Raw genomic sequence first — 72,089 nt, forward strand, 5'->3', positions numbered from 1 at the left:
TCCAGTCTTGCAGAATAGGGAGGAAGCAATCCATGGTAGGCATTCATAGCAGGCATTCTGCTTGGCACAAGAACATAAGAACAAGCCAGCTGGATCAGACCAGAGTCCATCTAGTCCAGCTCTCTGCTACTCGCAGTGGCCCACAAGGAAGTGACATCATTAGTCCACTATTAGATCTCAGCAGTGGTGGGATTGAAATAATTTAAAAACTGGTTGTTTACAAGCACCATTTTAACAACCGGTTCTGCCGAAGTGGTGCGAACCGGCTGAATCCCACCACTGGATCTTAGCCTGAAAGCAGCAAGGTTTAGTATGCTACTGTTGTCCCTCAGTTGGAAAGAACCACTGGTCAGTGCTAATTCAAATCTGAGAGTTGGTGCAACTACAGAATCAGTGCCGCCATTAACCTGTGTGGAGGGTACGGTCTAACCATGTACTACCCAAGACCCCCATATTGCTTCAGATAAATATATATATGGGTAAATGTTTCATACATACATACATACATATACACACATATATATGCATATGTATGTATATGTATGTGTGTATGTGTATATGTATATATACACACACGCACATATATACATACATACATATATATCGTGTTTCCCTGAAAATAAGACAGTGTCTTATATTAATTTTTGCTCCCCAAGATGCGCTATGTCTTATTTTCAGGGGATGTCTTATTTTTCTGTGTTCTGTTCATTGGGCATGCTTCCAAACCAAAACTTTGCTATGTCTTACTTTCAGGGGATGCCTTAGATTTCGCACTTCAGCAAAACCTCTACTATGTCTTATTTTCAGGGGATGTCTTATTTTTCTGTGTTCTGTTCATTGGGCATGATTCCAAACAAAAACTTTGCTATGTCTTACTTTTAGGGGATGCCTTAGATTTCGCACTTCAGCAAAACCTCTACTATGTCTTATTTTCAGGGGATGTCTTATATTCAGGGAAACAGGGTGTGTGTATAAATGTGTGTGTGTGTGTGTGTGTAAATTTAATATAAATATATTATATGGGTAAATATTGGTTTTTACCCATATTTTTTACTAATTTTTTTTACTGTTTTTACTAAAGCTGTTGGTTTTTTTTTATTGTTTTTGAACAGGCTGACGTGGCGAACGATGACTGTTTTTATTTTTACTGCCTTTGAAGAAAGGAGGGAATCTTAGCACTGGAAGGTGACCGTCTGCTACCTAATGATGGGCAGTAGACATGGTGAATGCCACCGCTGGCTCTTCATTCATATCTACTCGTTGGGCTTCCACTTTGTCTACCCATTCTAAGCCTAGCATGTAGATTGCAAGCCCTGAGAACTCTGAATGAAACTGCAGGAACACTTGCTACAGAACAGTAAGGGTTCTGTGTTTGCACGGAAGAAAACCAAAGACGCTAAGTGCTGCATGGCCCAAGTCCATTTTGTCGTAACTGCTTTGTCAGTTAGCTGTGAGAAAGAAATGTCAGAAACTGTGTTTGGGGAAACCGCAATTCTTCACCTGGGCCGTCGTCTTCCAAAAGCCTATACTTGCTAGTACAGTAACAAGATGGAGGAGACCCTGTTTTGCTGTGCTTTAATCAGCTCATAGCTCCTTTCTTAAACCAGCAGCCCTTATGCCAATTCAGTTGCCCATCTCAGACTTATTTGCATTCCAAGCTAGCAAACTTCACAAGAAGAAACGGGGCAAAGATTACCATTCTAGGAGGCCTGAAAGTTACAGTAAGGAATGAATGAAGGCACACTGGGGTGAAAGATAATCATGACTACCCCATATACAATTCCACCATAGTGCGGGAGATTATTCTAATAAAAACATATTTTTAATACATTACTTGGGATCTCAAGAATATGAAAGCTAGACTTCCCTTAGTAGTGAAATTATGGAGGCCAATAATTAGGAATATAGAAACTGAAAACTTCATGTAGGAAAACGAATCACTTAGCCTTTATTAAATTCTCCAGTCTTTCATATCTGGTAGACGTAGAAAAATATCTTTGAGTGTAATAGACAAAAGGTAGCAAAGGTAATTAGCCCTTTACTCTGACCCATTTAACCTAACAGATACAGTTTTTGTAACAAACAACTCAATTTATTAATTAAGGTTTTTGCCAAACTAAGTCCAGAAAAGTGAGGGAAAAATAACCCCAAACAAACCATGACAATTCCTGGAATTATTGGAGCGTGCATTTTAGTATGGATGCAAACATTTTCAAGGACAAACACTGTAAGAAAACTGTTGGGATGAGAATACAGTTGAAGAACAATTCTTAAGCAATATAGGTTGTCTTGAAACAACCCAGTAACCAAATATAATGTCAACAATCTTTCACTTAAAATGTGAATCAAAACAAAGTTGGTAAGTTGTCTGAAGATAAGTTAAAAACTCTATGGCACAAATTTTCACAAAAAAAGTTAAGGCAGAGACCAACATTTTTATATAAAAATAGCTGAGCAGGTTTCTAATGAAGGAAATAACCTTTCATGTGTGAGAGAGATGGATTTCGTTAATACAAGATTATAAATATCCTTATATACACAGACACGACTGATACAAATAGATGAAATCCATATTTTTCCATAAACCAAGATCATATATCCTGGGTTGCAGTGGAGGTACTCAAGAGTCCAATATCTGTCATACTTTTCTTGCTACACATATCCATTTACATGTCATTAAAACGGAACTGGAAATACCAAATTTCATAGAGAACTTCAGTTTTGACACACTAAAATTTACAAAACTTGCTGAACTGACCCAAAAGGACATTATGTTAATTTAAAGATAATTACTCAGACTTCTTCGTTGGCACGTTTGAATAGCATAATGGTTTATAAAAAACAACTAGAACCTTCAAAAGGAGAAATAAACTTCCCGCTAAAATGGATGCCGAGTGTCACCACCGCAACAAACTTTACGGAGGGGGCTCCCAGGCCGAGAGCTCACCGCGCAGCTCCCAGCAGGACTATTCTTACAGCTGCCAATTCACACCCGGCAGCCTGCGATGGACCAGTGGAAGAGAATTCGTAGCGACCCTTTATACGACGTGTTAGTTTTAATCAAGAACTGGTTTTGCGTATCACTATAGCAGCAAAATTATAGAAAGGGAGGGGGGAAACACCAGCCCGGCAAGGTTTCGCAGTTGGATATTCAGCAACTCACGAGAATGACAACCTGCCTTTTGGAGCCCATTTCCTGCTCTTTAGGCATTTGCACCCGGAGAATGGCACCTGCTGATCCTTCAGCGCTGGATGAGGCTTACAGTAATGCAAGAAGCAGAAAAGGATAAGAAATCAATACAGCAAAGGGCACTTGTAACTCTCCTCCATCCATCCCCGTAGCCATCAAAAGCATTTTTAGCAGCTGGGAAATGTACATCACGTTATTGACGACTTTTCTTCCAGCCACTTAAAACTTTCCAGACTGTGTTCCCCTCGAGGCCAGGGTGGGGGCAGATCTGCCGATCTGCATGGACGTACAAGATCTACCCAGATGGCAGAATCCCAGCACCATGCTAGTGCCCAACTAGGATGTATTCCTAAGTGCACGCTCATAGATCCTTTTCAGCCCCTTCTTTTAAAAGGGGGCAAGAGGTCAACGACCCACATTCTTGTCAGCATAACCTGCAGTAGGCAAATAGGGTGTACGTGTCGCCAGGTTGCATTTGTTTAAAATCCACCCCAAGCATTTGTAACTGGGAAAGTACATAAATGCAATCCAGGCGCCATGCGTAAGGCTTGGTCTGCTGAACGAGGTGGTAGAATATGCTGCCCCAGTCAAGACTCCAGGACGATTACATTTTTTCAAAAGTTCCCCTACATTAGTAAGTTCCAGTAAATGGAAAACTAGCACAGCAAGCAAAGGGTTAAGCTACAACAACTTTCCCCGGTATAGTGAGTTATTTACAGGGAGTGTTAACAGTCCGTTATCCTTGCCCCCTTCAGTCCAAAGTGGTACAGCCCATTATACCACCTCAGAATTCTACCTCGTTCTGTTGCATGTGTTGACCAGGCCCAAATCCCAATGAAATCAATATATCTTAATCTAACCCTACCCAACCCGCCGCTGATACTAAGTAGACCGAAGCACATGTTTCTCTGAATTTTACCCATGATTAGGGAAAAGGGTCATGGTTAGCAAACGAAGCTCAGAGATAGCTAAAGAGATATTTAATGAAATAGCTCCTTACAGGATGTTTTACTCCTTTATATATCAAGAGAATACCCAGTGTAGACGACTGGGGAAGGCAATGGAAAACCATCCCGTAAACACAGTCTGCCTAGTAAACTTTGTGACATGATGTCACCCCATGGGTCAGTATTGACCTGGTGCTTGCACAAGGAACTACCTTTACCTGCTTATTCAACCAGTACATTTGGGTTGATTTTTTTAAAAAAACACTGGGCCTAATAGCTGCATTCCAAGGACTATAGATCATGAATTAGCTTCTCTTCTTCGCTGTTCTAGAACCCTGTTCTATGTCAACAGATTTTATCCAGGAGAAATTTTACTGGAAGGGCATTTTCAAATTAGTATGCTTTCCATTCATGTAAAAGCAAAAGCCAAAATGTTATGTTTTCAATCCAAGCTTTATAACCCCCTTTGGGGATATTATACTTGCTGTCAAAGGCAACATGTAAGCTCAAAACCAGGGCCCTTTCCGCACAGCGGAAAGGGCGCCTCTCCACTGGCAGAAATTATGCCAATGGAGGGGAGGGGGCCGTTCGCACGGGAGTGTGCGAGCAGCCCCTGCAGAGGCCGGAGCAGAAGAGGAGGGCTGGAGGACTACAGGGACCCGCCCATGCTGCCCTCCGACCTCCAGGGGTCAGAGGGCAGCGTGGTCGGGTCTCAGCAGCCCTCCAGACCGACGCTGGAGAACAAGGTGAGTGGGGGGGGGGGGAGTGGCGTGGTTTGTACTGCGCTGATGGGAAGGCAGCACTTTCCAAAAACCTCCCTCAGGAAGGGAGGTGGAAAGCGGTGCCTTCACGCTGCTCGGGGCCGCAAAGGTGGCTGCCTGTGCGAACAGCTGCCCGGGGACGGCGTTTTTGCTGTCCCTGGGCCGCTGTAAATGGCCCGTGCGGAAAGGGCCCAGGATGCAAAAGAACACACAAATGCAGCATATTTCCATAAGATCATCCTGGCTTTTTTAAAAGAAAGGGTTCCTTTTCACCTCTTTCTGAGCACAAGCAGCTCCCAGCAAAGAGATGAGTAAAGAAAAATGGGGAACGGAATGGAAGAGACAGCCAATCAGAATGGTGGGGTTGAACACAATGGATAAGCTTCTGACCACAAACCCATACAAGTTCAGGTTCCTTGTCCCTGGAATTAAGTCTATCCCCATGAAATGAGAACTGCTCAAAAATAAAAGGGGGGCGGGGTAGGGGGAACTCTAGCTTATCCATTTTAGCTATAAGACACATTCCTGTAGGGCAGTGGTTCTCAACCTTCCTAATGCCGCAACCCTTTAATACAGTTCCTCATGTTGTGGTGACCCCCAACCCTAACATTTTTCCACTTTACAGATGGAGAACTCTGATGCAGAGAGTCTTAGGCGACCCCTGTGAAAGGGTCGTTCAACCCCCAAAGGGGTCACGACCCCCAGGTTGAGAACCACTGCTGTAGGGAGCATAACAGTCCCATTCATTTCTGAGGGACCTGGGCTGGAAACATTCCCAACATGCTGTGCCTTTACCATAGAATCATATGTCACTGAGATTAATGTAAAGTCTCTCTCACTCACTCACTCACACAGACACAAACACATACACACACACACATCTGCCTCTCACCTCAGCCTCTTCATAGTACTAAGGTATCAGTATACAACAAATTAGCATAACAAAAGAATATTCCCAAACGGAAGGAACCCCCTCCCCCCAACATTCGGTACACATATACTTTTCCTGGTAAACCCCCACAAAACAAAGAAACCCAAATACTACCACCCCCACCCCCAAAAATAAATGTGCTATAAGTGATTTATTGCCGAGAACGGAGGGGACAGAAGTCACGCTGAAGTCTACTGTGGCATCAGAGGTGATACCACCTTGCAGAGGTAGTATGTAATTATGTCACGTCAAGTTTTTAAACAGCAGGATTAAGTAACAAGAGTTGTAGAATCCAGATGTGACCAAGAGGTATTAAGCAAGAAAAAATGACGCATGCGCTTGTATTTCAGACATTCTTATGAAGGATTCCACACCTTTCCAACTGAAACTATGTACATGTGTATTGCATCTGAAAACATAGCTTCATGAGGAAGGGTGGAGCGAGGGCTAGTTCTCCAGTGAGACCACAACAGCAGAGTCAATCAACATGGACCAGTGAGCACCTTTTCGATATTCTAATGGCTGCCACAATAAGCATTTTGCTCAGCATGACCAAGGAGTTAAGGTCCCATATGGGAAGGCCAAGACATCTTTGTACAGAACATCTCTGAACAGACAGCATGCTCTGGTATCTTGTCCTTCAATTACTGCACAGGGATAGAACCCTGTTCTAAGGCGGGTCTCAACAGTCGCATTACCAGCTTTGAGGGGGAGTGTTGCAAGTGCAAAAAAAATGACAGTCCCCTACAATAATTAACACATGAGCAAAGGGGACGTCACTGGCACAACTTCTTTCAAACCCCCATGCCCAGCAGCATTTTGCAAAAATCACTCCTCTGTAATGCAATGGAATGCAGAGGCCCAGCCTTCCCGGACATGGGGCTGTGTTACTGATCAGACAGCTTAAAAACTGGTAAAAGCAGACTGATCCATCTTTAGAAACTTAATTTTGTGGAATATGGGGCCTTCCTTTTCAATTAACCTGACCTGTTACTGAAAGACTGGAAAACAGAACACCAAAAAACCATTTCATACGTCGTTGGTCATTATTTGCTATGTTTTACAAGGGTACGTTTTATGATAATATAAGAAGACAGGATTGCACTTGCCTGTAACTGATGTTCATGGAGGTCTTCTGTGCAGGCACACATACCCTTCCCTCCTGCCCTGCTCCTAGTTCTCATAAAGGGTTCTTGTGGTGGCTCAGGCAGAGCTGAGGGTAGAGGGGGTTGGCCGTTGGTCCCGTGGCCGTTTGAGAGGCAATGCACATGGGACCAATGGCCACAAGAGCGCTCCCTAGTGTCAAATATCTGGAACTTCACTGTCGGCTAGCCTGTATCCGAGCCGTCCCAATGTGGGGATGCACAGAAGACCGATGATGAACCCCGCACTTCACTTTGCCCCTATAATGAACCTAAAGAAGCACAACCTTTAAAAAATTTTTTAAAGTGCATCCCAACTTGCAGGTTACAGTTACGTTGTGTTCTGGTTCTGAGAAGACGGAAGGCGACTAACATAGCAGATGGGGACTAGATCACACACACAATTTCTTCACCTGAAGACCACAGTTGCAACTGGCATACATGGTAATAGGTCATCTATGACGGAACTGATGTAAACTCAAACACATTTCTTCTATGGTACTTGTTTATAAAGTCAACTGTGCACACCCTCAAGTGTTGACTATTTAAATGATACACATGCATGGGTGAACCAGCTATAAACTAGGCAAAGTTACACCCAAATCCCATTTCAGTCATGGACTCACTTGCACAAGTAAAGACTTAGCTTCTCCACTATGCCTGTAAAACTGAAATAAATGACCTCCTACATATGCTGGCTGAAGGGAAGAATAAACAGCACATTTTGCACAATGGCAAAATTATGCAAGTCCATCAATTGATTTCAATTTCCCCCCAGAATAATAAATCCAAAGATATGTGTCCAAGCAATATTCAAGCCCACATACTTCATTTCTAACCTAAATTTCCAGAGGGAGGGAGGGAGGGAGCGGGAGAGGGGGGAGAGAGGGGGGGCAGTCCCTTTATAGCCAGAAGACCAATACTGGATGTAGTTAAGCTCAAAGAATTAAACATGTGACTGAAATGTTAGTTTCTGAAGCCATGTTTGTGCTTCATTTATATGTACACCCACTTGCTCGTGCTCTCTCTAAAGCAGTTGTTAAGTGTTTACTTGGGAAAAGTCAACAGACCTAATTAATTGCAGAGGACTTTACTAATTGGACCACGCCATGGCCATAACCAAGGATTGCAATTGGCTCAGCAACTGTTATTGTCAAGCAATATGAGAAAGAACAGTTTCTGTCATAAAAGTTATTTTGCTGCACAATCACATTTGTATCCCTCCTTTCCGTGCTATGGTATGACACTGAAGGTGGTTCTTTGTCATCGGAATTTGAAGTCACATGACACCTGAGCTTCCTCTGATAGGTGGAGTTCAACCACTGAAGAGAACCCAGCTAGAAAGAACTGGCGTCATATGAGATGGGTTCAGACATAACATAAAGTTGGGGCTTACCAAACATATTTAACTGATTGTCCAAACCCATGCCACTATACTGTTTTAGAGTTCTTCGTTTGTCTAAACCAGCTTCTCCAGCTTTCTTATCTGGTGAACCAGATGTGTTTCCGCACTCCTACATTCCTGCTGGGTGACCTTGGGCTAGTCACAGTTCTCTCAAAGCTCTCTCAGCCCCACCTACCTCACCAGGTGTCTGTTGTGGGAAGGGAAGGAGTTGGTCAGCCACCTTGAGTTTCCTTACAGGAGAGAAAGGTGGGATATAAATCCAAACTCGTCTTTCCTTTTCCACAGGTGCCATCCAGCATTTCAGCCTCTTTTTTCCTCTCAACCCAACTCCCTGTCTTGCCCACTAAGACAGCACAGCTAGGCTGGAAAATGCTGGCCAACACCTGCGGAATGCTCAGCAGCCAGAGGGATTTTGAAAGTTTGACAGCTGTTGTCATTTTTTAACTCCCTCTCCGTGGAATTTTACAAAATGCAGTAATGCCAGAACATTTTAAGAACTGCAGAATTATGCTACTTGCTTCCTGACCAAGGGCAAGGTGCTCAGTTGCCACCACTCTTCCCTCTTGTCTGCTGCAACAAACATTCAAGGTTGGGAGACACTCACATTTCTATTTTGGCCAACATCTACAAGTGTGTCCACTGTGGGGGGATCATTTTGCAATTCTGGAGAAATCCCAATCATTCCCCAAACTTGGGAGATGACACCAACCCTGAACTTAGCCTCAACACTACAGGGACCAGCCCTCACCAGCTGGAGTGGGTACCCCTTTGGAGTTCAGCAGAAGACCACAAACAAAACAGACCTGTCTCCCAAAGCAGAAAAGCAAGGTCAGTGGTGAACAATTTGGACTGGCGATCTAGCCAGCCAAAGTCTGTGCATCCATGAGTTTTCCAGAAGGTAGCTAGTACGAGAACAGGTGAGATTAAATGGAAGGAGCATAGAAAAGCATGAACATAAGGAGAGGACCAACAGAAAAGTACATAGAGGGCACTTAACGCCTGAGGACCTGCTTGCACGGGTATTCAAGGTGCAGGATGACGGATCTTTCAGGCCGCTTCCGCACATGCAGAATAATCCATTTTCAATCCACTTTCACAACTGTTTGCAAGTGGATTTTGCAATTCCGAACAGCTGCAAAGTGCACTGAAAGTGGACTGAAAGTGCATTATTCTGAATGTGCAGAAGGGGCCTCACATAAGTTTTGGTTCTCGGTTTTATGCTCCTCAAAGAAAAGGAAAAAAGGCAGCTTAAATTGTTTTTGTCATGGTACCAAAGCAGCTGTGACTGCTGCAGTTTCTCTATGTCTTTCAGCGGAGAAATGGAAACCCTAGACCAAAAAAACCACACACACACACACACAAAAACCCAAACCCAAAACAAAACCCAGAAACAAAGAACCCAGAAACCCCACCATATATCTTTCTCCCAGCAACAGAAATTTGCATCTAACATTTTCACTATCCAATTCAAGACAAAATAAAAGCTGTAAATCAAGCTTCTGAATACTGCAGGAGTCCACGGAATCAATCCTCTGAACTAGTAGAAAAATAAGAGGGAAAAATACACAGGCAAATTGGATATGCAAGTTTCATTATTCTGAGTAGCTGATGCACATCAGGATTTCGGCCTATTCAGACACACAAATTACTCAAACTCATTCATCCCAGAGCTCAGTTTGACGCTGGCTTGCAGCTGCCTAACAAGCTTGAAGGAAGGGACTTCTGAGTCAGGACTACATGAAAACATTTTCCACTTGGAGGCCACAAACCAGGGCTAATTCATGAGTCACAGGGCATGTGCTTTTTTAGCGAAGGGGAAGAATTAAAACAAATCCTAGTCCGTGTAAGAACTAGTGACTGAAATGCTTCCCTGGGGAATTTCATAGCCCACTTGTCCTTGGGTAACTGTGCGTCTGGAAAGAAAGACATTCAAAGCTCTCTAGCTCCTCTAGCTCCCAATTCGTGTTACCGAGGGCTGAGCTTGGAGTGTGTGGAGAAGATGCTGTAGTCTGAATTATAAAGCCAGGTTCCTGAGCAGCCTTTCGCTTCTGTTGAAGATAAGCCATGAAGGTCAACATACCTTCAGGATCCATGCACTGGACTTTTGTGGCCGTCACCCTGGAGTTATTGCCATGCTAAACGGTAAAACGCTTTGTCAAGTCCCCTAAACATGCTACTTCTCCTAACCAATCAAGCATATGTAATATGAAGAGTCTGGAATATGGAACTTCATCCAAAGTTCCTGTCTGCTGTTTTACAGAAAATAATGTATTGGAGGCAGTTTAAATAGTGAGATTTAGTTTTCCATGTATTGGGGGATAGGAAAAGAAGATACAACAGTTAGTCATTATATACTAATAAAGCACTTCTTTAGCTTGATCCCTGGTTTGCAACATCATTTTTGTGAAGGTTCGGCTATTGCCGACTGACCTCTTCGTGCCCATAATTTCCAATGACCAGTCCATCTACCTGAGAAGGGGGGCAAGAAAGGGGAGAGACAGAGAGAGAAAAGGCAAATATCACACTAAACAGAACTGATGGGCTGCAGTGAATTGTTAAAGTAACTGGACACTTTTCTTTCATTCTTCGTGCCCTGCACATTTCAGGACTTAGTTAATAACGCAGTCAATGCTGACGATTAGGAAGGTACACTAGTCGAGGCATAGCTGCTAGAAGCTTAATGTCTTTTTCTCAAGTAGCTTTCACATCTGTCAAAAACAAAGTTCCGTAGTTGCGGCTACTATCAACCAAGCTGCTGTACAAGGTTGCTAGTCTGCCTCCCACCCCTCCCACCCCCAATCCCTGCCCTTCATATTTAAGGGTACTGGCTAAAACGTAATTAATTCAAAACATACACGTTAAGCAAAACTATGCCGTGTTAGTTCCTTTGACAAAGGATCACAAACTGTCCGAGGCATTTTTCTCTGAAGAAGAAGACAAGCTGAATGAGGTATCGTCAGGTTCCGGAGACGCGTGGTTGAAATCCATCTCTTCTAACTCTGGAGGTAAATCTGCCAGAAGTGCCTGATTTGGATAAAAAATGAACGTGATAAGAATTTGCTGTAGCCTTTGGTGGGTTGGAGCCCTTGGTTCAAAAGAAAGACTACCGGGGGAATAAACACAGTGCCTGGGTTCTGCCACCTTCCAGAGGAGCCAGGAAACCAAGGCCCTTTTAACAACCCACTAAGCAGTACTGTTCAGGGAGCCAGTGTGGCGCAATGGATAAGAGCAGATGAACTCTAATCTGGGGAACTGGGTTTGATTCCCCGCTCTGCCACTTGAGCTGCGGAGGGGCACCAGATTAGCTTGTGCACTCCAAAACATGCCAGCTGGGTGACCTTGGGCTAGTTACAGCTCTTTGGAGCTCTCTCAGCCCCACCCACCTCACAGGGTGTTTGTTGTGAGGGGGGAAGGGAATGGAGATTGTAAGAAGGGAGATTTGAGTCTCCCACAGGAAAGTGGGGATATAAATCCAAACGCTTCTTCTTCTTTATAACATTTTGTTCTTCAATGTAAAAGTTCTCAAGGCAACTTATTTAAGTAGAAGAGCAACTTAATTGAATAAAATGGGTTTCTTTTATTTTACTTCATTTATACCTTGCCTCTCTCTCCACCCCAACAGAGACGCAAAGCGGCTCACGTAGTTCTCACAATAACCTTGTCAAGCAGGTTAGTGCATTGGTTCTCAACCTGGGGGTCGGGTCCCTTTGGGGGTCGAACGACCCTTTCACAGGGGTCGCCTAAGACTCTCTGCATCAGTGTTCTCCATCTGTAAAATGGATAAATGTTAGGGTTGGGGGTCACCACAACCTGAGGAACTGTATTAAAGGGTCGTGGCATTAGGAAGGTTGAGAGCCCCTGGGTTAGTATAAGGCGGATTCCACATGGGTCAAAAAGAGAGGAGTAAAAAAGGTGTGAAAACAGTGTAAAAGGGTTTACACTGTTTTCACACCGATGTTTTTGGCTCATGCGGAATCCGCCTAAGCGTGTGTGACTAGCCCCGGGTCACCCAATGCGCTTCCATGGCAACACTGGAGATTTGAATCTGGTTTTCCCAGAGCTCAGCCTGACACTCTAACCATGCCATCACACTGGCTCTCATCAATAGAATAAAAATAACTAACCAAAAAAAGAAAGAACAGGAAAATCAGAGTTCCTTAAGAACATAAGAACAAGCCAGCTGGATCAGACCAGAGTCCATCTAGTCCAGCTCTCTGCTACTCGCAGCTCTCTGCTACTCGCAGTGGCCCACCAGGTGCCTTTGGGAGCTCACATGCAGGATGTGAAAGCAATGGCCTTCTGCAGCTGTTGCTCCCGATCACCTGGTCTGTTAAGGCATTTGCAATCTCAGATCAAAGAGGATCTTCTCTGAGAAGGGTATCACTCGCCTCCTGAGTCCTGAAATTCTCATGCATACTTACTCAGGACTAAGTTCGGCTTCCAAGCTAACATGAACAAGGTCAAAATACGTGGGGTACTGATGCCCTCCCTCGGGGTGGGGGGCTGCAGTCTGATAAACATACCTGAAAATGCTCAGGGTCAGTCAGCAGTTTATAGACTATTATGTGACTGCTCCCATTTTGATCATTTAAGGGCAGGAAAGAGGGGGAAGGAATCTACAGAAAGACTGCAGGCAGGAGGGGAAGAGCCCAAACCACTTAATGTGTCACTGCGCTAGGGACTCTGTCAGGAGCTGGTTTCTTGTGCCAAACGAGTGGGTGGAGGCTACCGTGTAGCATGAATAAGTACAAATGATGCTCATGAACCTCCGACCCATGAAAGTTCAGTGGGAGAGTCCATATGTTCTGCATATACATCTCATTTGATGTGGAGAGCCGTTTTTGCTATTGAAGGGATAAGGAAAGCCTGCATATGTAGAAATGGGGCTTCTATGGGCTTTTGGCTCAGAGCCAGTCTATAAAGAAGGGAGAGAGGAAGGGAAGGCAATTCAAGTTCTTGACTTCACGTCCTTTTCTTGGCTTTACCTGCTGCTGTTCCTTGTCATCTGTTTTGATAGCAAGTATCAAGCTCCTAGTGAAAGTCTGTAGCTCGAAATACTTCTGTTTCTGATGCTCCAGTTCAGTTTCCATGAACCTTACTTCTTCATTCTAAAGAGGAGGAGGAAAACAAATACACCAGATTCTTTTTAAAAAAACCCTGAGTATTTGGGAAGTGATAATGAACTACGTTATTCCTATAGACTGCACCTTTGAAGACACACAGAAAGCCAAGTGGAGTTTTAAACTTTAAGAATATAGATATGTATACCAGAGATGACATCATTGGGTGGAGGAGACCTAGAAAGAGAAGTGGAGTGGAGGAGACCTAGAAAGGTTTTATGACATTTTTAAAATTATGCATTTTAAGTGTTTGGACTGATTACTGTAATCACACTTCCTATTTTGGGCACTCAGTACAAACTGTGTTTCCCCGAAAATAAGACAGGGTCTTATATTAATTTTTGCTCCAAAAGATGCACTAGGGCTTATTTTCAGGGGATGTCTTACTTTGTTCCATGATTTTGCGCCCCTCACATGACCAGATCAGCTGCGCTGGGGAATCTGTAACTAGGGCTTATTTTTGGAGTAGGACTTATACTTCAAGCATCCTCCAAAAATCCCGCGAAATCATGCTAGGGCACAGGTGTCAAACTCGCGGCCCTCCAGATGTTCATGAACTACAATTCCCATCAGCCCTTGCCAGTATAGCCAATGCTCATGTTGGGAAGGACTGATGGGAACTGTAGTTCATGAACATCTGGAGGGCAGTGAGTTTGACACCCCTGTACTAGGGCTTATTTTTGGGGTAGGGCTTATTTTTGGGGAAACAGGGTACATACTGCAAATACGATTGTGAGCATCCTGAAGAAAGAGATGCTGTTCCCTTAATAGAACAATTGATGGGCTATTATTTAGCAGGTAAAACAAATGAAAGGACTCCTGATTTCCTCTACACCAAAAATAGTCAGCAAAAAATTACTATTTGCTCCTTAGTTACAGCCAAATAAAAATTAATTCTTAAATATTATCCCTTAAAAATCATGCTTTTCTCTATTAAAGCTATATCCTTAATTTTCTATTCCTCAAAACCACAAATCATTAGCTATTTTTTGTCTGTTTTACGCAAACAGTCCATCACAGGTGTCCAATTATGAATTTAGGGAGTTTCTTTTTTCTCAAGAAAGAAAAGTTTTGCCATCTCCGCCAATTTCAACGGCTTTACTAGGTATAGATCAGGGGTCTGCAAAATGTGGCTCTCCAATGTTCATGGACTACAAATCCCACCAGCCCCTGCTAGCATGGCCAATTGGCCATGCTGGCAGGGGCTGATGGGATTTGTAGTCCATGAACATCTGGAGAGCCACAGGTTGCAGACCTCTGGTATAAATGAAGTTTTCCATTTTTGGACATATAATATTCTCACTGCTGATGTCATGCATAGAAACGAAGTTCCACATTTTTTTCAAGCTGTCTCTCCGAAAGACCCAAAAGTATGCCACCGGTTTTATTCGTATATTAGTCTTTAAAATCTTCGGGGTTACTAAATAATTTTTTTTTAGCTTCCTCACTAATCCACCATAGCTGGTAAAAAGACTCTTCATGATGTTAACCTTTTCAATACTGATTCAAAACATTTGTATACATTTTCGCCAATTTCTCTGGTGGCAAATAGCAATGTTCCATCATTGTTATAACTATACATTTTTATAAATTAAATTATTAAAATAAATCATACATTTTTATAAAAATCCTCTTTTGGGCTAGAACTTAAAGTAAAATTGAGACCTTTTAGCCATTGTTCCATTTGTATGTTATACCCAAAGTTCATAGATCATTTCATCACAGTCTTTCTCTATTCCCTTCTAATTCCCCCCTTTGCTTGTCAGTCTTGGTCTAAACTCATTCTCATCCCTGATTGCCAACTCAAGAGTGTACTTAATGGAAATATAGCAGTAAAGCCTTTTTAATATTATGAACAGTAGGGGTTAATATCTCCCCATGATCTATCAAACTTGCAAAACAATATCCCTGCCTTTACATGCATGTATGTATTTGGGGTTACTGAGTTAACTGACTATGGTATTATATTAATGATGTTCATATAATGAATTGTTTACTGATTGATTGTGTCGTGAGCCACCTTGAGCCCTGCTGAGGTAGGATGATGATGATGATGATGATGATGATGATGATGATGATGATGATGATGATGATGATTAAACTTAATATACTGCCCCATCCCCGAAGGGCTCTGGGAGGTGTACAACATAAAACCATATATAAAATCATCATAATACAACTTCCATAAATATAATAAAACAGCAGTTGCGTCCTAAGATAGGCATCCCACTTAAACCTAATCCTCCTAGAACAGTGGTGGTGAACCTTTGGCACTCCAGATGTTATGGACTACAATTCCCATCAGCCCCTTCCAGCATGGCCAATTGGCCATGTTGGAAGGGGCTGATGGGAACTGTAGTCCATAACATCTGGAGTGCCAAAGGTTCGCCACCACGGTCCTAGAACAATTGTGGCGAACCTTTGGCACTCCAGATATTATGGACTACAATTCCCATCAGTCCCTGCCAGCATGGCCAACTGGGAATGCCTGCCAGCATGGCTGATGGGAATTGTAGTCCATAACATCTGGAGTGCCAAAGGTTCGCCACCACGGTCCTAGAAGGAGGAGGGAGAGGTAGAGGGTCCTGATGGTATTGAGGACCCATAGGTCTCAATAATGGGTCCCGATAATATTGGGGACCCATGGACTGGAGGGGAGGGGGGCACACTCAGCGGCTGGGCACTCCAAAGGCCCGGAGGAACAACTCAGTCTTACAGGCCCTGCGGAAATCGCCAAGGTCCCGCAGGGCCCGGACAGCTGGAGGGAGAGTGTTCCACCAGGCAGGGGCCAGAGTCGTAAAGGCCCTGGCCCGAGTGGAGGCCAGCCGCATCATTGAGGGGCCAGGGATCTCCAGTAAGTTGGCCTCTGCCGAATGCAGAGGTCGAGCCGGGACATATGGGGTAATGCGGTCCCGAAGGTACGAGGATGGGATTGAAATTAAAATAAGTGACACATGCAGCACAGAACCTCTTCTTCCTCCAACTTAAACACTGTTCAGGCAACAGATTGTTGCTGAAGATACGATTTGCATGGTTTGGCTGGGGTGAGACACAGGGTTGAACTAGATGGTCTGCTGATTCCTTTTCCAAATTTAAAATTCATTTTTTGGTGCTGAACGATTGGTTGGTCCTCCTCAGAAAAACCCTCACCCCATATTTCTAGACCTGTGCCAATTCCAGGCAAAACCCGCAAATTACACAGTATCTCGGAATAATAAAATTGTAATTAACACAAGGTAGCAGATGACACCAGAGTGATAATCCTTAGAACTCACTCAACTGCAGCTGTGTGACACTAGAAATTATTTAGCAAGGAGTGTCTTGAACTTTCCTTTAAGACTGCTTGAACTGGGTTTTTCACCGCCCCCCCGCCCCCCCGAAAAGAAGTCCTCATAAAATAAAAAGTGCGAGGAAAAAGGGCAAGTAGGAAAACATTTTATCAAGCACGAATGATTTCTTTACCCTCATTCACAGAGCTGACTTGCAAATTAGAATTCCGCAGCGTTCGCTCTAAGCAAATAGACTTGGAGGGCACAGCAGATGCACGACATAGAGAAGTTCAACAATGGGGCTAGGAAGAGACTGATTGCTACATGAGGAGGAAAATGTGAAAAGCACTTCCTTGTTTGTGGAAAAGAGAAATCTAATTGGGGCATGTAGAATATCTCGAGAGCACATGTAACTATCATCGTTGTCTCTTTCACAGGTACAGCCAGGTTGTTGAAGGACACTTGATCAATATCGCGGATGCGATAGGTCTGAGGCATGCTCGTTTGCAAACGGAATGAGGAGCATTTTCCCCACAGGCAAAACAAATGATAATACAAATGACTCTTTAGAAACCAGCCCTGCAGATGAATGTGAAGGGCTCTTGCCTCATCAGTCGCTGCAGGGACACTCAGTACTTGTCACCTGCTTCTTAGGCAGCAACCCACAGTCTGCTTTAGCTGGTGAGGTCTTCGCACCTGAACTTCTGAGCAAACTTTTGTTAGTTTTGAGCAGGCAGCAATGTCTCATGGGGGAAAACAGGAATGTTGGGAAGGTTCTGGTCCTGATGAAAAGGCCAAGACTGCCCTTTGCTCAGCCTCCCCCTGGCCAGGCAAGCAAAATTTCGCCCTTTCAAGGTCTAATTTCACTGTTGCATGTTGTTACAGCCCTAACCTGGATAGCCCAGGCCAGCCCTATCTCATCAGATCTTGAAATCTAAGGCCCTTTCCGCACGGGCACTGAACGGGGGTGCATCGGCATAAATTATGCCGATGCACACCCCCCCCCCCCCCGGGACCGTTCGCACAAACGGTCCACGTAGGGGCGCAGGGGAAGGCACAGCCTTTGCACAGGCTGCGTCTTCCCCAACCAGCTTACTTGCTCCTGCTGGCTCCCGTTGCATTGTGGAGGCCAGGGGACACGCCCCCCTGGCCAGAGCAACGGCGTTGGAGACAGCGACGGGAGCCAGCAGGAGCAGGTAAGCCGACTGGGGAAGGCGGGAGGGAAACACTGCCTTCCAGCTGCTGCCATTCACACAGCAGCAGCTGGAAGGCGCCCCTTTTGAAAAACCTCACTCGTGGAGCAAGGTTCAAAAGGGGCGTTTCCGTGCTGCTTGGGTGGCGTGAGCACGGCTATGTGAACGCCTGCCTAGGGACGCCGTTTTTGCCGTCCCTGGGACATTCTATTCCACCCATGCGGAAAGAGCCTAAGAGAGGTTGTCCCTGGCTAGTATCCAGAAGAGAGACTTCCAGGACATACCAGGGTCATGATGCGGAGGCAGGCAATGGCAAGTACTACTGAACATCTCTTGCCTTCAAAACCCCACCAGGGGTCAAATATGGGTCAAATGTTGCAGCATCACCTTAACAGCAAGAGTGGCACAAACACAAAGGAATATAAGAAGGATTTACTGAATCTTCTGAGCTTGTTCTAATGGGAGATGTGGATGGAAAGGGAGCAAGAAGACAAATGGCCTTGGCTACAGGAGGTGGCATAACATTTCAAGGGATGAAGAGAGCAACCCCCTGGCTCACAACCATTTCTTTTCAGATCTGGAAGCTATCTTTCTCCAGCTTGAGGGAAGCTGCCAGTCAAGGCAAAGCACACTCTCCTTGCTTTCAAAATTTTGCATAATAAAAGAAAAACAAAGGCCTACCTGGATTTTAATGAGGAATGAAATACTTGCAGGTCATCTGTTTTGCTCAGATTATGCCCCAGTAAAAGAGTAAGCACATAGTTACGTAGGGACAATATGGCATGAAAGACCAACAGGTTCATGTCAAAATGTAATACAAGCACGTAAGGCTCTGTAGGGCATGCTGTCACAACATGCCATCCAATCTGGTGACAAGTGACATTAAGAAAAGGTCATCTTTCACCTCCGCCCAAATCTATATTCATTTGGCACTGCCCTCACCCCAAAGGCAGCGCTCATGAAATCAGCGTGAGGACCTGGATTTTATATGCAACGTGAGTGTTTTTAACAGATACTTCGCTCGTTTTATACTTAGGTGAGGTTCTAGTACAAGATATCCCCTTTGGGCCAACATCAGTTGCAACTGGTTGAGGATGTTTTCGTTGATGGTGCCGCCCTATTTTTCAGTATACAAATGTCGTTTGACATTCTGGCAAACGGCAGCACTTGCCAAATGTTTCTTCTACTGCATCAAAAGAAAGTTTTAGGTTGTAATCCACAAGGTGCTGAAAAATCGGCGGATTCCTTCTCTTTTCAGGGAAGCCAGCATCCAACCCCCAGATGTTTCCTCTAGTGCTGCATGTTTGTGATTCAGGGTTGCCCATTCTGACTTGGGGAAAACCCTGCAGATATGGAGGCAGCTCCTGGGGAAGAAAGAGTTTAGGGAGGGGAGAGAGTTTTGATCTGGAGATCAGCCGTAATTCCAGATCTCCAGGGCCCTTCAGGAAGGATGGCAACCCTGCTGGGATCTTGTATTCATGAATTCCATTTAAATTATATGCCAAAGACATTGCACCCTCATCGCTGGGGGTACCCCATCATCTTAACCAGCTTATGCCATGGAAGGTTTTCTTTAAAAGTTTCTCTATTATGCTATTTGGTAGTAAGGGAGAGGAGTGATACTGCATTGTGTGATGACAGGTAGAAAGAACTTCCTGTCTTCCTTGGTTTACAAACGTTTATCAAATTGTGTGACAACAAACGAACAGATTTACATTCAATAAAGGTTGGTCTTTGATGAAAATACAGACTTTGTGAGCAAGTCAGTTTTTTGGGGGGGCGGGTTACACACATGAATTAAACACATGGAAGATATGTGTATGATTATATGTCTAAAAAACTTTAGCAGTGTAAAGATTATGGAAGACAAAAAGATGTATAGGCAACCGCCAGACCACTCTACTCTAAGGGAGGAGGGGGAAGTAAAAATTGCATTTGCGGCTGTGGTAGGGAAGAAGATTTAGTCCATGATGTTTCGGAATGTCCCCTATATGATGACCCCAGGAACGAGTAGATCAGGGGATTCATGCCAATGCTGAACGACAAGGGTCAGGAGATAAAACGGAGTTTTCTTTGAGCAGACTGTGACCACTATATTTCAAGCCGTGTCGCCATATTCGCATCCGCGGCCAGGAAAATGAGATTAAAGGCGAAGGATTGTAATTAACGGTGAGGATTTTAATCTTATGATAGCATCTTTGTAAATACTGTATTAGGAGCCGCGTGGCTTAGTGGTTAAGTGCTTGCACTGCCACTCACACAGTCAGGAGTTCGAGCCCCCTGTGGGTCAGATATCCTGGCAGCTGGCTCATGGTCAACTCAGCCATCCATCCATTTCTTGGTTGGTAAATGAGTACCTAGCTCATAGCTAGGGGGTAAAGAATAGCCGGGGAAAGCAATGGCAAACTACCCCACAGAAAAATGGCTTGCCTATGAAATCACTACTCGCAGTGGTACCCCAGGGTTGGACACGACTGAAGGGGAAACTTTACCTTTGCTTTAAATACTGTATTGATAAATTATCCGGAATGTTTGGTTTAAGGATGTTAAGTTTTTTGTTTTATTTATTTTTAATTATTAGTAGGCTTTATTTGATAGCCACAGCTCAGGTGCCTATTTTTTTTTTTTTATGTTTTAGGAACTATTTTACGGAGGAATTATTTCCAGTGTAACTGCAAAATTTAATTGGAATGAATGAATGTAGGGTTGTATAACCACTATTTTAACGTATGTATGGCTTTTTAAGGCAGGTGCCTTTTTGCAATTATTGCTGCCTTTTTGGAATTATTACTGCACTGCGCTGCAGTGCAACAGCCAGACTATCTGAACAACGTTCCGTATTTTGACAATTAAAGGAAAGCAGGAATAACAAAGATGCAGCTCTGAACACAAGGAACGCAACCGAAGGAGCTGAAAACCTTTTGCATAAGACTGAGGCTTCACAGCAACACCTGCTGGTGGCTCAAACTAATCTCATCCTTTTGTGATGCCTTTAACAAAGCCTGTATTTGTGTCTGCGGCTGGCTAACAAAAACCAAAGCTAAGGTACTTGCTTTGAAGTCCAGAAGAGAGCTCATCTGATCCACTTCAGAATTACTTATCATATCGCTTTCTTCGTCATCTATTATTTCTATTTTCTGAAAGAGAAACAACAGGACATTCCATTACAAAAACCAACGGCTCTACAGCTTTTACAAGAGGTCTTCTTCCTTTAAAAATGGCCCTGACGCTTATGATGATTGCAAAAAATTGCTTTTCTAAAGTTAAATGGAAGATTCCCAGGATGCCAAATAAAGTTTCTGCATTTTCACGGCACAGCCTTGAATGCACATACACCACTCTGCCGTACAAAGTGGATGGATATAACCACAAGCACTAATTGGTTGGAAAGATACCTACCACATTATCAGCAGTTACAGTAGTCTGGTCCTCCTCTTTGTGACCTATGTCTTCACTCTGAAGAACTTCGCTGTGTTCTTCTACAAAAATAAAGCAAGCAAGTGGTTCTAAACAAACAGTTGAACTGCAGAGCTATCAGTAAAACCGCAACATCAGACAGAGGCAGAAATCTCGGCTCCATGGCTTACATCAAGGGTCTCCAACTTCTGCGAGCCTGAGAACACATTTGGAATTCTGAAATGGCATGGTAGGCGCAGCAACAAAATGGCTCCCACAGGAGGTGGAGCCAGCCACAAAATGGCTGCCACGGCTTAACTTCAATAACATAGTGCAGATCCAAGGCACTTTTTAATAAAATCTGCGCGCCCAGTCAAATCTTCAATTGTCAATCAGAAGCCTTGCTGGATAAAAGCCCTGACTTGGTCCTAAAAACACCCGGTGGGTGCCAGAAAAGGTGCTGGTGGGTGCCGTGGTTTTATTATCATTCATAAGGTGTGGGTACTCACCTTTAAGGCCTTACGCGGTCTGGGACCTTCATACCTTCGGGACCGTCTTACCCCATATGTCCCTCTGCGGCCTCTGTGTTCAGCAGAGGCCAACTTGCTGGTTGTCCCTAGCCCCTCGATGATGCGGTTGGCCTCTACCCGGGCCAGGGCCTTTACAGCCCTGGCCCCTGCCTGGTGGAACACTTTACCACCAGCTATCCGGGCCCTGCGGGATCTTGGAGAGTTCCGCAGGGCCTGTAAGACCGAATTGTTCCACCGGGCGTTTGGAGGGGCCGACCGCTGAAGTGTGCCCTCCCTCCTCCCTTCCTTCTTTACGCTCTGGGCCCTTAATTTCTATGGGGGCCCTCAGCTTTTTGGGTCTGCTTCCAGGGTGGGTGTATTACGTTTTATGATATTTTGTCGGACGCCGCTGTAATTTTATTTAATTCGCTGTTTTAACTGGGATTTTAATGCTATTACTGTTATGATTATGTTGTTCACCGCCCAGAGCCCTTCGGGGGGAGGGGCGGTATATAAAATTGATTATAAATAAATAAATAAATAAATAAATAAATAAATAAATAAATAAATAAATAAATAAATATTGCAGGCCCCGCATTGGGGGCCCCCATCTAACACAAACTCACTCTCACAAAATACTTTTTACCCAGCAATAAATTTGTCATAGCATGTATAACCATGATCAGCTATCCGAATATGGCTTCTTCTGTTTATTCAATCCATGATTTGTTGACACAACTGAAGAGTTAATTTCAAGCAGACGAGGAAGAAGTGATCTAGTAATCTATAAAATGGCTGAAGGAGATTGTTCTCAGATTGTTTAGAGCCATTTCTGATGCCGCCAGTACTGGAGTACAAATCCAGAATACATTGTAATGGCGTCCCATGTGCAAGTTCTAGCAACCTCAGGAGTGAAGATAACCACTCCACCACCTTAGGGGAGATGATACATACAAGGCAGCACTAGGCATTTCTGGCTGCTCGCACACCTGACAATAAAACAAGCAAACCAGTGGATAATCCAGTCCAAAAGAAAAGATTGTCAAAAGGATGCCACCTGGATTACATGCATTTGCTTTACTTAAAGACCAATCCAGTTACAATCCAAAAGAAAAGATTGTTAGAAGGATGTCACCTAGATTACACATATTTGCTTTACTTAAAGACCAAAATACCTGCTGCTCATCACTCTTAGGACCTTCTGTGTTGTGTGAAAAGAACCCACCACATGCTTAGGCCAGAGAGGCCTTTCATGCAGAATTTGGTCTCACCTACTTTTCCTCAACCTTCATAACTCTAAGTTAGTGCTTTATTTGTTCTGAGGCTCTTATTAAAACCAAAAGGTCTGCAATTTGATTCTGAGGAGTTTGAAAATATCATCCCAAAATAGGAATTTATTCTCATTTTAAAAGCATTCTAAATTCCAACAACAACAAAATCTTAGCTGTGGTCAATTTCCTCAAGTCTCAGTAAAAGCAGGTGACTAAATTACGGCTCCAAAGCAGTCAGTCATAGTTGTATCTCGATCTTCCAACTTTATCTCACTCGCAGAAACTCAGGGTAGCATACACGCTCCCCTCCATTTTATCCTAGCAATCACCTTGCGAAGTAGGCTAAGAGTGCCAAATGATCATACAGTGGTCTCTGAACCTGGGCCTCCCCAATCGTAGTCCAACATCGCTACCACCACATCATGCCACATCTTGATTTCATGTCCCAGAAGTGTCCCTCCTGCTGTTCATCCAAGAGGAATACTTTTGGATTGGGCAATAGTAGAGCAGAGGAGAATTACACATACGAACCACCATAGAAAATGCTGACAGAGAGAAATTTTTCTCTCTTTCTCACAATACTAGAACCAGGGGGCATACACTGAAAATGCTGGGGGGAAGAATAAGGACTAATAAAAGGAAACACTTCTTCACGCAACGTGTGATTGGTGTTTGGAATATGCTGCCACAGGAGGTGGTGATGGCCACTAACCTGGATAGCTTTAAAAGGGGTTTGGACAGATTTATGGAGGAGAAATTGATCTCTGGCTACCAGTCTTGATCCTTCTTGATCTGAGGTTGCAAATGCCTTAGCAGACCAGGTGCTCGGGAGCAACAGCAGCAGCAGACGGCCATTGCTTTCACATCCTGCATGTGAGCTCCCAAAGGCACCTGGTGGGCCACTGCGAGTAGCAGAGTGCTGGACTAGATGGACTCTGGTCTGATCCAGCAGGCTAGTTCTTATGTTCACCACTAAGTTATATTTTGCTCTCTGTTCCTAAGTAAACCTTCTGTCTCTCTCAGAGCTATGTAAGCATGGATTATAATAATCTTTTCTCCACCTTACACCGATGGTTCCATCGTAAGCATCGGAGAGCCAGACGCAAATAACATAAAGATGCCGTTGTATTTGAAGCTGCAGAATCTTTCAGCTCTGCTTTGTGACTCTCCTGCTGGAAGACTGCTTTCCCCCTCAGGGCAGTGCAGATTCACCGGCTTTGGCAGCCTACTTGGCTTTCAGTTTCCCTCCAGCTCTTTGTTATCTTATTCTCTTTATAGCGGAAGTTTTGACAAAGCCGTCACAAGTTTGTGCCCAACGTCTCCTCTCTTCAGAGATTCAAACAAAACCGGTAAGATCGAGTGTGGCATATGAACCTGCAGATGTGCCCCAGAAACAGGCTATTTCTGAAGTTCAGAAGCCCAGGTCTTTGTTGATTTGTCCCAGTCAGACCAATTAGCAGAACTTGCGAAGACCACAAAATGCACGAATGTGCGTTTAACCCTATCTCAAGCTGCCACAGCCTCTTCTGTTCTAGAAATGCATAGCTTGTTGTCACAGCCTGTCTCTACCACCTTTGTTGCTTCTCTCTGGTGCTAGCAGGCTTTCTGCAGTCTTCTTCTCAGAGGGCCCTGCTGGCCCCAAAACTCATGATGACTTTGTGCCCTTCCCTCTCCTTTAGAATGACCAGGAAACAAAACTCAACAGACTAGCAAAGGAGGAGGCCTACCCGACTGCTGCCCTGTAGTTATCAGTCTAGCGATGGCAGACACCAGCTGCAGGCAGAATCCTAAGCTAGACTGGCAGCTCCAAACAGAAGCAGGGATTTACAGGGCACAAGTACCCATTCCTATTGGAAAGGCAGCAGCACAGCTCTTCCCTTCCCCAGGACCTTAGGAGACAAGAAACCCACCTCTTCCTTGCTCCTCCCACAATTGTGCATGCCGCTCTGAAATGCTGGCATTTGCTTTCATACTCATTCTCATGCATATACAAGTATGAACTCCCAGGAAGAAGCTGACATCTATATCTGAAAACACAGCATCTTTGAAGTGAGTGAATGTGGACAATAGGCATTGGGGAAAGGTTACCTGAAGGACCGCCTACTCTCATATAAACCTGCCCATTTATTACGATCATCTGGGGAGGGCAATCTCTTCATCACATCAGTACATCTGGTAGGGACCGGGAGACAGCCTTCTCGGTGGTGGCACCTAGACTGTTCCTACTGACGGTGTGCTCCCTTCTTGCTATCCTTCTACTGTTTTTATTTCAGGCAGATGTTTTTATTTCAGGCAGCATTTAACAGGTAGATCTTAGCAAGCAGCAATTTAAGTTTTGTAGATGTGTTTTATTGTAGTCCTGAATTTTTATGGTATTGTGTGATTTTATTGTGTTTTATGGTTGTTGGATTATTGCACTATATTAGATCTTATTGTATTTTGTAAGCTGCCTTCAATATGTAATATAGCAAGATGAGGTACAAATACTTTTAATAAATAAATTAATGTGTTATGATCTAAGACTGGGAAGCCTCAGAAGAGGGAAAAGCAACTACAGAACAGAAGAATGTGGAAATGCGCCAGAAGCAAACGCATGCTCAACTGAAATTGGGCTAACTTTTCACACAGCCAATGTGAACAGACCTTACAACATAAAGCCGAAATAACAAACCTTGTGAGCTTCCTTCGGATAAGCAGATTGAGACATCATCGTTTCTGTCATTATCATCTCCCACATCAGTTGAGGCATCATCTCCTGGAATGGGAACTGATTTACTGCTTGAATCAGACTGGTTGGAAAAATCAGCAGGGCCGCCTCGAGGAGGTGGGACTCCAATTCCCATCAGGCGATATTTTCGTCTCCGATTCCCAATCCAAGTCTTAAAATAAGAAGGGCAAGAAAAATACCAGAAGTTTTAGAGAAATTGCAACATTAAGAGGAAACCTGCCCTCACTCTTTAGGTATCTAGGAGATCACTGTCTCTCTACTCAGCAGCCAGAAGAAAACCCCTATCTATTGTTCTCTAGGTACTGAAGAACAGGGAGAAGTCTACATGCACAGATGAGGTCTTACTTGAAAGTAAAAGCAGTTAGAATTGGTGTATAAGTCTTGCTTAAAGTTCTTCGACTTGAGAAAATTTTTCAAAAGTGAATATAAGATCTATTTTCTAGAAAAAAATCTGTGAAACGAACTATTTAAGCCCCTACTGGTTGGATATTACCTTCTTCCTATAAAAAGATGCAGTCCTATGGTGCTGGCTGAAACCTTTAAAGTCCTTCATGTCCTAAAATCCACGTCCCTGCAGGACCACCTCTCCCAGTATCCACCCACATGGCAAATCCACTCCTTGAACCAACACAGCTTCATTATTCCCTTCCATTGTATACTTAGAATGGTCTCTGTTAGATCTAGGGTTTTTTTTTCCCAGTGACTGCTCTAATCAATATATCTAATTCTCAACACTGCCTAATCTGTGTATACATAAATATGCAGATTCGAACCATGATCAGACAAGCCAGATCTTTCTACAAACCTGAGAAAAGGCTTAGGTTCTAAACCATTAAGGAAGAAGAAAAAAACCCTGGGGCTTAAAAATGCCCCAATTAATAGAAACCATGCCTGTAGCTTTAAGAAACAAATGCCCTCTGTGTCCTCTGCTAAGCAACGACAGGAGAATTACTAGTTAAAGACTTGGTTTCTATCTGTGAAAGGTAGCAGGGGGCATGCAGAATGGCCCCTTTCAGAGCTGTTTTGATTTTTGAGACAGGACTCCTCAGGGCTGGGACAGCCAGAGGACTTGCTTGCATGGCTAACCTATGTCTAGATGCTTGTTACTATAGCAGCTACCACGTGGAAGTCAGTGTGATATAGTGGTTAGAGTTTCAACTAGGATCTGAGAGATCCAGATTCAAATCCCCACTCTGTCATGGAAGTTTGCAGGGTTGTTGCAAAGATAAAATGGAGAATGATATAGATGCTTCGGTTCCCATTATAGAGAAAGGCAGGGTCTATATTCCTGCCTAGGAATTAAGATCATGGGGAGATGCCTCCTGACTGTCTCAATTAAAGATGCTCGTTTGGTGAATACATGAGAAAGGGCCTTTTCTGTGCAGCCCCACAATTATGGAGCAACCTCCCCAGGGAGGAGCACTTGGTCCCCTCATTGTCAAACTTCAGGAGGCGGCTGAAAACAGTCTTATTTAGGACTGAATTTTGATTGATTTAGCTTTTATTATTGCAGTCCTAATTGGGGTTTTTAATCTGAGACTTCTTTCGGTACTTTAATTGGATTTCTTACAATGTTTGATTTATATTATGAGCCCCCTTGTGATCCGCTAACAAATCTTTTAAATAAATAACAAGCTGACAAATAAGCGAACAAATCTTTTAAATAAATAACAAGCTGACAAATAAGCGAACAAATCTTTTAAATAAATAAAAGAGTAAATAAATATAGCTAAAGGTGGAGGTGCAGATCAAAGGTTGATTTGTTGGGGGGAGGAAAGAAGGAAGCAGGGAATGGTGAGGATATAAGGAGAAGGGAAACAGGAGTGGATGGTGTGTGTGTGTGTGTGTGTGTGTGTGTGAGAGAGAGAGAGAGAGAGAGAGAGAGAGAGAGAGAATTTTACTGTGACTTAAATCCCTGGGTCCCCTGCTTGTTTTATGTAATAGCCTTCCTGAAATTTTTAGAAAGGCTCCATTTTTATGAGATCCCATTCTTTGTGTAAGGAGAAATGATTCAAAAATAATTTTTACTCTGCCACCTAATTTTAATTAATATGTTGTTAATATTAATGATATATGGTTTTTCATATCAATGCAACCCATCTTGTGTCTGGTTTTTGAGAAGGGTGGGCTAAAAACACTGAAACAAATAACGCTCATAATTTATGACAAAAAAGAAAATTATTTGGGAGATGCCTGCTTGGACAATTAATATTTTTTACAGTAAGAACCCATCCTATAGTACTTTTCAGTATGGAATATATGTATTTATACCCTGCCCTCCTTGACAAAGTTAAAGAATGTCAGTGGGGTGGTGCTACAGAAAAACAAGAAATTCATAGAGCAGGCATATGAAATTGGGTTGCATCTTTAAACCAAAATTAAGGTATAGAATTGTCCATTCATTTCGTTCTGCGATGGAATGCCACGAATAGCATGCAGTCCACTTTAGATATTTAATCTCAGAAGACGAAGATTATTTTTAAGCTCAGTGCTTTCTGCTTTCCATATACAATGAAATGCATTTAGGGCCTGAGGCATTCCCAAAAGGTCGAAGTCGAATTTAAGCTGAAGCCAGAAGAGCTGATAAAACTGCTTCTGCAGCAAAAAACGACTCATTGGATACTCACCGTGAAGGGGTCTTCTCCTGGGTGGTCGGGGGCCGTCTTGTGGGTTGTTCACCACTACTCGTCAATGAGGCTATCGTTCATTAGATTATGTACTTTGGTCCCTTCCATGTCTGATTTCCTGTTGTAGTTGTTCATTGTATGTTATTTCTGTGCTGTGGAGCATGACTCGGCCTAGTCAGATACTGGGATTAAAATGGCCACCGACCAACTACAGGAAGTGACCAAAGAAGTTTCTTCCTGCCTCATTGACGAGTGGTGGTGAACAACCCACAAGACGGCCCCCACCATCCAGGAGAAAGACAATTTTATCAACAAACAAAATATTGTATTACTGTACACTTTTGAATTACAACACTTCTGCCTACCTTCTGTTGTGGCAAGAGAAAGGGAAGGAGTTTGTAAGCCTCTTTGAGATTCCTTATGGTTGAGAAAAGTTGGATGCCATTGGATGCCTTTAATTTTGCTGCAACAGACTAACAAACCTACCATTCTGGAACTCCATGTAACTTTAGGCATCTATACCAGTTAGAGGGCTTTGCAAAATTTTTAGCCATGCATGTAGAAGAAGAGTTTAGATTTATACTACACTTTTCTCAACCATAAGGAATCTCAAAAAGGCTTACAAATTCCTTCCCTTTCTCTTCCCACAACGGACACCTTGTGAGGTACGTGGGGCTGAGTGAGTTCTAAGAGAACTGTGACTGGCCCAAGGTCACCCAGCAGGCTTCATGTGGAGAAGTGGAGAATCAAACCCAGTTCTCCAGATTAGAGTTGACTGCTCTTAACCACTACACCATGCTGGCTCTGCTTAGGGTTATTTTTTCCTGAAAAAAAGCATCTTTGTTGCTTACTTTTATTCCTTGATTCCTGTCATTCACATTGTTCCAATCTTTTCTCAGTTTGACGACAATGCGTTTCAAACCCAATATCTGGAATGGTGTCAGGAACTGCAGCTATTTTTCAAACGTATACATGTACAAGTACCTGAAACTGTGCCTTCCACTGAAAACATTGGGTTGGATCCGTCCTGCTTTTCTGCTGGTGAAAAACCAAAGGAAGTCTCCCATTGACAACTCCCCCACCAAAAAAAAAAAAAAAAGCTATCCTGGATACTGTGGGACCTACATGGACAAAAGCTGCCTGGGATGGGTGCAGGAAAATGAAGTAAGTAGGTGAGTAACTAGATCCCATACACCCGTGGTGGCGAACCTTTGGCACTCCAGATGTTATTGACTACAATTCCCATCAGCCCCTGCCAGCATGGCCAATTGTCCATGCTGGCAGGGGCTGATGGGAACTGTAGTCAATAACATCTGTAGCGCCAAAGGTTCGCCACCACTGCCATACACTGTGTTTAAATGCAGGCCACGTGATCCACAAACACTCTCTGGGGCAACTTTGATGTCTGTTTCACACATGCAAAAGACAGATTTTGACAACGTTATTTGAACACCAAACATAAAGGTGCAGGCCACCAGTCTTGCAGTCTTCCACAGTTTGGAATTGCACGGGCAGAGCTAAAGAATGAAATGCCAAATATAAACTCAGTCTTCCGGTGCTCCTGAATCGAAACTGCATTTTATGCATATATCTTCTTTTTCCTTCTCATTTGTAATCTACTTGCGTTTATAGTCCTGCTTAACTCAATGGGCCTAAATTGGTTTGTATTTCTACAGAAGTGAATCACTTCTGATCTCCTTACAATCCTCTTCTCCCTCCACTTTTTTATGGCATGTATCATCTTGCTTTTACAGCACTACCTTTTTAACCTAATTTCTGTATGGTTTATGATAGAAAGTTTGCATTGCTTTTTAATTCTTTAATTCTAGTCCTATCTCCTGTTTATCGGCTGCCTTATGCTGTCTGGTTGACTGCTTTTTGTATTTTCTAATCAGCAAGAAAGGTGGTCTATAGATAAAGTGGATAAAAGAATAAAAGTGGCATTCCAGTTGTCCAGAATACCTTTTGAAAACCTGAATATCTGATACAGAATACATGGCGTAAAGACAACATCAGGTTTACTCGCTCAATCACTTCTGAGAACAGAATTTGGCCTTTGGTGCAGGTTTAAAAGCAGGAATGGTACCAAATACATCCAACTTTGAATATTCATTCCTGTATATATATTTGGAAACTAAAAAGCAATCTTCCACTTCAGGAAATTATTTCTGTGTCCTTTTGATTCTTTCCTCCAGTACACAAAAGAACCCAACAATAAACAGCTTTCACTGGTATAACATTCCAAAAATATTCAAAGTCTTTCAAATGCGCTACATCAGCAGCCCTTACAAAGTATTTCATAATGAAGACTGCTGACTGTGTGAGCTGGGATTGTAATTTGTTTGAGGCCATCTTACAAGTTTATGACTGAGAAGAGATTTGAACCAGGTTCTTTGCCCCTAGACATTACACAATACAAAACGGCTCTTCATCCACGTATGAATCTATGGCCCCTTCCGCACCTGCAGAATAATGCACTTTCAATCCACTTTCACAATTGTTTGCAAGTGGATTTTGCTATTCTGCACAGTAAAGTCCAGCTGCAAAGTGGACTGAAAGTGCATTGAAAGTGCATTATTCTGTATGTATGGAAGGGGCCTATATAAGCCCCCATCTTACAACAGGCTACCTAGGCCCATGGTAGCGAACCTTTGGCATTCCAGATGTTATGGACTACAATTCCCATCAGACAGCATGGCCAATTGGTTCGCCACCACTGATCAGTCTCCTAAATTCCAGGATCTCCTCATCTGGTTTGAAAAACTTTCAACTTGAAATGCCGGGCAGTAAACACCAGATCCTCTCCTTTCTCTGTTCTCTGTCCTTCCATTATGAAGAATGGTTCAGCTCCTTTCTGGTTAAAGGTACTTTACATGCTGACCAAGTAGAACAGTTATTCCTCTTCAGCCCTTGCTTGTATAAAAACCAATATAAATCTCAGCCCAATTGGAGCACCAACCATCCAGTTTGGGCTGCCAATCGATACATGCCTCACCTGAGGGAGTTTAGATATAAATAGACATGAAACAGAGCAAGAGAGCATTTCCTAACGTAGCCATTTATGTAACACGTGCAATCTATTTCAGTCAACCTCATGCAATTTTTAAGAGAGGTTTCATCCGGGCTATTTTTGCTTCAGCAACAAAAAACCCAAGAGTTCCTTACCCGCACAATTTCACAGTCAACATTTAATTCCGCAGCAACCGCTTCAATTTTTTCTCTGCAAACTGAGCCGAGGCTGGTCATCCCCTTGTCCCAGTATTTCTTGAGGGTCGCTAAATCCCGGTCACTGAATTGTGTGCGGTCCTGTAGCTGCAAAAATAAGCACACGGGTCTCGAAAACAGACAAGTGGCAATAAAAACAGACATGGAAAACTAAGGCATTCTTAACACTGTTGGGAAGCAAAACAAGGCAAACACAACAAAGGCAGCCCATTCCAATGTAGGCTTGATTTGGTTTACTCTTGTAAAAATTCTACTGTACGGACACGATGAAAAAACTGGAAGTTCAATATACACTAGGCTTGTGATAATGTGGAGGTCAGGCCACCTGCATTAAAAACTGCCATATCCAGCAGGACAAGCGAAGCAGTGTGTTGCAGCTATGCACTATGCCTTGGGGCCGATGGAGCAGTTTCACTGATGGAAGGGAGGCAATTTAGACCCACTTTTCCCCTTCCACTACAGCCCCCCAACTCTCAGATCATGCTGTTCTTGGGAAGCTCCTGTCCTCACCACCCCTTCAAAAAGCAGCATTCCGGTTAATATGTTGAGCTGCATCAGGAGAGGGGAGGGAAGTCACATTCTGTGAACTGAAATCCCTGCTGTTTGCAGAATTAACTGGTGCATTCAAGGGTCTGCCTTGACTTTGCAAAGAAGGATTGATGGGATGTAGATTACTACTACACATTGTGTGTAGATGTTCAGGCTTGAAACTTGCACAGTTTCAAGAAGACTGCAGAACAGAAGAGCAGCCAACAAAACACCTCTCTACGCTTAGGTCTCTTTACCTATTATGTAAACAAAGGGATATTCTTACGCAATGGTTCTGAAATGGGCCTTCTTTACTGCTGCAGGATATATTATGCAATGGAACCTGTGAATTCAAAAAATAAATTTGCTGGCAGGAGGTTGCAATCTGAGATTGCAAATGCCTTAACAGTCCAGGTGCTCGGGAGCAACCGCTGCAGAAGGCCATTGCTTTCACCTCCTGCATGTGAGCTCCCAAAGGCACCTGGTGGGCAACTGCGAGTAGCAGAGAGCTGGACTAGATGGACTCTGGTCTGATCCAGCTGACTTGTTCTTATGTTCTTATGAGGTGGGGGGGGGGCAACATTCTCGTGCTGTTCGTGGGTTCCCTAGGGCATCTGGTTGGCCACTGCAATAAACAAAATACTGGATTAGAACTCTGATCTGATCTAGCAGCGATCATCTTGTGTGTGCGTGTCTCCCACTGGTGATTTTCTCAACTACAGGCCTTGCATTTTTTCCCCATACAAGGCAATGCAATGAATACTATTTCTTCCTGTACCAAAAAGAGAAGACTGAAACTATGGAAACCAGTGAGCATGAGAACCACACAAACCCCCACCTCATGGACCTTGGTGTCCCAGACGGTGTGAGTTTCCACCATGCCCCAAGCCATTATTAGTTCTCAGGCTTCTGCCTGTTTCCACTGCAGCTGCCCTTGGCCTTTCCTGTTACATCTAAGCTTATCCGAACTCCCAAAAGACTCCACCAAAACTAGCAAATGGGAATTTAAGTTGGGGGTTAGATGGTCACCCACCACACATTAGGAAACAGGTAGTTCACGAAGGAAGACCACACTGACCAAGAACGCAAGCCGTCGGAAGCTTGCGCTTTGCCCTTTAAAACAACGCTGCTTGCTAAATCATTCACATCTGCCTGGTGTTGAATTCATCCATCATGGTCTGCCCATCCTGAAGGACAGCCTGTCAGACGACTTTCTAGGGAAGAGCTCCAATTAGTTCACTATAAAAAGCAGCCCTTCTGGCGAAGCAGAGGCTGCATCTTTGTCATACTCAAGACTGCACATGGTTTCTCATGTGTGAAGGTCAACATGTGCCGCTTCTCAGCTTTGGACGAGTGCCTCCTGCAAGGAGCCCCAGCTCTTTGAGACAGCCCAGGAGGAGTTGTGCAAAAATATATCCTCACGTGAGTGACTTTTAAAGGGGTCCTTCGACGTGATGAAGGACAGAAAAACAAGACACTTTTGAGCCAGGGAAGATCCGGTGGAGGACACCAGCAACGCAAACATACTCTTATGATATCCCTTCTTTATAGCTGCTTATCTTTTCCAATAGTCAAAAGTCCATTTGGTTGAAAGTCTCAACATGCAACTCTTGCGCTGCCTCACTGACAGAGAAATGCAAGTTGAGAGAATCGATTCCGGCACAGCTTGTCCAGGCAACTATCACCAAAGTAAGCTATATTACTCTTTCCAGGAGTGCCCCTCTCAGTTAGCAGAGAAAGGATTTTTCCCCCCTCTAACAGAAAAAGAACAGAGATCTTTGGGGTATTCTTATCTTAGCATAATTGCACAGATTCGGTTAAAGGTGGCATTCTACTTTATGAACTTCTCCACTGCGTGTAAGAAATTCTCCACTTTTTAGATTCTCTGATCTAGAGGAGGAAGGGTCAGTTTCTAATGCAAAGTCTTTCCAAACTGTCAGGGAGAGTGGTCCTGGGGCATGCAGATCGCATCACTGCCTCAGGAAGCTTTTTGCTGCCTTTATAGGGACAAATCCCCCCCCCCCCCCGAATATATTACTACATTATCTGAAAACTCAAAGCAGCTTTCATTGGATTCCTAGGCAATTTCTGATCTGTTTAGCAGCTTCTGCTCTCAAAGCATCCTGAACCTCTTCAAAAGGTGAAGAAACCCTATTTTAGATCCGTCATGGAGAAACAAGAAGCCAGAAATCAATATTTATTTATTTAACTGGTGGTGGGTTTTCCGGGCTGTGTGGCTGTGGTCTGGTCAATCTTGTTCCTAATGTTTCGCCTGCATCTGTGGCTGGCATCTTCAGAGGTGTATCATGGAGAGAAGTCTGTTATACACTGTGTCCAGACTTCTCTTATAACAGACTTCCCTCTGTGATACACCTCTGAAGATGCCAGCCACAGATGCAGGCGAAAAATTAGGAACAAGATCTACCAAACCATGGCCACACAGCCCGGAAAACCCACCACCACCAGTTGAATCCAGCTATGAAAGCCTCCGACAATACATTATTATTTTTTTTAATTTCTACCCTCCCATCCCTCCCTAAAGGGCTCATCATCCACCACACACACGTTGTAAGCAAAAATCAAGGAAGTGGGGCCCAGCGTACTATTTTATTTATTTATTTGTCATCAAGTCACAGCCAATTGAAGTTTTCCAAAGCATGCCCAGAGGTGGCTTGCTAATGCCTGCCTCTGCATAGCAATGTTGGGCTTCCTTGGTGATCTTCCATACAAATACTGACCAGGACTTAACCCTTCTTAGCTTCCGACGGCTGCCACAATTGGGCTGTCCAGGTCAGGGTACAACTTAGCCTAATCCACCTCAAAAGATAACCGAGGGACTATGTGTGATGTATGACCTGAGGTCCTGACCCTTTCTGTCAATCACCAGTCTCTGTATTCTGGTTTGGGTATGTGTGCACAGAACAGCTCACAACAGATCAGGGCCCATGAATGACTGAGGTTGCAAGATAGTGGGGGTGGGGTGGGGGAGTGGAGTGGAGAAAGAGAGAAAATCACTCTGGGAGATCACAGGAGATAGGGTCTGAGTCTCCACAGTGTTAGAACAGAACCCATCTCAGGAGACTATCTAGTTCTAAGAGCCCCTTCTAAGTGCAAGCAGGCTAAATCGGTGAATGTCTGGGGAGATGATCTGCACTTACAGAGGGGCATTTTTCTCAGGAGACTTTGGAAGTCTAAGAGTCTGACTATTATGATAAAGCCAGGGTATCACTGTGAATGCAGACTGTGGGTGTCTCAAAGCCCAGTTTCAGAGTGAAACGTCTCTGAGAAAAGGTCACTGAGAAGAGGTCACGTCTAAACGGTGAGAACCGAGAGTGAGTGAAGATCAATTTTCACCTCAGTGGTTTGTCTGTTAACTGTTTGTGAGCTCAGAAGTTGACACTAAAATGTTATACCTTGGTGGGCCCAGCAAAAGCTGTGCATTATTTCCGAATGGGTTTAAGCATCACCACTGAGCCTCTGCCATAACCCCCACTGAGCTGACTCTGGGAAGCCAGGAAAGAAATATGACCTGGAGGTAAGGCTGCCAACCTCCAGGTGGGAGGTGGAGATCTCCTGGCATTACAACTGTTCTCCAGACAACAGAGATCAGTTCCCCTGGAGAAAACGGATGCTTTGGAGGATGGATTGTATAGCACCGTGGTGGCGAACCTTTGGGACTCCAGATGTTATGGACTACAATTCCCATCAGCCCCTGCCAGCATGGCCAATTGGGAGTCCATAACATCTGGAGTGCCAAAGGTTCGCCACCACTGGTATAGCATTATGCTCCACTGAGATTCCTCCCCTCCCCAAACCCAACGCTCTCCATGCTCTATCCCCATATTGCCAAGAACTTCTCAGGAAGGAGTTAACCCCTCTACCTGGGCGGAGAGCAGCAAGCTCAGGGAGTTGGTTCTGTTCCAAAGGTGGCCCCTGCAGTTGAGTTTCTTGTACCAGAACTTCCCTCTCTCCATCTAGATCCTGAGGCAACTAAGCACCAGCCCAGGATCCAGCCCAAGAGCCCACCAAGGTCTGCCTCCATCAAGCAGGAACTGTGGAGATAGCAAGCTTGCGTTGGGATGCCTGAGAGGAGGCACAAAGCTAGGTTAGCAGGGCTCGTGCCAGCTGCGAAACCAGTCTAGAGCTAGTTCTGTGCATGATTCTGGCCCAATGAAGGCCTCATTAGGAGAGTTGCAGAAACTTCCTCCAAAGTAGCAGGGGGCTGCTTTTCCTCATGTCATTTCAACTGAGGACAGGGAAAGGATCAGTGGTGAATCAACCACTCCACAAGTCCACAACTTCTGTGTACCTGCTTCTGAGCTCCAGACCGTGCAAAGTGACAGTCTGCAGGGTAAGTCCTGGCTGACAAGGAGATCAGTAGACCAGGAAGCCAGAGATCAGAACGACCTTATTTCTTCTACCGCTGGTAGTAAATAGAAGTTACTTTTAAATTCTTCTTTCCTTTATGTCTTATATGTAATAACTACATTTAGAAAACCCACTGGCTTCAGTCTGTAAGTTACGGTTCTAACTCTGGTCTGGGAAATTCTTAGAGATTTTGGATTGGTACCTGTGGAGGTGGGGAATGTAAGGAGGAATTTCACTTAGAATCTAAGGTCTAGACTGGTTGTTGTGGGCTTTCCGGGCTGTGTGGCCGTGGTTTGGTAGATCTTGTTCCTAACGTTTCTCCTGCTTCTGTGGCCGGCATCTTCAGAGGTGTATCAAAGAGAAAAGTGTATTATACACTGTGTCCATTGAGAAGGGAATGTTTAGTGGGGTATATATTGTCCATGTCCCAGGGTGGGGAACCAATCAGTAAGTGTTTTGGGTGGAACTTGCTATGCAAAGGTGTAGCTGACTGCATTGTATAGCAGTCCATTTACATTCATATTCGCATTTGCATTCCCTGCAGTAGCAACAGTATTAATGAATGCAAATCCTGTGTCTGGGCGTAGTACACCTCTAAAGATGCTGGCCACAGATGCAAGCAAAATGTTAGGAACAGACCACGGCCGCACAGCCCCCAAAACACACATCAACCAGTTGAATCTGGCAGTGAAAACCTTCGACAATTAGTGTACTGTCGAAGGTGCCATTTTCTCCATGGGAATTTATTTCTATCAGCTGTTATTCTAGGAGAACTCTGGAACCCACTTGGAAGTTGGCAAACTACCATCTGCAAAAGGTCTGAATAGAGATCCCTCGGGTCGAACTACCTCTGCTTAAAGGGCACTTAAAACCATAACCTTTACACCATGTAACAGAGATATATAGAATTATGAATGAGGTAGAAAATATATAATATGACATTTTTCACCCCCTCTCATAAATGCTAGAGCTCAGGATCTTCAGTCACACTGGCAACACAACAGGATCATTCAGTCACACTGGCAGACAAAAAGATTGTACTTCTTCACACAATGCAAGAATTACAGGGTTCGCTGGACAAAATGTGTTGGCCATTAGTCTGGGCAGTTATAAAAAAAGAGATAGGCAAAGTCATACAGTCACAGTCTACCCAAGGCCACTGAACAGAAGAACAAAGAGAACGCTCCAAAAACTGGTCTATTCAGTGAGGTTTAATGTCAGGAAAGTTTTCTTAGGATTGCCCTGTAAAAGGAACCTTCAAGAGTCAATGTGGTACAGTTAGAGTATCCGACTAGGATCTGGAAGACCCCGGTTCAAACTCCCACTCTTCCCTGGAAGCTCAATGGGCGACCTTGAGCCAGTTATATACTCTCAGCCTAGCCGATCTCATGGGGTTGTTATGAGAGTCAAACAGAGGACAGGAGAATGATGTAGGCATTTGGGGGCCCCAGTGGGGAGAGTAGTGGGGTATAAAATGAACATTATTTAAAAATCCTGAATATCAAATGCTGAGGACAAAGAACAGCTTAGGCCTTGTTGGTGGGTTTCTTGGACTCTGTTGCAAACTGAATGGACCCTAGATGGACCCTTACTGAGATCCATGAGGATTCATGTTCTCATAAACAAAGAGGATTGCTACACTGGCCCTCAAACCAGTCACTCAGCAAAAAGGGGGTTGAATCATGGCTCAAATTTTTCTGCTGTATCAGTGAGAACCAGGTGGGTTGGATTCTGGTACAGTTCCACAGGGCCTGCAAGACAAAGCTGTATGGTTGAGGACAGCAGCGGTATCTCAACTGTTTGGCTTCCCCTTGCTGTTTTTCCTTTTAATTTTCCCAGTCCTTCCTTTCTAGACCAGCCTGAATGGGGTTGTAGATATGGTTTTTATTACCAGTCCCTTAAATGGTTTTATGGTGCCATCTCACTGAAGTGTATGAACTTCATGAGATTTTATTGTATTTATTATGTTGGATGCTGTACAACTCCCAGAGCCCATTTGGGGAAGGGAGTCTCATTAATCAGATAGATAGATAGATAGATAGATAGATAGATAGATAGATAGATAGATAGATAGATAGATAGATAGATAGATAGATAGATAGATAGATAGATAGATAGATAGATAGATAGATAGATAGATAGATAGAATGACAGATAGATAGATAGATAGATAAGATAGGCCAGACAGATACAGATAATGAATAGATAGATAGATAGATAGATGGACTACCACCACTGGATGGATTGGATGGATTGGATGGATGGATGGATGGATGGATGGATGGATGGATGGATGGATGGATGGATGGATGGATTAGATGGATGGATGGATGGATGGATGGATTAGATGGATGGATGGATGGATGGATGGATGGATGGATTAGATGGATGGATGGATGGATGGATGGATGGATGGATTAGATGGATGGATGGATGGATGGATGGATGGATGGATGGATGGATGGATGGATGGATGGATGGATGGATGGATGGATGGAGAGAGAGAGAGAGAGAGAGAGAGAGAGATATGACCAGGGTTCTCATATATATATATATATATATATATATATATATATATATATATATATATATAGAGATATATATATATAGAGAAGAGAGAGAGAGAGAGAGAGAGAGAGAGAGAGAGAGAGAGAGAGAGAGAGAGAGAGAGAGAGAGAGAGAGAGAGAAGCATGACATATTCTGACTCAGACAATGTACACCAATCTAGATGGAGCTAGAGCAGTGGTGGCGAACCTTTGGCACTCCAGATGTTATGGACTACAATTCCCATCAGTCCCTGCCAATTGGCCATGCTGGCAGGGGCTGATGGGAATTGTAGTCCATAACATCTGGAGTGCCAAAGGTTCGCCACCACAGAACTAGAGGAAGTTACCTCCCTGCTAAAAAAACTTCCTGTACTTCTGCTGTCCACTTTGAAAACCAGGATTTTACCATTTAGTTGCTTAAAATACTGTTTTTCTTCGATCGAACTGTGCACTGGAACATCTCCAAATTCTTTCAGATTTGGGCCAATTTTCTCGGTAGCTCAAGGCATCCAAAATTGTTCTGGGTTACAAAACCAAGCAAAGTATTTTGTTTTCCTGCCATAACCGAGGAGATTTACAAATTACTTCATCACCTTTCTCAAACCTCATTTGAATACAACTTCTCTGTGCAAATGGAGAGATTATACGAATATCTAGAAATTACGCCATTTGTTAGACTACAGTCTATGAACAGGTGTAAAATGGCTTCGAAAGCCTCTTCAGCTGCATGGAGTCAAGCAATTTAACACCATCACAAATTAACAGTAAGATAGTTAAACGACTACATTGAGAAGAATCTGGGCACTGTTGATTTCCAGGTTAGACTTAGAATCATTGCAAAGCTACGAGATTTACAGTTCTCTGTCACTGCATTTTCCTTCCTGTTATGTGCCAGACACCCTGGATTTCAGCCTCTGTAAATTAATTTAATGAGAAAGCAAAAGAGAAGGCAAAACTATTTAAAAGCCTGGAGAATATAAGAGAAGAACTCTCTCCAGTTAGCTGAAATGGACTATAAATTTTGAATATGAAGGTTTTATTTTGAGAACTATCAATTAGAGCTGTCCTTATGCTTCCATTAGCAATGCTTATCTTTTTCTTTTTTTTAAAAAAAGGCTTATTCTACAGTTCTAAAGAGCTGTGCAAAGCTGTTTTTCACTCCACTGAGTTCTCGTTGTGTTCACTGACATCAACCCATAAGCAGAAGTATTTGACAACTGAGAACATATTTCCATCCATTTTACAAAGACCAGGTCCTTGACTGTAGTTTTACAGGTTTTCTGACATGCTATTACTTAAACTGACTATGAAAACTGCGCCAAGACATAACTAGCTATCAATAGAACTTCAACAGGTATGATTTTTAGGGAATTCCTGTATATAGAAGACTACTGTACTACCATTGGTACTGGCATGTGTTTCAAAGATAGGCCTGCAGGCTACAAAAGTAACTTAAAACAGACTTGCTACCAATTTTATTGATGATAAAGACAATGCAATGCAAACTTCAGTACACGAAATAACAAATACAATGTAGCATGCAAAAAGCACGAACCTATCAGTGGTTAACAATCTTAGAAAATAATGGGGTGCTGTGTGGTTTCCGGGCTGTATGGCCGTGTTCTAGCAGCATTCTCCCCTGATGTTTCACCTGCATCTGTGGCTGGCATCTTCAGAGGATCAGATCCTCTGAAGATGCCAGCCACAGATGCAGGCGAAACATCAGGGGAGAATGCTGCTAGAATATCGTTTGCTACAACCGGAAACCACACAGCTGCCAAGTGCGATTCCGGGCCATTGAAAGCCCAGCCGACAATGCTTAGAAAAAATGGCAATGTTTTCAATGCCCTTTTTAAAGTCACGCCAAAGAAGCCAAGTGGAGAAATTATTTCCTTTAAGTCAAAAACATATACAACCAAAACAGTTTAAGAACAGTAACTAGAATAATTCAAATGCTGCAATGGTGGACCTCTTGTTGCCTCAACGTATAGTACTTACTGCTCTTTTTCGGGAACACCCCGTAATCCAAGGCACAGTAAGGTTTCCTGAAATCTGTGAAAGGAAAAAGAATTTTAGGATCAAGCAGACTCAAGAGGCAAAACCTGCAGTTTATGAAGCACAGCTGGTGCATAATACATCTATGCTAATACTATACCCGACAGTCAAGTGGTAGCCCCTGTGCCAACTTTGACAGTGGCAAAGCCAGGCCACCCACAGATGGTAAGGGTCTCCACTAACCCAGGAGATTACCTAACTGTGCAGAAAAGGATGACTTTGTAAATTAATCAAAGGAGCCCTCTCCACCATCACCACTCCCCTACAAGCCTCACCTGAGAAGGAATGAAAATTTTTCAAGCCACTGAGGATTTACAAAACCCCGGAAGAGGAAGATTTTGGAGAAGGGACAAAGAAGTAAACGGAGAAATTATAAGGCCATAAGGGAATTTTTAATTTATTGTCGAAGAAGGATTAATTTGAGCCAGCGGCGAGATCACTTGGAGTTGCTATTGTGGTTTTCGGGCTGTATGGCCGTGTTCTAGCAGCGATACTCTCCCTGGCGTTCGCCTGCCATCTGTGGCTGGCATCTTCAAGAGCCAGCCACGAGAGAATGCAGCTTGGCGTCAAGGCGCTCATGCAAACCTTACTTCGAAGCTCCTACAACCACCTAGCACCAAATTTTTAACTGTTTTTTTAAAAACGGGATGTGCAATTCTTGCTTTCCTGTCAAGCGTAAACACTGTTTTAACTCTGCAAAACGTGTAACTTAGCCTATTGAGTGGCTACTCCAGAAAATCTGGAAAAGACTGTATGCTTCCTTGCAGACTGCTCAATGAGACCACCTCAAAAGTAGCCAAATTCTGGGCTGAGACCTTTCTATAAGAAAGCAGAAAAAAAGTTTCATTCTTTGCCATCCTATATTGTATATTTTATTGAGAATTGGCATCGTTATAGCCTGTTATTGCATTAGTATATTGTTCTTACATATGTTGTACGCTGTCCTGAGCCCAATGTTGTCGAGGTAGGACAGGACATAAATCGAATAAGTACATAAATAAAAGGTTTGAATAACTGCATATGTAATTACAGCACAATAATTTTAATCATGGATTTTTAATGTTTATTTTATATTTGCATGGAATGTGTGCTGTTAAACTGATGTTAACCAATCTTTCGATTGTGATAAATATTGATTGACTGAATATTAAATTGTGCTATCTGGAATATTCAGGGAATTTAAAAGTAAAAAAAAATGCTTCAGCATTCTACAAACAAAATTGGAAATATGCCCAGCAGTGATAAACTGCTGCACTTTGTGCCATCATAGCACACGTAACATAGTTTTTTACATGGGAGAAGTAGAGAGAAAAATAGAAGTTGAAATTAAAAAACAAGTCTTGTAGTGTGCAAAAGAAAAAAGCATTTTGAGAATAGAAACCATTATATATGGTCCCAACAGGACCATCAAGATACCCTGATGCAAACAAGATCTTGTGACACTTAAAACCCTTAACTCTAACGATCTATTATCAAGCACTTTATAGCATAATAACTGTTGCAAAAATTATTCACACTCAAACAATAAACGAAGCCTTAACAAGATGTTGCTTACATCTCCAGCATAACAGGATTAGCCTCGAAAGTACTGTAGTAGTTGTCTTAACATGTAAATTGTTCCCACGGTACACATTTTCAACAAGTAAAACATTGAGTGTTGTCAAAAAATTTCCCAGTTTTTCTATTTGAAAAAAAAATAAAAGTCCGGTCGGGGGAAAAATACATTTTTTCCTAAATTTCCCAATTTTATTCTCCATGGCTTTATAACTCTAGGTGGAGATGAGAGTTTTGTTCCCCCTAGATTGCAACACTTACTTTAAAAGAAAAAATAAACTATCTTTATCTTGGATTGGGAAAGGAAATTATTCAAGGATTCATAAAGGGTAATCAATGTGGTTTTATGAATCAAGGGTTACCACTCACAAGTTCTTGCTAAGCTCCAGTTTCCATTTGTCAATTGGACAACCATCGACCCAATCTGGCCCATGCCCTCTGCCCATAATTGTTCTAAAAGAGAAAAAATTCTTCCCATTTCTTTCTGCCAGCCTTCATCATGAACTCTATCACCGTTATGTTGCCTCTTCAATGTATGGCAAGAAAGCTCAGTCAACAAGATCTCAATGCTCTACAAAACCACAAGAAGAAAAGAAAATGTGGGGAAGCTGGAGAAAAGTAACTGGAATTCATCAAGGTTCCCCAATCCACCAGTAAAGCAATTTCTGAACACGCCCCCTTCTTTAAAAATGTGTTTTTAATTAGACAGAGTGATGTAGCTGGTATTATGACATTATTTCCGGAAATGACATCATTACATCACCACCAACAAGGGAAACCCTCTGGTATTTGGCCAAAACTCTATTGTAGAAGCTGTTTCGCCCATAGAGTTTTGCCCAAATGCCAGAGTGTCTTTGTCATGAGCCAGCCCCTGGGTACTTACTAGGACACAGAGGACTGATGCAGAACTTGACGACATGGTGCAGCCAGAGTTAGCTGCTCCTGAGGAAGGCCAGGCAGTAGAGCCAACTCCCCAGCCCTTCCCTGCCTGATGCCATGCAGGTGGAAGTGCCCTAGGGAACCCAGTAATGACTCGGCTGTGCACAGGAGGCAGAAGCAGAGGCAACTGCTGCAGGAGCAAAGGAGAAGTGCTCGTATTGCAGCAAGATATGGGAAGATAGAAGTGTCTGCATCTGATGGGGATTAACTCCTCGCGGAATCCCAGCCCCATGAACAAGGATCTGTATATAAACCTTGCCTTGAGCTTGGTTCTGCCCGGGTGCAACAAGTGCGCTACCTGTTGCATCCGCGTGCCTGGTTTATCGCTGATTCCCAGCCTCCTTATCGGTTCTCCTGTACCACAACCTGCGGACTGACTCTTGCCTGCTGCCTGCCTTGACCCATTGGATTGCTTTCTGACTACACTTTTGCCTGCCTCCTGCCTTGGGCCCATTTGGGAAACTGTATCTTCTCCAAGCTGGCTTGTTACCTGGCCTCCTGCTTGACCCATAATGAGGGCTGGATACCTGACCACGCCCTGCCTGCCTGCAGCACAGTCTCCATCCACCGCGGCCACGCAATAACATCACTTCCAGATGTGGCATCATCGTGAAGGCAAAATTGAGGCCTGGGCCTCATTTTATGCCTAGTAGGGCCTCCACCAGCCAGCTGGATGGTGCTGGAAGCACAAAGTGGAGGATCCCCCACCCCTGTACTTGGTACAGGGCTCTTTTTAACCAATCTTGAGATTAAACTGCTCATCATAACGGTGTAACAATCCTTTCTGAATAACCTGGATGCCTTGCAGCCAGTAGATGTGGATGGGTAGGAGGGCAAAATAGTTTGTCCCAGGGTCGGCACAAGCCACCAATGAGAACCTGCTGTGGCTTCCTGACAGCAAGCATGTCAGGAATTTCAGTGCGTGGGCGCCACTTAGTTGTCATGGCCACCTCTCTCACAACACCTTGCTTGATAGTAATGTCACAACTAGATACCACAGAAGCAGGGCTTGCTTTTGAAAGTGAGCAGGCCACTACTTTCCAAACCCACAGGCCTGGTACGTGTGGAATCACATGATTTCAATAAAAAATACCACGATTTTAAGACATAACGTCTTCGTTCCACACACACACACACACGAGACATTTCTGGAAGCACCAGTCCTGCATCAGTACAGTTTCTCCGTGCAAATGTTTCTACCCGCAATGAAAGCCATTAACAATTTGCTAGTCTATAATCAAATTTAGTTACATTAAAACTGCCAAGGAAAAAAAAATGAGCCCCTGTCCTCAGTCAATGGCTTCTCATAATCAAGCAAAGAGATTGCAATTGTTCTGATTTTCAAAGCGGAAAAAATAACCCATAATTGGCCTATCAGCATTACAAAATATACCCCACAGGTTTTACTCTTTTATTAAACAAGTGCCTGGGAACGAGACAGAGTCTAAAAAGGACGAGGTGGCAGCCACACACAGGAGAAATAGACCTAATAATTTGGAATGAAAACCTGCTTTAGAAATCTGAAATGCAGTTGTTTCAATACCAGACAGGTGGGCCTCCGAGTGAGACTTTTACCCAGTTTTTTTATTTAAGCTGTAGAGTCAGAAATTAAACAGTTCCTTTAAAAATGAATATGGAAATACATTGAGGCTGTGAGCTTGGTTTTGTCCTGTACATGCTCATTAAACTTGTAGCCTGTGATTCTGTTATTTTTGAATAAAATAAACCTGATGACAACATCTATTACAGACCCTAATCTTTCAAGATAGTTACCCATCTTCTCAATAAAAAGTCAAATGACTTCCAAAGCAAAATTTGTGTGATTACATACAGCTTACCCTCTCCATAAACCAAGGAATCTTGAACCAACTAATTTGCAGCTGGGGGTGGAGGGATTGCAAGATTAATTCCTACACCTGGTTTTGTTAATTTTGAAACACTGGCTTCGAAATGCAATTTTACTGACCCTCTGTAACATTAAAAATGGATTTTATTAAATAGATGCACTACCAAATTAGGAGAGGAGAAGGAGGAGGAGTCTGGATTTATATCCCCCCCTTTCCCTCCTGTAAGGAGACTCAAAGGGGCTTACAATCTCCTTTCCCTTCCCCCCTCACAACAACACCCTGTGTGGGGCTGAGAATGCTCCGAGAAGCTGTGACTAGCCCAAGGTCACCCAGCTGGCATGTGTTGGGGTGCACAAACTAATCTGGTTCACCAGATAAGCCCCCACAGCTCAAGTGGCAGAGCAGGGAATCAAACCTGGTTCTGCAGATTAGAATGCACCTGCTCTTAACCACTACACCACACTGGCTCTCTAGATTTATATGAACAATTTTAAAAACCTTGGTCATTTTGACTGGCTGCTAACCAAATAGCCAATCGAAGTTCACTGGCAGTGGTGGGATTCAGCCTATTTGTACCTACTCAGTAGAACCGGTAGCTAATTTTTTGTCTAATTCAGAGAATGGTTGTAATCCCACCATTGAGTCCTTTCGGAACCGGTTGTTAAATTATTTGAATCCTACCACTGTTCACTGGTAATAAAAGTGCATATTGATTCATACTCAGGATTTGTAGTAAAAAGAGCTTGCATACCAGTGAGGCATTACTTGTTTGTATACAGGGATAATGGCCCATCAATTTAAATTCTATTATTCTGATCTATGAATAATTTGGGCAACAATCAAGTAATATTAACCACAGCACATCACATATCCCAGAGATAAATATTCAGCAACTGGCACCCTTATAGATGGGTAACATCATCCACATCAGGCACCATCTTCACTGCTTCTTTCTACAAGCTCAAAGCTCTATGCATAGCACTTGTTCCTAAGGAAAAAAATAGGTTTCATGCTGTACCTAAGTTAGCAACAGAAAAACAAAGACAGATGTTGATCCACTGGGAGACTGTGAACAATTAAGATTATTCTAAAGCTCATCCCTGAGAGGCTCGATGGTGTGGGGCTGGAATTTGGGAGACTCACACTGAAATGTCCACTTTGTTATGAAAGCTCACTTGGTGATCTTGGGCCAGTCAATTTCTCAGTTGAACCTACCATGCAGGGTTGTTGCGGGGTAAAAAGGGGAAGGAAAAACCATGCACCCTGAGCTCTTCACAGGAAGGATGGAATTTAAAAAAAAGTAATGCAGACAGAAAGATCCTATTGCTGGTTCCAATGCACTGTGAAAAATCTGGTAGCTGCATGGAGTGATACGTAAGATTGGATGGCCAGGAATGTGGAGAGGAATACATGAACAGTTAACAATGGGCAAGAGCCATTTTCGGTGTAATCAACATGTAAGCCAACTTCCGTGCAGTGAGTTGACAATAAATAACTTGTGCTTCTGACAACAAAAGGAAGGCCATGCCCTTAAAAATCCCACATTTTATAACATAAACACAGCATTAGTTACCTGGTAATTGTTTTGGTTTTGAGACAGTCTTAGCTGATTCGATGCTGCAAAATGAGAAGAAAGGTTGCTTCTTGATGGATAAGAACTGCTGTACAGTGTACTGGATGTAGTGTGTAAGGAGGTTCGTGGAGGCAAGTGGTAGCCTCTGTTGTGATACATAATATTGTCATGCAGGTCCCGGGTATTGACCACATGCGAACTGCAGCGGACGCTTCTTCCTGACCCAGACAAACCTGTGCTTGGATGCTCTGCTCGGAAAGACGAGCCACTTAACCTTGAGTAATTGTGCATCTGAGCACCCATTGAGGCCAACTCTTCTTCTCTGGCATATTCATCATCGACGTCCCCCGTTTCCATGGCAATGGACAGACAACTGCCTTCTCCTGAAGATGACTTCTGTGCGCTGCCACCCAGGATTCGCTGAGGTTGATCAGTAACTGCCAAGGAGAAAACCTCACGGATTTCCAAGTTGTGCGTGCTGCAGGAAGGGTCCCTAATATTAGCCCTTTGTCCAGATCCGATGTGCGAGGCGAGGATCGGATGCTCTGGTTTCTGCAGCCTTTGACACCCCATCTGCTCCACTTTACACGGCCTATGGCACAACACAGGCTTCTGAGGTAAAACCAACTCCGCGGTCTGAACCGAAGAACCACCGTAGCTTTTCTTAGTGTGATTATAAATGGAGTTTGCCGAATTCAACACACTGGTTTGCCTCGACAAGATAATTGTTTTTTTCCCCTAGGAAGAGCGAGGCATTCTTACAGTGGGGTGCTTGCTCGAACCTGGCGATGTGCTGTCGCTGAAATTTACTAAGGTCACTTTTCCCGGTGTCTCTTGGAAGAAGGCTTTTATGCATAGCAAACATCAAAGCATTTGTCTGTTTTGCGGACACCAGTCTGCCAGAGGAACTGGCTGGGTTGTATATACCAGTTACTATGACGTCGTTGTTGGAGGATGTCCAAGATGATTGCTGGCTTTGGGAGCGAGCAATGCTGACGACATTTCGGACGGCCACTTCCGAGGGCATGGTCAGGGTGCTGCCGACAGTCCCCGATGGAGTCCCTCCAGAATCCACAATGCTCTTGCTGCTCATCTTTCTTCTTTTGTTGCCAACCCAGGTCTGTAAAGACACAAAAGGGTTCATGAGCAAAAAAGGTCTTGTCCAAATTCATTTAAATCAACACTCAAGGACCACAGAGAACTTTGGAGCACAAGGACTGAACAAATGGCATGGACCAGAAGCAGAAGTGAACTCTACCATTAATCTCCACTTACATTCATCCGTTCTATACTTTGCCGATAACTGAGTAACCGGAGAGAAAGATCCCACCAAGGGTCTTATCTAGAATCATTCTATCAATTTTTTTTCCTGTAAAGGGATAGGGTGAACTCTTTTATCATTCTGGATGCCAAATAGCATGGACCATCAGCTTTCTAGCTCTTTCCCGTAGGGCAGGGACAGCTTTTCAACCACATTCTTAAAAACTAAGATACATTCTTAAAAACAATTTTTGTGAAAAAAGCAAAAAATCAGACCAGCCTCTCCGTTTTGCTAAGCCACTGGCAATCCTAGAGAGAGTGGGGGAAAGCTAAGCAATTTGTGATATGGTTTGCTCTAGAACTTTCTGAATCAAACGAACTTAAATACCCTGCTCAACCAATACCTACGTGAATTATAAAGCCTTATTGAACTGCATTGTTCGACTTTGCCCTGAGCCCATACAGGTAAGGGGGGGCCCTTGAAATGAAATGATAACTAATAATAATAGTAGTAATTTAACACAAGCATATTATGAACTACACATTTTAAAACACATAGGGTGGAAATTCAAAAATCTTTTTCCATAGGGAAAAGAAATGAAGTGATATTTATTAAAAAAGAATCAATTCCCTTAAGTTTCATTTGCTTCCCAGTGTCACATTTTTTTCAAGTTTCAGAGATTCTAATCTTCTAACTTTTACCATAAAATGGTCCACAATATATCAGTGGCTCAATAAACTTTTTGATTTTAACTTCAAGTTTCTTGGGGAAGTGGGGAGAGGAATGAATGAAGCACTGGGTATTTATTTCCCCCAATTCAATTTGATACTTTGTGAATTGGGGGGCGGGGGGCGGGGCTTTCATCTGATCCACTATTGCAACAGTCTGGCATGGAATTCCACCAAAATCCTAATTCTAATTCATTCCCCTGGGTTGTTCTCATTGTTTTTCACCCCCTCTTAATCCCATAGGGGGAGGGCGGTATAAAAATGAAATGAAATGAATGAATGAATGAATAAATAAATAAATAAATAAATAGCTAGCTAGCTAGCTAGCGGTTGCTCAGTCACCCGGCCTTGCTTTCTTTCCTCCTTTTTCTCACAAATGTTGCGAAAGGAACTTATCCATGCAACTGAATTTATTTCTTCATGGAACCAATATAAATCACACTTGGGCTTGCAGAACAGTTTTCCACAGTATACACTGATTAGATAAGAAGTATTGAAAAAAAAAGTTTAAAAGGACAAGGTTCTTTCTAAATGGCAATTCTGTGGTTCATACCAAGAGGCACTTTTACTATGTGTCCTCAGTACAGGCCCCCACTATCTGTTGTAAAGTAAATGTAATAGCTTTGTAGAAATGACCTGCTTCTTCCAAAAACAAAACGTACCTACCAATATGCCTATCACATTTTGAAAATCCTTGTCAATTGTGCATCGGCAATGCTTCTTTACTCTGTACTCAGAATCACTAAAGCTGCTGATAAGTTTGAAGAAAGGTACAGAACCTCAATATTAAATACACACAGCACACACTGCTACACAGGATGCTTTTATTTTGGGTCACTTGCTCCATTAACACTCACATGAATGGACCACGACCTTTCTGATCACATGCGCTTTTTTAAAGGATGCACAGTGAAAGATAACAGTCCAATAGGCAAAGCACGCACTTTGTATTTGGGCAACACAAGTCATCCGGGGCAACAAAGAGGCAACTAATTTACTAAATGTTCTTGAGTACTCGAAGTACGAGAATGCCAGCAACAATTGCAGTTTTGCACCCACTATTGAAAGAGGATCTTATTCAATAACTACCGTATGTTTTTGGTCCAAATTATTTCACACCGCGGGGGAGGGGGGGGGGGAGGAAGGCTTGTGAAAGCTTCCTTTGAATCCCTCTACTGGGATTTCTTTTTAAAACACACAAATATCCCCCCACACACATACACAAGCCTCAGCAATGCACACAGACAACAGATGACAAATGAGGAGTCGTTCTGCAGAAGGATCACCATTTCCTGGTTTTGCCATCAAGCAGGGCCTCTGTATCTTGCGGGCAGCAATATCAAGCAACTCCTCCAAATAAGCAGCCTAAAGACTAGCAAAACATGTCAGATTCCCAGACTACTTCTTTCAGTCTCAGAGACTGCCTCCACCCACCCACAAGAGTTAGCAAACCTTCAATGCCACATGTACCTGAATGCCCATGAGAACAGCAGCAACACATGACCCATAATTGTAAGAGGAAGATCTCAGGCTGTGAGATTCTTCCTTATTTCCAAGCCTGTTTGAGATCCTCTAAATCATCCTTCAATTCCCTATGTTCTCCTTACCAAAGTTGTCTTTTTCCCTCATTTTGTGAAGGAAAGCACTATCTTTAGATAGATGACACCTGCCACATTTTATTCCCGACAAAACGTGAATCATAGTGCCTACATTGTTTTGCATGTTTCATCAACATCCAAATGCAAACCAACACTCATTTCACCGATTACACAAAGGCTGCCTTTAAGTGGAGTTGCTACAGTAGCGCCACTACTGGACATGGCCCACTCACCCTAGTAGAGGGAGGGGGAAAAGGAAGGGTGGCATGCAAGGGAAGGGGAGGGAGGGAGTGTGGGGTGGCATGCAAGGGATGGAAGGGAAGAGGGCCTAAACCCCTCCCCCGTCCCTTGCATACCACCCCTCACTCACTCACTCCCCCCTCCCTCCACTAGGGTGGGTGGGCCAGGTCCAAATGCCGGGCCCTTTCCCCTTCCCTCCCTTGCATGTCACCCCTCCCTCACCTTCCACTAGGGTGGGTGGGCCAGGGCCAGATGCCGGGCCCCCTCCTTTTCCCTCCCCTCCCTTGCATGCCATCCCTCCCTCCCCTTCCCCTCCCTCTGCTCAGATGGGTGGGCCATGTCCAGATGCTGGGCCCCTCCCGCTCCTCCCTTGCATGCCACCCTTCACTCACTCCCCTCACTCACTCCCCTTCCCTTGCATGGCACCCCTCCCTCCCCCAGCTACGGTGGGTGGGCCATGTCCAGTATTCCTGAATAATGATGGTTACATTCAAGCTACTCTTTTTTAAAAAAAGGGTATATAACTCCAATGTTTAAAATGCACATTTGAGTGTCAAGCACTTCAGACAATCTAGTTTTAAAAAAACAAAAACAAAACAAGCCCCCAAACTGAATTTGCAGTAAAATTCTCCAGGGGGCACAAAAGCCAGATTTTCCACAAAAGACCCTGACTCCAGATGTTAAAGAGATTTATGATGCCTGGACAAAATGAAAGCACTTAAAAGCACTATCTCAAGCAACGAGGAAAACTACAAAGAGCTGCCAATAGGTTAGAAAAAGAGTGATCAATAGAAAAAAAACAAAGCACACATTAAGGGAATGAAGTTTTCAGTTTCTTAGTGGCTCCATACCCTGTAAATAAATATGCAAACAAGGGTATTGGTTATACTGTTATGTAAATTTGAGCATGGAAGACCTCAGTACTTACCCTGACTACACTGAAGTCCAGCTTAGTTTCTTGTGCACACTGTAATATGAGCTGAAAGCAATTTTTACTCTGATTTGTCATTCCATTTTCATAATAACGCTGCAATATCCTTTGTTGTTCTGCAGTAAATACAGAACGCAGATTCATCTAAAAATAAAAGAAGATACTCTGAAAATTGGAATAATTTAAGACTTGCAGATTTTATTTGAATTTGGGGGGGGAAAAACCCAAACAGGTTCTCATTTATTCAAATAAACAAAAGACTACAGCAAACTCAGCTCTGAATATTCCAGTTCAACCCTTATCGTTTTGCTTAGCTTCTACCCAGTTCTAATAAAGTAAATGGCCACAAACTGGGGCACGCCCAAGAATGTCCCACTCCAGATACAGCAGTCAAGGGACTGCAATGGAAATGATACATTCTTAACCCTGGATGAGAGGAACGTCAAATGCCTGGTCTACTATCACTGAGTTCTAGGGATTCATTCTCATTTGTAGCGGGATATCCCAGAGGAGACATCGTCACCTCTAAGATTGGATTCTATCCCATCCCAATACTGAAAACAGCCAACACCATTCAAGTTCTGCAACTATATAACATGGTTAAGGTCAAGACTTGCCTGGCAGACCCATGGCTTCTGCTCTTAAGCACAGTACAAAAATGCTTGTGCGGATGTTTCTACAAGGACAGCTGACCTGCTTTTTTATCCAAGTTGTACTTTGGATACCAATCTATAGAGACATGACAAATCTTGAGAAAATTAAACCCAAACTTTCTCCCTAAGAATGCTGTAGAAAGCGTGAGTAAAATAAAACTAACCAACTAGATGTACAACCTAAAGATTTCTTCCAAAATTATGGTGGAACAAAAATGGAAGAACGGCTACATGAAACACAGATCATACTAAGATTGTGAACATATATGCAGGTGTCTTTATTATAATCATGTTATTGTATTTGTTCTCCACTTACTAATGTCAGAGCATCTTCCTCCTCTCCCTTTCCTCCATTACATTTACTGTTTACTTTTTCCAAAATATTTCAAATGCCACACTTTGGTGCAAACTAGAAAACACTTCACTTGTGAAGCACCCAATACTAAAGCTTCCCAGAATGCAAAGCAATGCAGTGAAAGTCAGAAACCAAGCATGAAACACTGAGCATGGGGAGGAAGACACAGTGATGCCCACAGGAATGGATGGCTTCAAAAGGAATTAGATTCATGGAGAAGAGGTCTATTAGTGGCTGGTAGCCATGGTGACTAATGGGAACCCGTATATACAGAAGCAGCAATCTTCTGAATACCAGCATTAGAAAACAGTACCAAGAGAAAGCTACGGCCTCCACGCCCGTTTGTTGGTCTTCAGGGCAACAATTTTGTGAAACAGTGGTCCATTTTGAACAGCAAAAATAGGATGTCCTGAGAATGGAATAAAAGGCATCTCAGGGAAGAACTCCGCATAGCTTTTCCCTCAAGATGTCCTCAGGATGCTTTATTTCTGCACGAGCCGTCCTATTTTGAGGACGCAAAATTACTGACAGTTTTCCCCGAGTCGTTTGCAAGTTGTCTCCTCTTGCTGCGTAGAACTCAGGAGTGGAGGAAACATCTTATTTTTCCAGCTTGAACACTAAAGCTGTACGGTCAGTTTCCTCCGCCACTCATGCCTGACATTTTGTGTCACTGCAGGGATTCTGTTCCTGCAGGTTTTGCTTAAAGTTTTTCCGCGGCAGGATCCACTGCTGGGTGCTTTTTCAGCCTGAAAAGTACGTGGTTGGACTCAGCTTGTCCTGCCGATCCCAGCAATATCTAGTTTTCCCGTTTAAAAATCTTTTCAATGAGCTATCTTTAAAGTTATACAGACACAATATGACAATCGGCTGTGATTCTGAAACTACATCTGTGTAGATCTGAAGACAGCTAATTGAGAAAAAAAATGTTAAAGGGAAAACTATATTGGCAAGACAAACGGAGGACAACCATGTACTTCTACAGGCTGAAAAAGTACCCAGAATCAGAGCCTGCAGAGCAAATGTCTGGGGTAACCTTCACCAAATAGTTGTGCGTATGGAGAATCCCTTAAGCCATTAGGTGTCAAACTTGCGCCCCTCCAGTTGTTATGGACTACAGTTCCCATCGTCCCCTGCCAGCATCATGCTGGCAGGGGATGATGGGAACTGTAGTCCATAACATTTGGAGGGCTGCGAGTTTGATACCTGTGCCTTAAGCACAAAATGTCGGGAACAAGGGCTTTAAACTTGGGTGGGAAGAAATTGTGTGTTTGTGGGGGGGAACTCTTTCTCCTCTGATGCCTTATTTTGTCTTTGCTGTCTGAACAAAAAATTAGGAGGCAGCTTTTTTAAAGACATACCCAGGACGTCTTATTTGTACTGTGTGTAATGGACCAGTATGCTGGGCATGATGGACCACTGATCAGATCCGGTAAACTCTAGTTAGCTCCTTATGAGAATAAGCAATTCCTTCTTAATGACCTGTACACAGCGTAGTAAATACACTATACCACTCTTTCATTAACTGTTTTCACCTTTTCTTTGCATTACCACAATGAATGATATAAATGGGCCTTTTTCAGGTTGTTTTTTCATTCAATTGGTAACAAATGCACGTCCCCAGTTACAATCAATATTATTCTGTTCACAGAAGAAAAATATTCAATCATGAATAGTTCCTGAGGGAAATCAGTATCTTTGCCCAATTCTGGGCACACTATAATAAGCTTGCAATTGATACTCAAATTAAAGGACTATTATCTAAAATATAACAAGGATGATTAATAATTACATTCCATTTTTGCACTGAATTAGTATTTTTTAATGTATAAAAATGTTAATATTTATGGTAAGACGAGAAGACTGTTGGCATTGAGGTTTTTTTATTTAATGGGCATGGGCTTCAATATTTCCAAAAATAACTTTTAGATAACTATTTTTAAAAAACAATTAGAACCACGAACACAAATCTGTTAACAGGGAATAGATTAACTCTGTTCCTAGAAAAGCAAGGAAACTTACACTCTATCTAACCGTATCATTTCTACTAGTGCTAATAAATACCTCCCTCCCTAAGTTAAACTTTTGTATCTGAACGATTATTCCTAACAAAGTATTTAGAATAAAAAGCACAACAGTATAGGAAAACACCATACATTTGATCACAAAATACTCTAAAGGGGTTGGATCTAGACCAGTGATGGTGAACCTTTTTTTGAAGACTGAGTGCTTGAAATTGCATTTAAACCCCACTTATTTGCTCCTTAAGGGTGCCAACCTGGGGTAGCACAGGGTAATGCTGAGGACTTACGTTTGAAAAAAAAAACTGGTTGGCTCCCTCTTCCTCCGCCCCACCTGCTCGAGCAGGGGCCAGCCTGATCTAGCCTGCAGCAAGTTCCGCACACACCGCTCTGTGCCTCTCTAGCATCTCTGCCTCCTCTGCCCCCGCCCCCAAGCAACAGCCACCCAGAACACAGGCACCAGGCCCGCCAGCTGAGTCCTCTCTGCTCACCACGGGTGCGCATATTGTGCTCAGGCCAGCCTAGACGTGTGTGGGGGGTGGGAGTGATTTTCCGCCCCCCACATGATGAACTCTGTGTGCGTGTGCCCACAGAGAGGGTTCCGAGTGCCACCTCTGGCGCCCGTGCTATAGGTTCGCCATCACTGATCTAGACTAAATTGGCCATTTCTATCCATTCCCACTACCTAATTCACCCCCACCTGCCTTCAAATCATGTCTCAGGATCACTTGTCCCCCAGGAACAGCATTTTGTAGAGATCAGCAGGAGTCAGTGAGAGAGGGAAAGCTGGAAATTTCCATTCTGCTGATGGAAAAATTAGTCTGGATTTATCATCTGGTCACCCAGACTAATAATGCCAGTTATCTATCCCACAGTAAGTATAAATATAAAGCTAGCTCATGCTTGAGACAAGAAGAAGAAGCAGAGTCTGGATTTATACCCCACCTTCCTGTCCTGTAAGGAGACTCAAGGCGGCTTACGAGCTCCTTTCCCTTCCTCTCCCCACAACAGACACTTTGTGAGGCAGGTGCGGCTGACAGAGTTCTGAGAGAACTGTGACTAGCCCAGGGGTAGGGAACCTGCGGCTCTCCAGATGTTCAGGAACTACAATTCCCATCAGCCCCTACCAGCATGGCCAATTGGCCATGCTGACAGAGGCTGATGGGAATTGTAGTTCCTGAACATCTGGAGAGCCGCAGGTTCCCTTAGACAATATGCAGAGTTTTGTGCTGACTCTTCAAAATGTCAGTTTTGTCTTTTCAAGAACAGGGCTGATTTCTGTAGTCTGTAATGACAGAGTTAGATTTAGAAAATGTGACAAGTTATTTTAAGTCAGTATTTGAAATCCAACTCTAACTGTGGCTGTTCTGGAATACATTCCACACTCTCCAAAACTCCCTTGACACTGCTCCCCCCCCCCCCACCCTACAGCTCCTCTATTTCCTAGGCCCATGTCAGGTTCTTCACCTTTCTTCACAGCATCACTTTTCTTCAGCCTTGCCTCTTGTACTTGTTCCTGCATATTCTTGTCCCCCAGACAGCCCACTCTCTCCCACTTTCTCCCCCGATTCTTTCTCTTCTTCATTCACTCCAGCTGCCCCTATTTATGTGGAACAGGCCCTATTTTCTTCTTTTGGACTCTGGTAAATCACTGTTCCTATTTTTGCACTGTTCCTATTTTTGCCTTGTTAAACTTGGATTAGTGACTGTATGTAATGTTTTCATTCTTCACGCTTCAGCTTCATCTCCAGTGTCTTCAGAAATTTAATATCAAGGTGCAGGTCTCATTTCTATGTCCATTGGAGTAGCTGCATTCCACCTCTAGCATCCATGCACATATATACATGTGAATGAATGGACAACAGACAGTATGTGTGACCTCTCATTTCACAGGTAGAGTTTATTCTGAACTGCTGTAGTCTATTGTAACACAATCATTTTTTTTCTAATATATCATCAGGTAGGAGAACTTGGCAGGAGAACTTAGGTGTTACAAACAAATCCCTATTTCCATCTATGAAAACTTAGACCAAATGCTTCTTCTCCATCAGTTTTCTTTGTATATTCCCTGTACCCGTTGACCCACTCTTCTGGCCAGCCACAGGATCTATGAAAGGTTTTTCTCCATGCCACTTCATGCCACAGGTGTTTGATGGGGTGGAGAAATAAAAACTGTTTCAACACGATTACATCAAGGGAAACTGGTTCGAAAATGTATCCAGGGGGGCATACATTATTATCTGCTCATCTTTTATTCTCAGAGAGTCAGCATGACATAGTGGTTACAGTAGGCACTTGAAATACATCTCTAAATCTTACTATATAACTGAGCAGCACATTCCCATTGATGAACCAGAAAAGGCATGGACAGCTGGGAAGTGAGGTCCTCAGCCATCTAGGAGGTCCCAAATTCCATCTCCTCCTGAAGGGGCAAGGACAACATTTCCCAGCAGCTGAAGGAGGCCATACTCCCCTCCTTCCCCCATGGGTGCTTCTCCCTAGCAGGACTGGGCCCCGATGGTGAACTCTGAAGAACATCCTGCCTGGGAACATGAGACAAACTCTATCAAGCCACAGCTGAGTCAGAAGAGCCTGTTTGCATAGTTAGGGAACCATGCCTGTGTGTGTGTGGGAACAGAGGGGAATCTGAGAAAGGAGAACCTATTTGCAAAATGAGGAAAGCTTGCCTGTGTGTATGGCAACAGGGGGAAATCTGAGAAAGGAGAACCATTTTGCAAAGTTTGGGGACTGTGTCTATGTGGAGGAGGAATTTCTAATTAAGTTCTTTTTTAATTTAATAATTAAGCAAGGTTTTCATTATCTGTGGTAAATTGTGGCACCAAGCAGAGAGAAAAGGCAGAAGGGGTTGGCCACCTCAGTGAGTACTGTTAACCCATCAGCAGTTTTCTAGAGCCCATTGTATTTGTTTGTACAATGGGCTTTACTGCTAGTACAATATATTTGCTGTACTGCAATGAATTGGCAGAGTAAGGCAGAGATGCGAGTGAGTCGTTTTGTAGAACTTTACTAGGTAACAAAAGTTACACTAAATATATGAACAGCACACTCTAAGCAAGTGCTCAGTCTGGGTATCTGTGCAGTCTATCTGTGCCTGTGTCTGCTTCTCCCCTTCTGCTGGAAGAAGTAGAGCGATCTTTTCAGAAGCTCATGCGATTCTTCAGTACTCTATCAACGTAGTACAACAGTTAACTCTTGCCTGACTGAACAAAGCAGTCAGGTGTAAAATCCTAACAAACCCCTTCTCAAGTGTCGGCTTCTGAAGTTAACCAGGCACAATTTCTGATGGAGATTCCCAATGTTCACTTGGTAAGCAGCTTTTGTCAGTATGTCTGCTATCATTTCTTCTGAAGGGCAGTATTTGATGTTGATTAATTCCTCTTGCACTTTTTCTCTTCCTGAAGAGAATTTAATGTCTATGTGCTTACTTCTAGCTTTAAAATATCATCTTTTGATAAGGGAATACAACCTTCAGGAAAAAATCAATTCCAGGCTTCTGAGGAAAAACCCTTTGCAACTGAACACACCTTGTACCTCGCCCCACATCCTTGAGCACTGCACTTTATTTTGAATATGGATTTGCAGCCAACAGCTTCTTGGTGGTAATTTGGTTTTATTTTTGCGCCAAGTGTCTAATTCTTCTTTTACTGCCATCGTTCATTTTTCTTTTTCTCACAAAAACAGCTTCATCATTTCATCCCAGCTTTTGGGTTCATTATGGCTTTGCACATTTGTGTGGTAGGTGTATCTCTTTAGTGCCACTCCCTTTGTGCTTCTTTCTGACCTCCTTACAGTTACTACAGTCTCTTTCTGTTGGCTTGCCTCCGTCTTCTTCCCCTTCTGTTTGGAAAGTCTCTTGTTGGGATACAGTAAGGGCAGGCAACACTGTTATCCGCTCTGTAAATGTGACTTCTTCAATATAATGTCTGCTGTCTTTTGTGGAGTCATCTTGTTTTGAAGCACACAGAATGCTTCTTTCATCTACATAGACAACGTTGAGTATTTTGACATCATGGGTCTTAGGATCCATTACTCTGCTACCTCTTGAATTTGGATTGTAGCCAACTAATATTCCAACTTCAGCTCTTGGATATGGTTTTCTTCTTCTTTCTTTGGGAATTTGTACATAAATTTTTGCTCCAAAAGGCTTCAAGTGTTTTAAACCAGGTTTCTTCTTGTGCCATATTTCAAAGGTCAATTCCCCACTTGCGTAATTGTCCTAGGATCAACCTAGGTTCAACCTAGGAACTCCCCACATCCACTGAGTTCAGCCTGGGTCCGTTCTAGCTCTGCCTCTTCTTACAGTGTCAGCTTCTGCAGCCAACCTGAAGCATAATTTCTGATGGAAATTTCAATTTGGTAAGCAGCAGGGGGCAGGGAGGGCGGATGGGGAGGCGAGGATGAACCTTCAACCAATAGGTGTGCAGGACAGTCATGAGCACCCATTGGTTGAGGGTTCATACACTTTGCATGTTAGCCAATTGTATAGGATAAGAAGATATATATTTTGAACACACTGTGAGCTGTAGCAAGGTCTTTTTTTCAAACCGAGAAAAGTTCACCACACAAAATTCTCTTCCCATATATTGAATTTCATTACTTCAGTATTTTTATTGGTTTGGGGACATGTATTTGGGCCTCCTCCACCTGACACTATTCCCCTTGGTTAAATTATTCCATGAATTTACTATTTTTTCATGATTACTGCCAACCACCTCATGAATCTGTATCGTTGAGAGCTGCAGGTTCATGTAAACAATTATTTTAAAGCCCACCCAGTGGCAACAATATTGCTATATATTTCTGTACCCTTGTATGGTACAGAAAAAAGTTATCATAGGTCACATAGAACAATTTTATATCTCCACATTGCTTACAGACATTAATCCTGATATAGCTTACAGTGTAGCCAAGTTCTGTGTAACAGGGCTTGAAATATATCCCAGGATAGTCTGTGCGACAAATTGGGCTCAGTGACTTGACAGCTATAGACTTCCATTTCACAATTTGAGTCTTTTTATGCCTACCCCCCCCCCACCTTTATATTGTTTTAAGTTTTTAGACGCCTTTATGCTTACTGTTTTAATGAGATTTTATCCTGTATGTTCTATGCTTTGCTTCATTTATCTCATGCTGGTCTAGGATGCCTTCTGTGACTGTGGAGAAGCAGGAACCCCCCCCCCCCTTTCCTCAGGGAAACGGCGGGATTGCTTCATTTATCTCATGCTGGTCTAGGATTCTAATAAAGATTTGATTTGTTGTCATAACCTGTATTTTTACAAATGCATGGACAAGAGAGTTCGGGCCATTCCATTTCGAATACACCTCAGCGGTCCTTCCGCCAGCCCTCCGCTTCGAAATGGCGCCCTTCTGTGACCGTGTGGAGAAGCAGGAATCCCCCTTTCCCTTTCCTCAGGTACGAGTTCCACAACCGGCGGGATTCACACACGGACAGCGCCGTCTGCTGCCTCCGCGCCCAATCCTCGGCACGTACTACTCAGGAGCCGCTCCCGATGATTTCAGTAGGGCTTACTTTGAAGTAAACGGCTGCCTCAGGGCCCCTCTCGGACACCACCCCGCCCCTCAGCTCCGCACAAGGCGGTTTCTCTCCCCCCGCGGCTCATAACTCTCTCGCGCTCGCCCGGCCATTCCCTAAACTCACCGCCCCTCCCCGCCTCAAACGGCCAGGCTGGTTCAAAATCGCCCCTGCGCTCCTCCTCCCCCCTCCCTCTCTCCTCTCGCCGCCTGCCAAAGCGGGGGCTGTTCCTTGCATCAGGTTCTCCCCCCCGGGGTTGAGAGGCGGGGGCAGAGACTGTCCCGGCCGGCGCTGATCTCGAGCTCCGATTGGCCGCTGTCTACGCTGACGTCACGATCATGATGAGAATTAATGATCGGAGGCGCTGATTTCATTGTGTGACGCCGGGACCGACCCAGCCGAAACCGGCTGAATTCGGGAGGTCAGAGGGCCTCCCCCGCCGGATCGGCCCCGCCCGCCCCACAGAGCACGGTGGGTTCGGCGGTGAGGAGGCGTGGAAGGGTGGAGGGGCAGACCTGAGCGCGCGGCTCCTGAGAAGGGAGGGCACGAGCGGAGGAAGGAAGGCGGTTGGAGGGCCGGGCGGGCGGCCCTCTCCAGCCTCTGTGGGGGTTGGGATGGAGGAAGATGCCCCCTCAGAGAGGGCCAGAGCGTGGGGGGAGGGGCAGGGAAAAATGAGCTCGGCTTCAGTCTGGTGCTCGTAGACCGTGACTCAGAGCGCGCATGCGCATCGGCCCTTCGCTTGATCTGCGGCTGGACACGGCAGTGTCTGCTGTTGCGAGCCACCGGGACGCATGCGCGTATCGTACTCTTTGGAACCAGGTGCGCATGCGGGGTAAAAGACCCAAGTCCCAACTCTACACGAGTGCGTGACTTCGTATTTTTTAGATACTTAATCGTCATACCCAAAACGCAACGGTCTTTTTTTTCCCCCCAGCCTTGGGAGAGCGCCTGACGACAAAATATTTTTACGCATGCGCACCTTGCTAGTGGTGTGGTGGGGCAATAGGCGCATGCTCAATCACCGTGTGGGCGGGGAACATGTTTCCTTTTTGAATGAGACAAGAGTACGCATGCTTAATGGTGCCTGTGCTGCTTAGAGAGGTTGTAAAAGTAACAGAAAGAAGGGGATTGTCAGCATAGATGGGAGTTTTTCCCTACCGTGATTGGTTACATCAGGGGTCCCCAAACTACGGCCCGGGGGCCAAATGTGGCCCCCTGAAGGCATTTATCCGGCCCGCCAGGCATGGCGGTGATGGCTCCATTCATGTGCAGTGGGGGCTCGAGGGAGAGGAGGAACCGGCCCCAACAGCCGTTGATTGCAGTTACATGATGGCACCCCCAAATCTCCATGAATTTTCTGACCCAGAGTTGGAAACCTTACATGTGGCAACACCTGCTCCGCCTTTCCCTCTCGGCTACTCCATGTGTTGCTCTCAGGCTTTCTGTTCCGCCTCACTCCCATTGGCATCAGCCAGGCTGGCGAATCGCTCGCTGGCTGCTAGGGAGAAAAGAACCCAGGAAGATACCTGATCCTGGGTTAGATGGAATGCTTCATTGGGGAAGTTCTGCTTTTTTTTTTTTTTACAGGGGAAGGTATTCCACAGCCTCCCCAACAATATTTGGAGCCCACCCTGTACTTGACATACTTTGGTCACTGTTCTAAAAATAGACCATGACAGAAAGGCTGAAAGGTGAAATCAAAGGAAAAGACAGATTTGCGTTTTTTTGGGTACTTGACGATTAAGTATCTAAAAATACGAAGTCACGCACTCGTGTAGAGTTGGGACTTGGGTCTTTACCCACATTGCGCACCTGGTTCCAAAGGGGAGTCACGATACGCGCATGCATCCCGGTCAACTCACGCAACAGCAGACACTGCCGTGTCCAGCCACCCAGATCAAGCAGAGGGCCGATGCGCATGCGCGCTCCTGAGTCACAGTCTACGAGCGCACCAGACCTGAAGCCGAGCTCATTTTTCCCTGCCCTCCCCACGCTCTGGCTGGCCCTCTCTGAGGGGGGTACATCTTCTCCATCCCAACCCCCCACCTTGGGGAGGCTGGAGAGGACGCCCGCCCCGGCCCTCCCAGCACTTCTTCCTCGCTCGTGCCCTCCCTTCTCAGGAGCCGCGCGCTCAGGTCCTGCCCCTCACCCTTCCGCCTCCTCACCGCCGAACCCACTGCCGTGCTCTGGCCAGGGCGGGCGGGGGCCGATCCAAGCAGGGGAGGCCCTCTGACTTTCTCAGGAATTCAGCCAGTTTCAGCTGGAGTCAGTCCCAGCGTCACACAATGAGAATCCAGCGCCGTCCGATCGGCTAATTCTCATCATGATCCGTGACGTCCCAGCTGTGGAGGCAACTGGCCAATCGCGGGACTCAGAGATCCAGCGCCAGCCAGGACAGTCTCTGCCCCCGCCTCTCAACCCCGGGGGAAGGGAGCCATGATACAAGGAACAGCCCCCCCCGCTTTGGCAGGCAGCGGGGAGAGGGAGGGAGGGAGGAGCACAGGGGCGATTTTGAATAGCCAACCCTGAAGCCGTTTGAGGCAGGGGAGGGGCAGCGAGTGAGTTTAGGGAATGGCCAGGCGAGCGCAGAGAGAGTTATGAGCCACTTGAGGGGAGAGAAACCGCAGCAGTACCTGCGGAGCTGAGGGGCAGGAATTGTGGTGTCGAGAGAGGGGCCTGGGGCAGCCGTTTACTTCAAAGTAAGCCCTACCTGAGGAAATCATCAGGAGCGGCTCCTGATGTAAGGTACGATGCCGAGGATTGGGCGCATGGAAGGCAGCGAACGGCGCTGTCCCGTGGTGAATCCGCCGGTTGTGGAACTCATTACCTGAGGAAAGAGGGGAAAGGGGATTCCTGCTTCTCCGCACGGTCACAGAAGGGCGCCATTTCAGAAGCGGAGGGCTGGCGGAAGGACGCGCTGAGGTGTATTCGAAATGGAATGGCCCGAACTCTCGCATCCATGCATTTGTAAAAATACAGGTTATGACAACAAATCTAAAATCTTTGTTAGAATCCTAGAATGGCATGAGATAAATGAAGCAATCCCGCCATGGGTTTCCCTGAGAGGAGAGGTTCCTGCTTCTCCACAGTCACAGAAGGCATCCTAGACCAGCATGAGATAAATGGAAGCAAAGCATAGAACATACAGGATAAAATCTCATTAAAACGAAAGTAAGCATAAAAGGCGTCTAAAACTTAAAAGAACAATATAAAGATTGGGGGGGGGGGTAGGCATAAAAGACTCAAATTGTGAAATGGAGTCTACTTAGCTGTGTCAAGTCCACTGAGCCCAATTTGTCCCTTTAGACTTATCCTGGGATATATTTCAAGCCCTGTTACACAGAACTTGGCTACACTGTAGAAACTATATCCGGGATTAATGTCTGTAAGCGTATTAATGGAGGAATACTCAAAATTGTTCTATGTGACCTATGATAACTTTTTTCTGTATGCCATACAAGGGTACCCAGAGTATATATGGCTCATTGTTGCCACTGGGTGGGGCTTTAAAATAATTGTTTACATGAACCTGCAGCTCTCAACTGATACAGATTCGTGAGGGTGGTTGTGATAATCATGAAGAAAAATAGAGTAAATTCATGGAATAAAATTTAACCAAGGGGAGATAGTGTCAGATTGAGGAGGCCCAAATACATGTCCCCAAACCAATAAAAAATACTGAGTAATGAAAAAAAATTCAGTATATGGGAAGGGAATTTTTTGTGTGGTGAGACTTTTCTGCGGTTTTGAAAAAAAAAGAATGCTTGCTACGAAAGCTCACAGTGTGTTCCAAAATATATATCTTCTTATCCTATACAATTGGCTAACATGCAAGATGTATGAACCCTCCAATAATGGAGTTGCTCATGACTGTCCTGCACACCTATTGGTTGAAGGTTCATCCTAAGCCTCCCATCCGCCCTCCTGCCCCTGCTGCTTACCAAGGTGGAATTTCCATCAGAAATTATGCTTCCAGGTTATTTATAGAAGCTGACACTGTAAGAAGAGGCAGAGCTAGAGAACGTAGGACCCAGGCTGAACTCAGTGGATGTAGGGAGTTCCTAGGTTGAACCTAGAGTTGATCCTAGGACAATTCGCCATAAGAGTTAGAATTGACCTTTGAAATATAGCACAAGAGAGAAACCTGGTTTACAAGAAACACTTGAAGCCTTTTGGAACCAAAAATTTATGTAGAAATTCCCCAGAAAGAAGAAGAAAACCATATCCAAGGCTGAAGTTGGAATATTGGTTGGCTACGAAATCCAAATTCAAGAGGTAGCAGAGTAATGGATCCTAAGACCCATGATGTCAAAATACTCAGATTGTCTATGTAGATGAAAAGAAGCATTCTGTGTGCTTCAAAACAAGATGACTCCACCAAAGAGACCCAGCGGACATTATATTGGAAGAAGTCCACATTGCAAATGGATAACGAGGTGTTGCCTGCCCTTACTGTATCCCCAACAAGAGACTTTTCCAAACAGAAGGGGAAGAAGGCGGAGGCAGAAGCCAACAGAAAGAGAAGCTGTAGTAACTGTAAAGGAGGAGTCCAAGAAAGAAGCACAAAGGGAGTGGCACTAAGAGAGATACACCTACCACACAAATGTACAAAGCCATAATGAACCCAAAAGCTGGGATGAAATGATGAAGCTGTTTTTGTGTGAAAAGAAAAAGAAATGAGAGCGATGCGAGTAAAAGGAAGAATTTAAGACACGCTTACTTAAAAGAGAATAAAAAACCAGAAATTACCACCAAAGAGGCGCAATTTGGCGCCGCAAAGTCCACGTAATTCAAGAAATAAAGTGCACAGTGCTCAAGGATGTGGTGAGGTACAAGGTGTGTTCAGTTGCAAGGGGTTTTCCTCAGAAACCTGGAATTGATTTTTTCCCTGAAGGAGTTGTATTCCCTTATCAAAGATTGATATTTTAAAACTAGAAGTAAGCACTTTTATAGACATTAAATTCTCTTCAGGAAAGAGAAAAGAAGTGCAAGAGGAATTAATCAACATCTCAAATACTGCCCTTCCAGAAGAAATGATAAACAGACTATACCTGACAAAAGCTGCTTACCAAGAGTGAACATTGGGAATCTCCATCCAGAAATTGTGCCTGGTTAGCTTCACTGAGCCGACACTTGAGAGGGGTTTGTTGGGATTTTTACACCTGACTGCTTTTGTTCAGTCAGGCAAGAGTTAACTGTTGTACTCACGTTGATAGAGTACTGAAAAGAATGGCATGAGCTTCTGAAAAGATGGCTCTACTTCTGTACAGCAGAAGGGGAGAAGCAGACACGAGCACAGATAGACTGCACAGAATACCCAGACTGAGCACTTGCTTAGAGTGTGCTGTTCATATATTTAGTGTAACTTTTGTTACCTAGTAAAGTTCTACAAAGCGACTCACTGCATCTCTACCTTACTCTGCCAATTCATTTGCAGTACAGCAAATATATTGTACTAGCAGTAAAGCCATTGTACCAAACAAATACAATGGGCTCTAGAAACTGCTGATATGGGTTAACTTGGTACTCACTGGGGTGGCCCAGCCCTTCTGCCTTTCTCTCTGCTTAGTGCCACAATTTACTGAGATAGTGAAAACCTTGCTTAATTGTCAAAATTAAAAGAACTTAATTAGAAATTCCTCCTCCACATGGGCACAGTCCCCCCAAACTTTGCAAAATGGTTCTCCTTTCTCAGATTTCCCCCTGTTTACCATACACACAGGCAGAAGCTTTCCCTCATTTTGCAAATAGGTTCTCCTTTCTCAGATTCCCCTCTGTTCCCACACACACACAGGCATGGTTCCTAACTATACAAGCAGGCTCTTCTGACTCAGCTGGCTGGCTTGATAGAGTTTGTCTCTCTCATGTTCCCAGGCAGGATGTTCTTCAGAGTTCCACCATCAGACCCAGTCCTGCTAAGGAGCTTACCCATGGGAAGGAGAGTATGGCCTCCTTCAGCTGCACTGGGAAATGTTGTCCCTTGCCCTTCAGGAGGAAGTGGAATTTGGGACCTCCTAGATGGCTGGGGACCTCCCACTTCCCAGCTGTCCCATGCCTTTTTCTGGTTCATCAATGGGAATGTACTTGCTCCAGTTATATAGTGAAGATTTAGAGATGTATTTCCAATTGCCTACTGGCAACCACTATATGTCATGCTGGCTCTCTGAGGAATAAAAAAAGATGAGCAGATAATAATGTATGCCCCCCTGGATTACATTTTAGAACCAGTTTCCCTTGATGTAATGCGTGTTGGAAACAGTTTTTTTATTTCTCCACCCCCATCAAACACCTGTGGCATGAAGTGGCATGGAGAGAAAAAACCTTTCATAGATCCTGTGGCTGGCCAAGGAAAGAGAGTGGGTCCAGCAGATTTTAGGGAATATACAAAAAGAAAACTGATGGAGAAAGAAGCATTTGGTCCTAGGATTTTTCCTTAGATGGAAATAATAGGGATTTGTTTGTAACACCTAAGTTCTCCACTTGCCAAGTTCTCCTGCCTGAGTATGATATATTAGAAAAAAAATAGTTGTGTTACAATGGAGCTACAGCAGTTCAGAATAAACTCTACCTGTGAAATGAGAGGTCCACACATACTATACAATGTTGTCCATTCATTCCACATGTATATATGTGCATGGATGCTAGAGGGTGGAATACAGCTTCTCCAATGGACACCAAGAAGAGAATGGGGACCCGCACCTTGATATTAAATTTCTAAGAAGACACTGGAGATGAAGCTGAGCGTGAAGAATGAAAAGCAGTACATACAGTCACTAATCCAAAGTTTTAACAAGGCAAAAGAAATAGGAACAGATTACAAAAAATAGGAACAGTGATTTACAGGAGTCCAAAAAGAAGAAAATAGGGCCTGTTCACATAGAAATAGGGGCAGCTGGAGTGAATGAAGAGAGAATGGGGGAAAGGAGTGGGAGAGAGTGCAAAGGCTTATCCTGGGGGGGACAGAAGGTATGCAGGGAACAGGAGATTACAAGGAGGCAAGGCTGAAGAAAGAGTGATTACTGTGAAGAAAGGTGAAGAACCTGACATGGAGCCTAAGAAATAGAGGAGCTGTAGAGGGTGGGGGGGGGGGGGGCAGTGTCCAAAGGGAGTTTTGGAGAGTGTGTGGAATGTATTCCAGAACAATACAGTTAGGATTGGATTTCAAATACTGACTTAAAATAACTTTGTCACATTTTCTAAATCTGCTCTGTCATTTACAGACTACAGAATCAACCCTGTTCTTGAAAGAGACAAAACTGACATTTTGTGAAGAGTCAGCACAAAACTCTGCATATTGTCTAAGGGAACCTCTTGGCTCTCAGATTTCCAGGAACTTCCTACAGTTCCATCATCAGCCTCTGTCCAGCATGGCCAATTGTACCATGCTGGTGAAAACTGATGGAAATATGGTGCTGAACATCTAAGCTCCTGGAGACCTAATAAAGCAGATACTGACTTGAATAATGCCTCTAGTGAGCAAAGGTTCTGCATTGTATCTAAACTCTGTATTTGTGAATTCTAGTCCACATCAATTTTTCAGGATAATTAAAAAGGAGATGATAGTTTCTGAATGTGGGAATTATATAGAGTATAAAGGCTACATGGTGCTTTTACTGTAGAGTCTAAATGGTAGTTATTTTCAAGTACATAATTACATACCTTTAGCTAGCAATGAGCTTATTATTTTAATAAAATTTCAAAGAGCTATAATAGCCCGTAATCAGTACTCAACATTGTAGATGGCTTGAGCTGAACATATGATAATGAATCCCTAAAACATAAAGAGCTTTTCGTAAGGAAGTTGCTTGCACAATTAAAAGAACTGTGATCTGGGTACAGATATGGTACCTGTTGTTTATTGCAAGTTGCTTAAAAGCTTGTTTTGTTATTGTTGGTTTGCTGTGTTGCCTTAATAATTCGTCTCACCAATCATTTTAAAATTACTTAGTGTAAATCCTCTTTCTCTCTATTACTATTATTTATTAAATTTATATATCACCCTTCCCAACCAAGCTGAGTTCAGGGTTGTGTACATACATGCTTACAAACAGTCTATAAACATTTAAAATCAATTCAACAACATCTAACTAAAATTCAGATGGCAGCAACAATTTATCTATGAGAATCATCAGCATATTTCAGCCCAGACCCCTATTATCTGAGTGTGGGAAGAATTTACAGAGGGGCAACGCCTGGTGACATTGGTACGTTGATGGTAAGTTGTCAGGAGGCCAACAGATAGAATCAGATTAAATGTGTCCTCAACCAAAGGCCTGGTGACATTACAGGCTCTGCAGAACTGTTTGAGGTCCCACAGGGACCTGGTGCCTGATGACAGACAGTCCCACCAGACTAGAGCCAGGGCAGGGAAGGAAGCCCTGGCTCTGGTTGAGGCCAATAACATATCCTTGGAATTGGGGACCACCAGTAAGTTTTTATCTGCAGATTGGAGTGTCCTCCACCAGACGAGGTATAGGGGTGATACAGTTCTGCAAATATGAGAGTCCCAGACTGCTCAGGGCCTTAAAGGTAAAAACCAGAACCTTGAACTTGATTTGGAATTCTGCTGGCTACTTGTGCAGCTGTTGCAGTGCAGATGTTATGTGCTCTCTCACCAGTACTCCAGTGAGCAGTCCCACTGATACATTCTGGAGCAGTTTCAACTTTTGAATCAGTCTCAAGGGCAGGCAAGTGTTACAGTAGTATATAAAAATATAACTATATATATAATTAAAAACAATCCAGAGTATTTTATACATAAATAATTCAGAGTATTTTATTTTTAGGTTTTGGCTTTTTAAAGTGAAACCAATTAAAAGAAGCTTCTGCAAGATAACAGCAATTTTACCAGCAGATAGCATGTTATCAAGGAACAAGATATTTTAGCATTTTCACACATAAGTACATAAGTTAAGATTGTGCTGTGGTGGCTGAAGAGAATCAGAGTAACAACTAACTCTATCACACCAACATATCTTAAAAACCATTGACAGACACCAGAGTGATATAAGTGCATGATGACTGCAAGATCATGCCACTGTAGCAAATATATTGATGTAGGGTCAGGATTAGACCTTGGATGGGAAAAGAAACATGGGCAGCCCAATCCAGATGAGAGGGGAAAATGTGCATAGCGAAAGGCAGAAGGCTATGCTGATGCATTTGCCCCCACTGTTGGCACAAGGGACACCCCTGCTGGTGCAAGGGGCAGAGGAACTACCCCTCAGGCAAAACTCAGAAGTTGGGGGCGCTGCAGAGCAATGCTGGCATCTGCTTGGACACCAACAATCAGGGAGGTGGGCCAGGTATTCCAGGGGGTGGAGCCAACATTAGTCGACTTCCATCATTCCAGCTCAGAAACACTGTCCCCACATTCTTGTGTAGCATAATCCATTATCAGCAATAGGCAATTTGGATAGCAGAAGGGATTTTGAGTTTTCCTCCCTTCTGCACTGTTTGAAGCCCCTTTGGAAGCATTGTGGCACCGTGTTTGCCACACCATCTCTGGACACTGCAGCACTCTCCTCTTTCTGAACTGGATTACGTTGTTAGCTTTTTCAGTCCTGGTTTCCAGAACCTTGAAAAAATGCATGCAGCAGGTCCAAGATTCAATCCCTGGCATCTCCAGTTAAAAGGATCACGTAGTAGGTGATGACCTTGACCTGGATAGCCCAAGCTAGCCAGATCCCAGAAGCTAAGCAGATTTTGGTCCTGATCACTATTTGGAAGGGAGACCACCAAGGAATACCATAGTTGTGGTACAAAGGTAAGCAATGGCAAACTATTTTACAAGCTTACGCCTTGAAAACTCCATGGAGTCTCTATAATTCTGCTATGACTTGACAGCAAAAAAAAAAAAAGTAGGTGATGAAAAAGATTGCCCCCTGGGACCCTGGAGTACTGCTACTAGTCTTATCTTAATGGACTGGTGGTCTGATTTGATATAAGAAAGTGTAATGTATTCAAATTGTATTGCAGAGACTAATTTCTTGTGTTGCCCAGTGCTTTAGTGATAACTGCTTAGAAAATATGGTCATCTTTAGCACACTGCCTTTAGGCCCATGGCACAACACTCAGAATCATGCAAACTATTTGCCAAAAGATCACACTATCAAAATCTGCTATCGCTTGTGTTGGAAGCTTATTTTAGTGAAAAATGTATGTTCATGAAGTCAGATTCTGATGTTCCATTAATATCTTTGCAACAGCTATAAAGTTGAGGCATCAGTGATTAAGTAATGTTATCCATGCATTAATTTTTCTAATGCAATGAAACCTATGATCAATGCTTATTTTATTTATGCCAACAGGAATACATTCAAAGCATGGCCAGACATTTTATCTTCCACAAAATGGAACTGTTATTGCTGTTCTGCTCAGGGCAGCATATTCAGGCTATAGAACTGTTCAGATAGTGGCACATCTTAATGCATGGCATGTTATTCCCAGTTCAATATTATCCATTTGCATGTGGGTATGATTCAGTTTGCATTAGAAGGATATGATGCTCAGGGCCAGAGGGAAGCATGTAAAAAAAAGTGTCAAAGACCATGTGATTCCATTTACAGCCTGTTCTCTAATTAGGTCATAGTTACTAGACAGCTCCCAGCCATAGGATGACTACAAATAATCACAGAATCCCCTTCCATTTTCTTTCGTTAAGTGCAAATCCCTTTATGAATTTATTTTGCTAAGCTTTGCTCCTAAGAGTCCAACACCATTCCAAAGCAACTGGTTCTCAGTGAAATTTTCCAAGAGTGAGACGGTATGCCAGAACAAATCAAAGGAAGTTTTATTCTCAATTGTAAACTCTCATTTGATTGTCCATACACTTCTTACTAGGCATTCAGTGGTTACATAAAATAAATCTTCCCATTTGTCTTAAGCGCTGAACCACAGAATTTCTAGTCTTAAGCGATTAGCATTGGAATTTTAACTCTGCGTGGAAATCTGAGGTAGTAAAAGAAGCAAATGTCCCATAAAGGGGACCATAAATGGTTCATTAATTAGATACCAGCAAGGCCACTATAGTGTCTGATGCCTGGTCTACACATGCAGGAAAACAAGGTAGTAGAATGCCAATGTGGTAGAACTGACTGCTGCTCTGGACTGTGGGGGAGGGGCTACCATGTTTGAAAGTTCTAGAATATCAACTCATGTCATATTGTGTGAGTTGTCTACTTAACTGAGAAATACCCCCACAAGTTCTTCACTAGGCATATACGGACACACAGAAATCAGAATTTTTTAAATCCGGATATGAGGGAGGCAAACAGGTTTATCTTCCTGATTTTCCCAGGGTCCAAATGTGGTTTGGTATTCACATCCAATTTTCTTCAAAATTCGGGGCGGGGGGGGGGGGGTGGCTCCATTATTCCTAATAGGAAATATTTCATGAGGGGGAGGACTGGAGGGGCTGTTTTAAAACCTACTGGCTGCTATTGACTGTCCTTTAAATAACCCCCAAGTTTAAAGAGGTCCAATTGTGTGGGAACCTGAAGTAGGTGCCCCCAGCCATCCTCTACTCGAGCTCTATAGGGGAGAAATATAAAACTGAGAATCCACCCAATGAACAACCTGAGAATCTAGAGAAATGTCAAACCTGAGAATCTACTGCAAAAGAGGC

At 43.7% G+C, this 72,089-nt stretch overlaps 1 protein-coding gene across 1 annotated transcript; it reads right to left on the reverse strand.

Moving 5' to 3' along the window:
- Positions 1 to 1,925: 1,925 nt before the first annotated feature.
- On the reverse strand, positions 1,926 to 52,027 carry HDX (highly divergent homeobox). Its single transcript, XM_048514147.1, is given in 10 exon segments — positions 1,926 to 11,400; positions 13,362 to 13,484; positions 21,012 to 21,095; positions 21,358 to 21,437; positions 25,806 to 26,013; positions 31,655 to 31,801; positions 41,156 to 41,209; positions 47,126 to 47,857; positions 47,859 to 48,245; positions 51,881 to 52,027. Coding segments are annotated over 10 exon segments (2,088 nt in total). The 3' UTR covers positions 1,926 to 11,274.
- Positions 52,028 to 72,089: the final 20,062 nt, after the last annotated feature.

Source organism: Sphaerodactylus townsendi, linkage group LG13, assembly GCF_021028975.2.
Source record: "Sphaerodactylus townsendi isolate TG3544 linkage group LG13, MPM_Stown_v2.3, whole genome shotgun sequence".
In the NCBI taxonomy this organism is placed as follows: domain Eukaryota; kingdom Metazoa; phylum Chordata; class Lepidosauria; order Squamata; family Sphaerodactylidae; genus Sphaerodactylus; species Sphaerodactylus townsendi.